Consider the following 51376-nt stretch of genomic DNA (forward strand, 5'->3'; position numbering starts at 1 on the left):
TAAGAATAAATATTCACCTACCAATCTATAAAAGTAATAACTACTACAATTACACAAAATCAATTACTATTCCGAATCTTCTCTCAAGTCTTACACCATTTCCATTTTCCAAACTTTCTCTTTGTCAATGAATGATTAAATCAACAAAAGATGTATACATCGACGCTGATATGCCAAAATTCTTCAGAGTATTTCCCATAGAAGAACAATAAAAAATGGTATGCATTTTATAATCATAAACATATGATAAAAAATTTCTTTCGAAATAGATTATCATTTTTATTGCAATTTGTTTAGCATGTTAATATTTTTACATGTATCATATTAATTATTATGACATTAACATTCACTGCAACACAAAATTACTACGATATTATATCAAGAGTGAACTACAAAAATGGTCCCTGGACTATGGGTTTATCTCGCCCATAGTCCCTGGACTAAGGGTTTATCTCGAAATTGGTCCTTTTGGCTTTTTTTGGTACGAAAATACCCTTTGATATTATTTTGGGGGGTTTGGGCAATTTGGTCTTTTTACACTTTTAACATTTTAAATCTGATATTATTTTAGTTATGTACTAACTTTGATATTATTTCAAAATTATCATTCTTCTTCCATTTTGTTATCCTTCACTGAATTTGTTTTTTTTAAATTTCAATATTAGATTTAATTTTATAAAATTAAATTTAATATTTAGATTTTTAAATATCAATAAAAAATTTTAATGAAAACTATTAATTCATGGACACTATAAATATTGATTAAAACTATTAATTTTTGTTATTTAATATAATATTCAATTGAATTGAAGAAGTACAGAAAAATAATATTAATCATGATGGAAAAATAAGAGTTATTCTATTTAGCCTCCGTTCGGTTGTTATAATTTCTTGTGATTAAATATTATGAAGTTGACTAAAAATTTGATCCTACTTAAAATTTTATATAGGAGTATTTTTGTTGAAATTTTCTAGTAAATTTTGATTGTTTTCAAATTAATAAACGAAAATTATATTAGTCTTACATTAGATGCATATTTATTTCAAAATAAATTGTGTTATATAATCTATTTATGATTAAAGCTACTATTAAATATTGATTAAAACTAAGACGTTGTCATACCTTATTGATTACATAGTACTATACACTATCAAATATTGATTATAACTATTAATTTTTGCTATTTAATAATTTTGTTAATTAAAATTTTTTATTGATATTTAAAAATTAAAATTTAAAATTTTGTAAAATTAAATCTAATATTGAAATAAAGAAACAAAGTGAAGGATGACAAAAGGGAAAAAGGATGATAAATTTGAAATAATATCAAAGTTAGTACATAACTGAAATAATATCAGATTTAAAATGTTAAAAGTGTAAAAAGACCAAATTGCCCAAAACCCTCAAAACCCCCCAAAAGGGCATTTTCGTACCAAAAAAAGCCAAAAGGACCAATTTCGAGATAAACCTTTAGTCCAGGGACTACTGGCGATATTTTTAAAGTCCAGGGACTATGGGCGAGATAAACCCATAGTCCAGGGACCATTTTTGTAGTTCACTCTTATATCAATGATACAATTTTATTAATCCCTTCACATTCTTCCATATTTTTAATTAACTATTTATAATTATGAAGTAGTATTAATAGTAACATTGACAATATCCTACCGACAACCCAAAGAATAACATGTAATATTTGTCAAAATCACCACCAAACACAATACATGCAAACTCCTATTCAAATGGCGCATACTTAATTTATAGCAAATTCACATAATATCACACATACTCCTATCCAAAGCTTTAGTATAAGACTTGTTAACAGTAGAAACTTCATGCCTTCATTCAATATAATAAGTTTCTTATTGACAATCAATTTAAGTATAATAAAAAAAATTGAGTTTACACCATAATTTGTTTTGAGTTTAAACTACAATACAATACCTACTAAAGGATGAATATAAAAAACAATTATTATAGATTACATGCCCGATTAAATTTTAGATTACCACCAATTTTTTATTTATATAATAAATATAAAAAAAAAAGATTAATCAACAAACAGATCACATTGAAATCATATTTAAAACATAGTTGATTAAATCATTTTTTTCTAATTTTAGAAATTCAAGGTTACCAATTTAATTTTAATTTTTAATTAAATATTCATGGCTCAACGAACAAAGTCAATACTCATTGATAAATACTATATGATTATAAGAGTACATATTTAAACATATTTTAGACTATTGCCAATTATATAATTAGAACAAATCAATACTCTATTCTTGGGATAATTTTGACATACTAAAAATCATATCAGAAATACGATCGATTAATCTATCATTTCGATTTTTTAATTTTAAAAATCGAAAGAAATTCAATTTCAAATTTAAAGCTCCGAATGGAACCAAAATCCATATATAATTATAAAAAATAATGACTATAGTTTATAATAAAATAAAGAGTTCTATTAATGATGATGGTCACCCTAATAATAACTATAGGTTATAATAAAATAAAAAGTGCTATTAAACTTTAGGGAACTTAGAAGTTAATATCGAATAATTTGATTCGGGCTTATTAAAGATTGAATAATTAAATAGATGAAAGCCATAATTTAAGGATCTCATTGAAGCCCATTACAACTATACAATGAAATTTAAGTAATTAATTGTAGGTATAGTTATTGATATTTTAAATAATATGTTGACTAATAGTCTGATATATTGAATAATTACTAAAAATTAGCATTTTCTTATGGTGAATGGTAAAAAGGAAATATAATTTTTGAAAATGTGAGAAGCACATGTTCTTAACTCATCTATTTAATATTTTAAATCTATATAGTTAATATTTTATATCTCATATAGAATGTTACATAGAAAAAAGGTATATTGCACAATGTTGTTAAATTGTAAACTATGTTACTAAGTCGGTACTACAATCTAGCCCTATGGATTACTAAAACCTTTAGAGATGGATTTAACTTCGATCACATAGCGAACGCTATTTTATTGAGTCGGTACTATACCCTAACCTCATGTACTACTAAACCCTTGGAGTGTTGGATTTACACTTCAGCCCCGGCGCGATGCGCAACTGGCGATATTTTTAGTAATCGAATAAGTACATAATCATGTATTATTGATATATGTGAACTTTAGAATCGAATCATTATATGCTCCATCCATCTAATGAAATATTGTTCATATGTTCAATCCCAGCACGATGCACTATTTAAATGAATAGAGAAAAAGAGCTCGATATTTTAATTGGAATGAGAAACGTGGTTAAGTGTATTAATTGAAGAAGTAAAGTTTTCAAAAAAGAGAAAAATGTCATCTTATTTGGAGCAAACTAAAAAGAAAAAGGTGTCATCTTAAGTAGATGATAAAATTTGTTAAAACTAATACTCCTACACGGCCACAATTAAAATTTTAAAACTAATACGCCTACATGCCATAATTAAAACTTTACTAAAACTAATACCTTCAATTTACTAAAACTAATACTCCTACACGACCACAAATTAAATTTTAAATTATCATTTATTAATTCAAGTAGGATTTAGTTAATCCTTAATTATTTTTGGCCCAAAACATGTTAGCCTAGCCCAAATTCATATGTCTATTTTATTCTCTTACTTTACTCTCTCCACTTCACACACAAAATAAAATTATATAAAAATATCAATTTTATTATGCAATAATAAATATTTTATGTAATATTATTATTATTATTATTATTATTATTATAAAAATTAATATATATAATGGTGAGAAATAAAATGCAAACATTCGTTGAGCTAGTCCATCATTTGCCATTATAGCCTGTGCAATGTGAATTGGGAATAGAAAAATGCATTGAGAATAGAGAAATTTTTTTGGAATATGCATCATTGATATACGTGTGATTTGCAATTAGGAATATAACATTAATCGAGTAGACAACGCTAAAAATGAAAATACTTTTATCTCTACTTTATTCTCTCTCTTACTTTATTCGCTTCACTTCACACACAAAATAAAGTTACATAAAAATATTAGTTTTTAGTATGCAATAATAAATATTTAATGTAAAGAGTGCTATTAAACTTTAGGGAAATTAGAAGTTTGTATCGAATAATTTGATTTGGGCTTATTAAAGGTTGAATAAATAAATAGATGAAAGCCATAATTTAAAGATCTTATTGAAGCCCATTACAACTATACAATGAAATTTAGGTAATTAATTGTAGGTATAGTTATTGATATTTTAAATAATCTATTGACTAATAGTATGATATATTGAATAATTACTAAAAATTAGTATTTTCTTATGATGGATGGTAAAAAGAAAATATAATTTTTAAAAATGCGAGAAGCACATGTTCCTAACTCATCTATTTAATATTTTAAATTTATATAGTTAATATTTTATATTTCATATAGAATATTACATAGAAAAAAAGTATATTGCACAATGTTGTTAAATTGTAAACTATGTTACTAAGTCGGTACTACAACCTAGCCATATGGATTACTAAACCCTTTGGAGATGGATTTAACTTTGACCACTTAGCGAACGCTATTTTATTGAGTCAGTACTATACCCTAACCTCATGGGCTACTAAACCCTTGGAGTGTTGGATTTACACTTCAAGCCAGGCGCGATGCGAAACTGACGATATTTTTAGCAATCAAATAAGTACATAATCATGTCTTATTGATACATGTGAACTTTAGAATCGAATCGTTATATTCTCCATCCGTCTAATGATATATTGTATCCAATCCCAGCGCGATGCACTACTTTATTAATTGAATAAGTATATAATTAATTATTGTTAATAACATTAAATTTTGATCTCACTATATAGTATTAAGAATGATTTTTATTCCACAAAAGTAAACAATTAATGATTTAAATGAAGAGAAAAAAAGAGCTCGATATTTTAATTGGAATAAGAAACGTGGTTAAGTGTATTAATTGAAGAAGGAAAGTTTTCAAAAAAGAGAAAAGTGTCATTTTATTTGGGGAAAACTAAAAAGGAAAATGCGTTATCTTAAGTGGGTGATAAAATTTACAAAAACTAATACTTCTACACGGCCATAATTAAAAGTTTAAAACTAATACACCTACATGACCATAATTAAAATTTTACTGAAACTAATACCTTCCATTTACTAAAACTAATATTCCTACACGACTATAATTAAAATTTACTAAAACTAATACCTTCAATTTACTAAAACTAATACTCCTACACGGCCATAAATTAAAATTTAAATTATCATTTATTAATTCAAGTAGGTTTTAGTTTAGCCTTAATTATTTTTGGCCCAAAACATGTTAGCCTAGCCCAAATTCACTTTTAGGGCTGCATTATTCACTATATAATCCAACGGCATGTTTCAATTCCTCCCAGCGGCGCCTCTCTTTCTTAGTTATTTCTAACCTCTTTCATGCCACAAATTTTACTCCAGATTTCTTGAATTTGTTTTGTTTGCTAAGAACATGGAATGCGTATGATGTGGAATAAAAAAATATGGAATGCGTAGAATTTTACTCCAGATTACAAAATATTAAAGAATATGGAATGCGTATGATGTGGCTGATATAATTTGAAATTTCGTATAATGTAAATTATGATTGATTTAATGTAAATTATGGAAGGCGTATAATGTAAATCATGACTTATTTAATTTACAATGAATCAATTATAATACAAAATGTTGTATTTTTCTTTTATTAATTCGATCAAGCCCAAACGGTGAAAAGCTCAACTAAATATTGGGAACCATTTCCTTTTTTATATAATTAGAAAGTTAAATTAAACAGAGAGACTATCTCGTCATATTTTTAATGCTAGTAATATTAATTTTGTGTATAACTTTGTCATGTATAATTTAATTTGTCTCTATATTCAAAACTTGATGTGATGTCTGTTTGATTGTAAGTTTTATCAGCTTTAAAATAGTGTTATCTCCTAGTCAATTAACAATCATTGACGTGTATTTAAATATTACAAAAAAAATGAACACATCATAGTTATAGTGATAAGATGACTTTCCCTTATTTATGAAGAGTCCCTTTTAAAAGTTGTAGAATAGATTATTAGAATCTCTTTTAACCTGAAAAATTTATTTTCGATAAATGATTAATAAAATGTTGTAAAAATCTATGTCATTTTAAAATTCATATTTTAAAAAAATCAAAAAGGGATAATTTTTTTTTATACAATTACAAATTCATAGCAATTGTGATATTGTAAAAGTATTACAAAATGATATTAATAAAATATAAGTAATTTATGTATAAACTTTGTATAAATTATAGATACAATGAATTTGAGTATCACTTACTATCTTTTCTCATAGTTAGGGAAAAAAATAATATTTTTTTAGATTAAGAGGGAACATCTTTTTTGGTCCACGAACTTTGCCAAAGTATCATTTTAGGTCCCGTGAACTTTGAAAATATCATTTCAAGTCCATCAACTATGGGTTAATATCATTTGAAGTACTTTTTTACTATTTCCAAATTTTTCTAGACAAAAATACCCTTGATACCTTAAAGGGTATATATTTTTAATAAACTTATCTTATACTCAATATTTTTTATAAATATCTTTACTATATATTTTTGATGAATTTCCTAAATATAATTTGACCTTCAATATTATCACTTAATTTTGTGACATGCAAGAAAAGATCCTTAATTAAATTTTTTATTATTAAAGAAAAGTTCTTTATTCAATTTTAAAATTCTTTAATATAAAAAATTAAAGAAGCAATTTTACTTGCATGTCACATAATTAAGTGCTAATATTGAAGGTCAAATTATATTTAGAAAATTCGTCAAAAATATATTGTAAAGATATTTATAAAAAATATGAGTATATGATAAGTTTATTAAAAATATATACCCTTTAAGGTATCGAGGGTATTTTCGTCCAGAAAAACTTGGAAATAGTAAAAAAGTACTTCAAATGATATTAATCCATAGTTGATGGACCTGAAATGATATTTTCTAAGTTCACAGACCTAAAATGATACTTTGGCAAAATTTGTGGACTAAAAAAGATGTTCCCTCTTAGATTAATATCCCTCATACTTGAATAGTCTATTTATATTTAATAAACTAAACAATTTTTTAATTAATAAAATAGAAAATAAAATAAGAAAGATAAAAGTGCATTAAAAATGAATATGATGTGGTAATACTGACACAACAAAGGGGTGTAATTTGTCATTATTAATATTATCAATTTTTGTTTAAGACTTTCTATAACGGTTGAATTCAAGCTTCAATTATAATTTTATTAAATTAGAAAAAATATGATCTATTAAACAATAATAAAAATATTAAGCAAATAAGTTAAATATCTAGAAACTATAAATAGTATTTTTAAAGTTTAGGGACTAAATATATGTGTAAATGACAAAACATTAAGATGGTTCAAAGAATATTTAATCCAATTTACAGAGAGTTTAACCCAAAAAGTTTCATTACATCTCTCTTTAAATATTAATTAAATATAACTCTAAGATAAAAGTTCGTGTGAAAACTTATTATATATATAAACAATTTTTTGTGAAAACATATTAAATATATATATATATATATATAACCCAATTTTATTAAATATTTATTAAATATAACCCAAAGATAAAAGTTCATGTGAAAACTTATTAAATGTATATGTGAGAGAGCCAGAGAAGTCTCATTACATCTCTCTTTAAATTGGCATGAAATGAGATTTATATATTTATTAAAAATAACCCAAAGATAAAAATTCAGCACATCTCTTTAAGATAAAAAATCAAATTATATTTTGTTACGCTTTCACTTTTTGTTAATTGTACTGATGAAATATTTAATTGTTTGTAAAAACATGAAATGTATATATTAGTACCTATTAATATTATACTATATTAATTATTGATTGTTGAATTTTTTTTTCAAATTTATTTACTTTACAAAAATATAGGATTTTAACTTTATGTAACCTGTCAAATGTATTAATTATTGATAGCTGAATTTGACTTTAAAAAATTGCATATATTAAGAAGACATATTATTAACCCTGGTGTATATATATATATATATATATATATATATATATATGTCCTTAAAGAAAATTTTATTTTCTAAATAAGTATAAAAAATAAAACTTACTTTTAATACGACAGTCTACTCAATTAAACAAAATGGGAAGCAACTTGCACTCTTTGCACAATCCTCAATGTCTGGAAATAAAGGTTTTCAATCTTTTCAGTCTTTTCACCTTTTATAAAATAAAATGAAACAAAATAAATTAGCAATGTAGAAATCATTGGATGGATATGAATTTTGGGATATTCAAATCCCTCAAGAATCTCCTCTCTTTTTATAAGCAGTACAACTGTAAATTTTGGTGGAAAATTTTTTGGAATAAAAATGATGAAAATAAAATCTGCCAAAATAGATGAAGTAGGAAGAGAAAATAATATATGAAAATAATAGTTAAATTGGAGAGTAATAGGAAATAGTATTACCAAATTTCCAATCCCTCGGATTCTTTTAATCTCACCTCCTTATCCTTGTTCTACTTTCTCTCTCTTGATATATATACATATATCATATTTACATTTGTATAAAGTGTCAAGGGGTCATTAATATTGTCCACCAATGAAGTACATTGGAACTTGCACTTACAAATTATGACAGTATATTTATTGCTCTCAATTAATGAGGTTTAAAATCTATTGCTTCACAATAACAATAACTACTAAACTTAATCCCACTCTTTGCGCCGTCTACTTCTAATTGTATCTCTCATTCCCTCTTTTTTTTGCAGTATACTGTACGAAAGCAATGGTAAAGAAATAGACCTCTATTCTTGAAAATTAGAGAGAATACTCTTCCAATTTGCTATAGATGAAGTTTGCAGGATTTATTTCTGCAAAAATCAGAGTTATATTTTTGAAACCATTGGTTAATAGGATATCTTTAAAAGTTGCTTTCCATCTTTCGAACCAGCAATTTATAGAGTAGATCCCCTACGCAAGATTTTATGCATCAAACGATCCATCTATTTCTCTCTCTTCTTTCAATATCTTCTTTTATACCTTATCTTCTTTCTATCAATCTTTGTTTCTATATTATAAAATAATAAAAAAATATTGTATAATCTTAAAATATTAGTTATAGCGTTCATTTTTGAGAATATTTAAAATATTAACTATTCAAATCATTAAATAAATATGTGATGAAACACAGTCATCTATTTCTCTCCCTTCTTTTAATATTTTCATTCTTTGTTTTTATACTATACTACTATAACATACTGAAAAATATTGTAAATCTGAGAATTTTAATCAATCCAATAATTCAAGTAATTCCTAAATCATATGTAAACATGCCCATTGCATCAGTTACATATTACATATTTTTATCGTATTTCGTCCAATTCTTTTAAAATATATTAAAGATATTCATCGTACCGTTCACAAATTGATATTATATTCCACAATCATATCACGTTTATACCGGCCGAAGAGAAATCTCTCTCTCTTTGAATCTAGCTAATCGTTCTATGTGACACCATCTCCCTCTCCTTCTTCTAACACATTGATATTATATATAATTTTCTAAAAGATCAAGTCGGCTACTTTGTATATAGCCTAATACTCCCTCCGTCCCAGATAATTCGTCCCAATTCCTTTTTTACACTCATTTTGCAAAAATAATAATAAATAGTTAAAGTGGAGAGAAAGTAAAGTAAAAGAGAGAATAATGTAGAGAATAGTCTTATCTACATTATTGTTTCTCTTATTTTACTTTCTCTCAACTTTATCTATTTATTATTATTTTTACAAAATGAGTGTGAAAAATGAACTGGGACGAATTATCTGGAACGGAGGGAGTATAATTTATGAGGTGTCATCACCAAAGACTTCATATAATGCCACGTTTATACCACCTCCCAATAGATTTATCTAAATTACTATAAAAACTGATACTCCAACATTATATAAATCATTTCAGAATGTTAAACAAATTGAAATATACAATTCTCATTAAATACGGATATCCTAATGTACATATATACTTGAATCCATGCATTATTTATCTTCTTTTATTTTTACCTATACTATCACATTTTCACACAATTATTTCACATGCACACACATATTCTATATATATACACGTATATATATTTGTAAACTTTATATATATCTCACATACGTCCACACACTTAAAATTATGATTAGTTTAATTTATTGTACAATATACTATATCTTATGATTAAGCTAATTTAATTAGCTAACAAACTGTATGTCAATGTTTAACTTGTATACATAATTAATAACTTTAATAATTTTACACATACAATAACCAATTATCTACTATAATAACCACTTTTATTTTCAAAGAGAGTAAAATATATTAATACACAAATTGATGCATATTTTGGTCAAGAATGTTACAATAACCACTTATATAGTATAATAACCACTTTTATTTTAAAAGAGAGTAAAATATATGGCCCATGCATAGCACGGGTGGTGATAAAAAAAAGTCACTCTAAGAATGTAGAGAGAAATAAGAATCTGGGATTGAGAAACGCTTGTTATTTGCACTATAAATTGTATATATAGGGCAAATTGTATTGGAAATAAGAGATTTATAAAATAAATCCAAAAATAACAAATTCAATAAATCCAAAACTAACAAATCCAAAAATAACAAATTCAATAAAATAAATTGTATTGGGCAAATTTTTATTTGCCAATGAACAATGAATTTGTTATTTTTGAATTTATTTTATAGGGCAATATCTAAGGTGATTTGAATTTCATTAAATTTTAATTTTTGGAACATTTTGATCGAACATCGCTAAAAAAATCACATATTCTTAACTCATCTATTTAACATTTTAGATTATATAGTTAAATATTTTATATTTTATATAGAATATTGCATAGCAAAAAGTACATTATAAAGTGTTGTTAATTTATAAACTATGTTACCAAGTCGGTACTACAACCTAGCCCTATGGATTACTAAACCCTTTTAGGGATGGATTTAACTTCGATCACTTAATGATCATTATTTTGCTCAAAACGCATAGAATTGTTCGTCAAATGACATTCATGTGATAATTGAATTTGCACTTCAGCCCCGACGCGATGCGCAACTAATGATATTTGTAGTAATCAAATAAGTACGTAATATTGTTAATACATGTGAACTTTAGTACTACTATTATATAGTATTGAATTGTTATATAATCCATCCGTCTATGAAATATTGTCAATATTTTCAATCCCAACGCGATATACTGTTTTATTAATTGAATGAATATATAATTAAGTATTATTAATAACGCTAAATTTTGATATCATTATATAGTACTACTATTAGAATTGATTTTTATTCCACAAAAATAAAGTGACATTGGTTCGTATGTATTGCCAATTAACATGAATTTAATATTATTAGAAAGATAAATTTTAGTATTCTTATACAAAATTGTGAATTGATTTATATTATTCAAAGCAAAGTCGCATTCTTTTCGTATTGCTATATGCATTTAACTTGATTTAAATTGTTTCAAATTTGCTATAAATTCGCTACAGATAGAGTTCGTCTTTAACGTTATTAAGGCGTAATTAGAGAAAATTGAAGTCGCTGAAACTTGCATAATTTTTTAAAGTTTATTTATTTTGAGATAATACTATTACCCCCATGACATTTCATTGTTCACCTTTTAATTGTGTGTAAAAAAAATACACAAAAAAATTAGACAAAACAATATGAAACATTATTCACCTAATAATGAATCTTCACACGATGCTAATCTCCTTTTTTTTGTTTGTATTTTTCCATTTTTTTAACTTATATAAAAGTCAAATTCTTATTCTAAACTCAATTTGAAATACTCTACATGAAAAAGTAAAACAATCTACATGAGACAATTTTGCTAAAGAAATTTTATAATTTCGATGAAAGTTCGATGTTTCGACAATGATCAATATTTTATAATTTTATATATTATTGAGACAATATTATCGTCGAAACATCAATAAGAATATTTGAAATGATCAAAGCAAAGCTTTAATGTTTCGAGGATAATTTTGATGATCATATAAGCATTAATGTGATCGTCAGTATGATCGGAGCAATAATATAAAATTAGGAATTGTCATATGATCATCAATAATATAAAATTAGGAATTGTCAACAATATAAAATTAGGAGCAATAATATAAAATTAGGTACAATATGATCGTCAATAAAATCGGAGCAATAATATAAAATTAAGAACTTCGAAATTGATTTGAATTGTCTCATGCGTAAGAATATTGTCTCAATAATATAAAATTAGGAAACATCAATATTCTTATAGCATTAGTCATTGTCTCCTGCGTAAGTAAAAGAGTATTCCTAATGTTATGCTACTACCCACATGTAGGTATATACATAGTTAGAGTTTGTGAAGTTATAAAATAATCATATTGTTAAAAGAGAGAGTATAATGGTTTTGACTTCATTTTTTTCCGTTTAATACATACTTGTATCTATAATTGGTTGTAAAAAATGTCAACGCATAATTGGATTAAAATTTGATTTACTTGCTAATTGATCAAGTTTTACTTGTTTCATTACTTTCCATGCGGTGATTGTTGGTATTAATCAACTCTTTTTCTTCTACACCTTTTCTGCTACACGCCAAACTTTCTGTCATACTTCAACTTTTTCTCCTATTTTCTGTCACACCAACTTTATGTCCCTGTACTGACACATATCAACTTAGTGATGGCTCTTTGATGGAAATGTGACTTAATTGATTTATTTTCAGATTCTTGATCCAGCAAGATTTTTTAAATTTGTAATAACTGTGATTATTGTGTTTGCTTGTGTTGAAGTTATGGTATTTAAAAGTAATGATTTCTTCATTGCCATACTTTTTTTTTATCATTTTTTATATTTTTTTCTTTTACTTAATTATATTTTTGAATGTATAAACACTTTAAAGTAGGTGAGTTTTGCTACAAATAAACATATTTTTTCTTATTATCTGTCACACACCAACTTTATTTCTCATTTCTGATACATTATCTTTTTTATGACTTTACATTAGATAATTTGATGACTCAAGGCTTTGTTAAATCTACTCCAACCAGACTAATTATGAGGCTTTTAGACAACCAAGTACATACGTAAATTCCTAATAAAAATAACAAACTCAAATACATGCCAGAAAATTTGATAAGAATGAATAACTTTGAAACAACAAACTCATATTAGGGGATACATTCCCAATAAATTCCTACTCAAATACATGCCAGAAAATTTAATAAGAATGAATACAATAAAAATAAAAAATACTTCATGTCTGACAACTCAAATGCACATAAGGATAAAAAATATTACTACTCCCTAGGAAAGTACTCTCTCTCTTTTGCCCCTATCAACCCTCTCTATCTCTCTCCTCTCTCAACCTATTTCCACCCTTTCCCACCTATTCGGTTCATACTTCCTCTGTATAAATGGCTGGACAGCTCCAGCAAGCTTTGGACTATGCTGATTCCCGTCGGTGCCTTCATCTATTCTTAGTTATATGCTTTTCTTTTTTGTTGTGCAGTGTGAAGAAGATCTTGGGAGAAATCTAATTCTGTTTTCTATTGATTTATGTTTTGTAAATATAATAGTTAGAATCATAAAAAAAAAACCAATAATAAACACAGACAACTAACCAAAAAATACAAAGTGAAGCAATGTAAAAAAGAAAAATGTTAGTCAGAGCTAACGTACCTCAATAATCTGCAAAACAAACACAAACTAAAAATCAATAAAGAGTTAAGCTATGTAAATCAGTGTAAACTTGAGAAGAAGTTGCAAGAGGAATATATCTATTCTGTATAGATTTATGCCATGTATATGTAATAGATGCAATAATTATTAAATACAACAATAAATAAAAGTATTAGATAGTGTTCACATACCTAAATTATCTGCAAAATATAAATGGTTAATGAACAATGAGTTATTCGAAATAAAAAAGGAAGAAGATGAAGAGAGATATAAAACAAACAGTAATAGTGTATAGAGAGAAATAAGAACCTGTAATTTATGTAAAAAAAAATGTTAGATAATATTCACATACCTTAAATATCTGCAAAATATAAATAGTCAAGATAAGCAACAAAATATTAAAATAAAAAATAAATATAAAGATGAAGAAAAAGTAAATCATAGAGAGAGAAAGAGAGAGAAATGAACATGCAATTTATGAATATGTGTTGTTGCCACTGATATTTATAGAGCAACTTTCTAAATAACTCATGGGTTTTAAATTTTAAATTACATTTTTTTACTCTAAAATGAACTGATTTCCTCCCATTTTTTTGCCTCCAAGAAACCCCTCCATTTTGGAGGGGGGAAAACCCACCTTATTTTTGGGAGGGAAAACCTACTTTTTATTTAGTTGGGAAAACGTTCTCATGCTATGGGTTTCATATGCATACAAATTGTAAATTGTATATATATATATATATATATATATATGATGTGATGTTTAGTCAGCTTTACAATTAAAAATGATCCTATTAACTATTAGTTTTAATGCATGATGTTGGTGGAATCATTTTAACTTTTGGTCAAAGAATGGAAGTGTGAGTTGGCGCCTACCACTTGCAAAATTCCCCCCAAATCGCAAATTTGAAAATAGGGGGGAATTCTCTTTGATTTCCCCCCAAAATGAACCGAGCTTTTATTGATAGTATAGATTACCTAAAGATTTTATTTAACCCTATAAATAAGAGGCAAAACCTAACCCTAAACCACAAAATTTTCGCCCCCCACCCCATATCACACGGCACTCCTCTCTCTCCACTCTCTCTCAATTTTCTTCTACTTTTCTCCAATAATTCTTCATCTTTTGAGAAGAATTAGAGTTTGAGCCTCAAGGATTGTTGAAGAATCAAGTCTCTACTTTGTTTCTACCGTTCGTTTTGTCAAGAAAAGGTACCTACATATTAATCTTTCTTCATCTAACCGATTAATCGGTATTCTTGAACCCCCCATGCATCTAGATTGAGTGAAAGTGGGGATAAATGGTATATAGGAAGTGCATGTGCGTGTGTGTGCGTGTATACGTGTGTGTGTGTGTGTTGTGATGTATGAATAATGCTCATGTGAGACATAAGTCGATGATAGATCTAAAATTTTTTGAGTGTATAAACTATATGATGGACGTGTCTTGGTTTTGAATGATAAATGTAAACCGGATCGGTGGGAAAAAGGGGAACCTTTGGGACATGCATGATTTAGGAGTTGATGTTGAAGCTAATACATGATATGTGCATATGTGATTAAAAGGTGAAACTTTGGTTGCGAAGCCGGATAACAAAAGAGGGAATCATACTTGAAACCTAAGCAGTCAAGGTGGGCTTTACTCACTAAACTCTTTTATTACCAAAATATTGATTATGGTGTTATAAGGGTGGTTTAAACTGTTATGCCATGCCTGTGATTGTTTTGATGATGTTGTGCGCCTGATGCCTAGTTTGAGAGTTCGCTCCATTGGGCTATAGGGCTTTGGATATGTATAAACGAATTCGGGTCTGAGTAGGGCCGCAAACCCTACCAGGCTAGTGTACACGGTGGGATCGGGAGCCGTCCTTGCTAGTCGGCCGGTCTCGTGGGCGAAAAGTGTGGCCACACTTTCGTCGCACCATGGAAATGTTGTGATTGTGGAAATTGATGAGGAAATTGGGGAATTTGTTTGACTGGCCAGTCTATGAAATTATTTTTGTGATACTCGATGATATTTCTTTTGATAACTGCAAAAACTCGAGTTCACTATGGTAAGGGTGACATAATTAATAAAATGTTTTGGCATGAGTCCACTGGGTATTTCAAAATACTCAGCCCTGCATGTGTTTTCCTTATGTGCAGGTTGAACGGCGACGAGCGTTGGCGGGTGTTGAGCAAATTTAATTAAATAAGATGGATATTTTGAACTTCGAGTGTGGTCGTGTCTTCATACATGGCTTCACTTTCTCTTGGTTGCTTCCGCTGAATTAAGAAACTTATTATTATCATTTGGTTGTTTTGAACTTATTCCTTTTGAATTAGAAGATCGAGACATATCGTGTTTTGTTGAATTTATGTTAAACCCTTGACTTTTGATCATAGTTTATGGTATCTATTCTTCATTGATTTTCTTGAGTAAACCGTTGACTTATTGCTTTGATAGTTCGTTTAATACCTTGGCCAAATCTCTTTAAATGAAACCCTAGCCTATGTTCTTAGTGCTTTTAAGTTCGACTTGGTAGCAGTCGCCGTATTTATTGTACCCTAGAAATCCGAGCTGTTACAACATATCCTCTGTTATTCCATATTACCTTATTTAGTAACTGTTTACTTTCCACATGTCTCTGAGACACCTTGTCCCCTATTTTCACGTACACAACCACATGTCGGTCACTTTCACGCCACCCGGTCAGTAAAGTACCACTTTTAATTTATGTCTAGGTATAATCTCAACCCAAAAGCGTGGTAGCTAACCAAAACCCTTCCAAACTATCACTATGATTATCTTAACGTGTCCATCTCTGTGGGATTCGACCCTTGCCTCCACTATACTAGCCAGTAGAAGTGGGTTGAGGAAATTTATCTGATACCAAGTTCCGATTGTTGTGCCAACGACTCAGCTAGGTTGGGATTTTCATCCTGCTCAGTTTGATACACCCTTAAATTAACACAACACCGAAAACCTACACTTTCACCAGTATCCACCACAACACCCATTATATCTGTGACAATAAATAAATTAAATTTGTATATAATTTGTATAAAGCTTTAACAAAAATCACTAGAGGTAAAAAGAATTCTACCAAATAGTGGCTCCTTATCAATTCTTTTTATCTCTGCCACTTCCTTGAAATTCTTGAACTGGAAGACATGTTTTGGAAATTTTAAGTCTTCCACTTCAAGAACTTCAGTTTTCAGGTTCATAAATAGGCGGTTTTCGTTTGTAGTAACTTTGTTTGTTACACGGTTTCTATTCACAAAGAAATCGCGAATTCATAACACTTTGTTTTCTTTGATTTGGTCTTTGAATTTATGCATTATATCACGTGGATTATATCACGTGGGAAACTTGCATGAATCTGAGCCCCCTGCAATAAAAATATGTAAAACTTTAAAATATCTTATTATTGATAATAAAACTGTAAATTTAGATGTATACCTCCTTATCTTCAAGAATACAATCAAAGGAGCTTATATTTGTCTTGTTGCTTCCTCCAGCAACTTCATATGCTCTAAAACATCTAGTTTTGATTACCCACTTGGAAGTGTATGGTTGAAGATCTTTGAGCAAAGTAAACAAAGAAGGCATTGTTGGGATTTGGACTTTGAAATGGTCATTGCATTTGGTCCTTGTCTTCTGTTCTATATATAGAGGAGTATGTGTGTTTTGGCTCATTATCTGAAATTTGAATTTGAATCTGATATTACATATATCCTTTGGATAATTGGATTAAAATTAGTTTTTAAATGGATTCATGTGTAATAAGCAATATTTGTCAAATTATTAAAGTGTATACCTGTCAATTTAATTTTCTTGAGGTTTATTTTTAAATATTTCATTGTATTAGTCAACTAAAATCAGGTCTGTACGATTTCTTATTACTCCCTCACTCGTGTTTGTTTTTGACTTATTAATATATCTATTGGATCTTATTACTTTGGTCTTATTACTTCCTACCTCACGTTTGTTTTTGTGCAGGAATTCAGTTGATTGAATGGTTAAAGACCAAAGCTAAAGATATCCTATTTTAGATGATAGATGTATAAAGGAATGTGAAATGTACCACTTTACTTCACACAATTCAAGAATCTGGCAGCTTAACTTCCTGTCATTCATATTGCACCACTTTACTTTAGACAGTTTAGATCGTTTGGCTTATCGTCTAAGAAGTAATTTTAAAAACAGTTTCACATCTATTGGATCTTACATGTTTGTAACTTTACATCAGTCTTTAAACCTGTTTTTATAATTTGAAATTGCTTTTCATGTATTAAAACAATGAAAACCTGAAATAAATGTTTATATGATATGAGTAATTGGCTTTAAAAACCAAAAACTTTTCCCGAATTCCGGTTTTTCCCACGAACTATGAGATTGGATTTTAAAACCACGAACTTTCACTTCATTCGCTATTTCCCTCGGCGGGTCAACAGCCAGACCCGGTTTGTCTATGTGTCAATTTTAATCCTATTTGTCATTAAAGTGATTACTTGGATCCTATTTGGAAAAATACTACATACAGTAAAAAATTTCTTTCTTAAAAAATGACAACTTTTACATATAAAACACAACTTAAACAAATATTTAAACAAAATACATAAGCATCTCCACATCTCTTCCCCATTTCTCTGTGCACACTGCACAGCCGCGCGCTGCCGTCTCCACCCGAATTCACGGCGGCTTCAGCGCCATCGCCGGCGTCCCTGCCTCCGCTGCCTACAACTCTGTTCTCATCTCTCTTTCATTTCTCTTTCTCGGCCCGCCCTCACGATCAGATGCAACCACCGGGGAAGCTCACGTCCAGCCTCCGCCCTCGTCTAGATCCTGTTCAATTCACGTGGTCTCATCTCGCAATGATCTCCCGTCGCTGTCACTGCTGCTGGCCTTGTGCAGCCTCCACTGCAGCGGTGCGTTGCTACCCATCCTCGTTGCCGGCGTGGCTTCGATTCTTCTGTACTTCGACCACCCCAAACAACTTATTTACGAAAGGAATCGACCTATGGTTTGTGAGGATGGTCACTGAAAAGTACGTCTTATGTTCGTATTGCGTTCAAAAGGAAATAACAGGTTCCCTAGGTCCAGCTAATCCACTAGATCACGCGGTCTAGGAATTCGTTGGTCGCAGAAAATCCCGGTCGTCGGACACACAGAGCACTTCTTTCAAAAACCCTCAACCACTTTACTAAACCTAGTATAGGGAAGTAGGGATCGATCCCACAGAGAAGGATGCGTAATACTCATGTTCAAGGATTTGAGTTTGTTTTTGGTGTTGGCTGCTGCCACGCATTTTTTTGGGTTGAGGAAAACAAATTAAACTTGACTTGGGAATCTTAAAAACTCTTACGCTAATAACTAGACCTAAGCGAAATAGCAGAGAACGTTGCGAGAAAATAACTACTCAAACACTAGATCTAAGAGAACTACTCTACTTACCTAGACCTAGGAAACAAACTGACTGTGGGGACCATGACTGAAAAAGCAGAGTACGGACGAAAAGCTGGCAGAATAACTAACTCTCGTACTAACTAACAGCGACATCATTTTCAACAACCAAATTGCGTAAAAACTCTTAAGAAAATCAACATGAACGAAATCAAAACAGAGCAAAAAAATTCTAAGTCAAATTAATGTATAATCAACGAAGAGTTGAACAGATCTGCAGACGCTAGACGAAGTAAAACAGAAAACAAGAAGAAAACTCTAATCCATCTAACAACTTCCTTTTCTCACTTCGGATCCAACCTCAGACGCTAAATCCACTCCGGATCCAAGCGTCCAACACAAACTCCAACCAACAGAAACACTTCATCGTCTCAGATTCGATCAACAACCTCCAATCAGTCAAATAACCACAGATCTATCACCAAATTCCCATATCAAACACCACAATATCAAAATAAAATAGAGATCGACATAATACTTGTGAAAATAAACTTCCAGCAGCGAGATCTACGTAAATCAACTTGAAATTTAACAACTAAACGCAAATCAACCAAAGCGGAAAGGTAACGAGTAACATCAACAACCAAGTCGACTCCCAAAAGTGAAGTTCGACAACAAAAAGAGTAAAACAACTGAAATTAAGAGAGATTGTATCTTCGTCCACACTCGGACGGTGTTGCAACTGCGAAACTTCTAAAGAAAAGTAACCCTTCGTAACCGACTACCCCAGATCTCCCATTCCCAAGTGTGTGTAATGTGTGTGAGCTAAGAAGAGAGTGAAAAAAGTGATATGATGTGCGTTGCATGCTCTTCTATATATAGGCGTTGGAGTGGGGCCCAACGAGGTATAGATAAGACTTTGTTGCCCTCAGCTATTGACTCCCTCTGTCACGCCTTCTTTTCTTTTAAATCCTGCTCACTTTACTTCATTCCTTCGCTAGACCATCTCCTTCAGCGTTTCCTCGATCTAGCGATTTTTCTTCACACACCTGGCTTAGGAAACGTGTTAGACCCAACAAATTATAACGCTTTTCACACTATAACCGATGCATGAAATTAGCCTTATAAGTCACGAAGATGGAATGTAAACTCACAAAATTGATTTGCCTACCTGAGATGGAACGGAGATGGCTGAATTCGAAGTGAGGATGAACAAAATCAGACCTCCAATTCGAATTTTAGGGTTTAGGAGAGTTGTGTAGTGTTTTAAATGTGATAGAGTGTAAAACGACATCGTTTAAAGGTAAAAAAACCGACGTCCAAGTAATTTTGCGGCTGTCCACGTTGGACAATTCTGCGCTGGAAATGTGTTATTAGGGTCGGGTTGGGAAATAGTGAACGAAGTGAAAGTTCGTGGTTTTAAAATCCAATTCATAGTTCGTGGGAAAAACCGGAATTCGGGGAATGTTTTTGGTTTTTAAGGCCAAAAACCCTAAAAATTATATGATACGATCAATATAAATTTCATTAAAGTTGGAGAGAAAAGTGGGCCAACCAAAACTGTGGCTTTATATATGTATAGATAACCAAGAACCAACCAGTTAAACCGAAATAACTGAATCTTCAATTTATAAGTAACTGAGAAACGATCGATTAAATCGAAATAAGTGAATCTTTAATTTATAACTAAATTTTATAACTTCTTAAAAGGTGTCTTCAATATTTTTCATTCAAAATGATATGATATAGATGCATATGAATTTGTACACACATATATACATATTTAATAAATAAGTATGTTTCTTTAATATATAAACGCCCTATATTAACTCCAAAAAAAAAATTAATTTATACCTTTTTTAATTTTTCGGTTTCGGTTCGGTTTGGGCAAAATTCTACCGAAACCCGAATGTTCACCCATAACTGTTGTAACTTTTATTGTTCTTAGCCCCATAATCTTTTGTAGCTTGGTCATATGTCTCCAACTGTCACATTTTTTGGGTTTATGTTGCACTTACTCTTGATCTTAACGTAGTTTTAGAGGCGGGACATCAACATTCTTCTTTCGGCCAAACATCAAAGAGTATTTGTTGATTTATTTGATATTTGAGGAATTTATAGTCATGCACTACTTTGACTTGTTAATATGTGTGAGTTTTTCATCACCTAATATCTTGATGTTTTGGGTAGTGGTGATTGATGATCTATTTAACACTATAAATAACCGCATGTATACACTGTAGAGATAGTATCGCCAATGATCAGTACTGAGATATTGAATTACGAGGAATAAAATTACAAACTGTGTACTTAATTCTCTGCATTATTATTTCTCTCCACCTTTACTATTAAATACTTCATCCATCTTAAGATAGTTGAGTCGTATTTCTTTTTGTTTGTCCCATGGTAATAGTATCATTTTCTTTTTAGTAAAAACTTTATTCATTCTCTTACTTTACTCTATCTTCATTTCTCTTACTAGTTTTCTTTCCACTTTAACCTTTAACAAAATAATTTCTTAAACCCCGTGCGCAATACCCCAATTACCTTGGGACGGATCGCGTATCATTTTTCTAAACGAGAGCTTAAAAGAAGCGTCTCGTTGATGGTGGGACGAAGGGAGTACTGTTTAGCTACTCATAGATAAAGTAGCAACAATCATATTAAATGATCTACACTTGAAATAACAACTAAATAAAACCCGAAAACCGATTTTGAAGCTTCCCGTCCTCTATTGCCTTGATCTCATCTCCAAGTGATAGATGGATGAAAAATGACGAGGAATTGATTTTGAATTTTGGACCTATTCATTGTTGCATTGTGAGAAGTATTTATAATTTTGGGGGCTTGTTTACTGATTTGATAGTAATTGTAGCTCTCGAAGGCAAATATTTGCTCGAATTAGGGCTACACACATCCACCTCAATTTAGGTCTGTCAAAATGGATATCGGGTATTCGAAAATGGATAGATACTCGATATCCAAAAAAATTGGGTTTCGGATCGGGATCGGGTATTGAAAATATTGGATTTTCGGTATCGGGTTACCCAATACCCGATCAGGTATACCCGAATTATCCAATTTTTTTAAAAATTAATAAATTATGTATTTATTATGAGATTATATACATTTTAACCAGTTTGCTAGTGTTTGACTTTGCTAAATATGATAATTAGATAAATGTGCAGGCCATTTATATAGTTTTTGTATTTCAATTAATTGTAATTTATAGTGAATTTAAGTTCTATTTTTAAAACAAAATATGGCGTATTTGGTAATTACTATAGTTTAATAATAGTACTCTATTTGCATATATTAAATACGTAAAATCTTACCAATCCAATCAGATCATTATTGGAGAGGAATAAATCAACTGTTACATTTTCAATTAAGTCATTATGGGAAATTAGTGGCTGAAATAATTATTTAATGAATAAACATGTTCAATGATTGTAGTTAATTTAAAATAAAATAGAAAATCAAATTAAAATCGGGACTTGATATCCAATTATTCGGGACTGGATACCCGAAATCAGATTTGGATAGGGTATCGAGTATTAAATTTTAAGAAATTCGGGATCGAGTACCCGAAATTTTTGGATCGGGTATCCACGGGTACCCAATTTGACAGGCGTACGCCTCGTGAACTCAGCTGGCTATTGACTTCATTTCAGCAGGTCGCTGGCTACTCTTGGAAATTCTCGTGGCTGGCTCGCTTTTTACAGTGGGTTGTTGGACCTTAGGTAACCGCTAACTTGGGGTCAACGGACCGCTAAGATCATCCGTTGAGTTTAGATTTTAGCTTCAACCATTTTGATCTTTTTTTTTAAGTTTCTTTCCTAACAAGTCAAATCGATTAGATTGACATTTTATTATAACTAGGTTGCTACTAATTATCGAAATATATGAAATTTCAAATAAATATTGTCATCCAATTATACATAATTAGAATCTCGTTTGAACCCTTATATAATTATTTTTAATTTGATACTATATGTTTGTGAAAAAATAATTTAATTTAAGATAATTATTGCTATATGAGTCCAAAGTTTGAGATTTTTTTTTTTAAATAGAAAAAATAGTGGTTATAAATAACAAAATCCTATTACCGTTAATACTCTCGATTGACATTTAATTTTACACACCGAGTTGTCATCAGTATACCCGATTGACATATTTGTACACGTAGAGTTGACATCACGAGAGATTTAATCTTGACCGCCAATTTCCACTATATATATTTACCAAAATCCCTCATATTTTTTATTGAAAATCAATCACAATTCCAATCCACACAAATGTATAGAAATAAATAAAATTGAATATTTTCTGTTTGCATTTGTAAAAACTGAAATACTACAAATAACCCTATCTACAAATGTAAAAATGCACACGATTCCAGTGAGGTATACGCTACACCGTCATTTCCCTTTACAACTCAAGCAGCGACACGTACAAACCCAGCCATCTACAAACACACACTCCAAAATCTGGAAGATCATCGAATTCTCGCATAGGGTTTTTAGATTATTCGTTGCGAATCGCAAAATTGATGCACTTTCTGGCACCTCTTTATATGTGTTTGGGCGTCTGGAGTGAGGCTGAGCTTCAGTCCTGGAGAGTGATACCTGCGGATTTAACAACTGTTCTTGCATCGCTCGGGTTAGGAAGCTGTTTCGAATGGCGACTGATTCACCGCCGGAATCCGCCGTTGTGACGCACTCTGATCTCCTTATTCAGGTTGGTACTTCGCCTGCTGTTGACAAATTCATCGCGCTAGGTGTTTTGTGAAGATCGTTTTAGTGGTTGGAGTCTTTGCGCCAGCTGAACTGTAATTGGTGTCATTAAGGGTTTGGTGTTTTATATTGGATAGAATTTTTAGTTATCTTGTAGTAGTACTTGAATATGATTAGAATACGAGAATTATTCCGGAACGTGAAGTTTTTAGGGAGAACCCTAGCTCTTGGTGATGAATTCTAATATTGAATTTTCCATCTGAGGGATTGTGTTACTTGTGAAAATTTATGCACTTTGGTGTTATCTGTTTGTGCTCAAGTGAGGCTCGAATTTGGAATAAATTGTTATTTAGGATGAATGGTTTTTTGAATGATCTAGTTACAGTCTAAATTGTTACTAGTATTTATTTTGAAAAATTTTTGTTTAGTTATTTTTAGGGAAGCTCCTTGTTGCTCTGAATCTGTAGAGGTCCACGTGAATCCCTCATTTTATATATGAATTCTTCATTATTTATTCCAGAGGCTTTCGCGGCTGGATATTCCTAGGGACAAACTGAACCTAGGACCTCGAGGAATTGTTGAATTTGCAAGGAGTAACAGATCCCTTGTTGGACAGTTGGTTTCCGCTATATTGCCAGCTGAAGAGGAGGAGGTGGATACTGATACATTTCACGAGAGTGAAATTTGGTTGCAGTGGTTGATGTTTGAGGGTGAGCCACAAGTGGCACTGGAGCAGCTGGAGAAAATGAGTGATAATGAGCGAGGTGTTTGTGGGGCTGTTTGGGGGAATAATGATATTGCATATCGCTGCCGGACATGTGAGCATGACCCTACTTGTGCGATTTGTGTTCCTTGTTTTGAGAATGGAAATCACAAGGACCACGACTACTCTGTCATATATACTGGTGGTGGGTGCTGTGATTGTGGGGACATTACTGCATGGAAACGTGAAGGATTTTGTTCAAAGCACAAAGGTGCTGAGCAGATTCAACCACTCCCCAAGCATGTTGCAGAATCGTTGGGGCCTGTCCTGGATTCTTTACTTACTTACTGGAAAGAAAAATTACTTTCTGCAAGAAATGTCTCCGAACAGAGTCCTAGAGTGGTTGGTCATGCTGCTGAAAAGTGTGCCGAGGAGCTGACCTCCAGTGTGGTGGGGATGCTTTTGGATTTCTGTAAACACAGTGAAAGTTTGCTAAGTTTTATTTCTCAGAGAGTATATTCTTCAGCAGGTTTATTGGACGTTCTGCTGAGGTCTGAGAGGTTCATGAACGCTAGTGTGGTTGCGAAGCTCCAAGAGCTACTTCTCAAAATGTTAGGGGAACCAATATTTAAATATGAATTTTCTAAAGTTTTTGTACTATATTACCCATGTATCGTAACTGCAGCCATAAATGAGGGCACTGACACTGCTTTCAAAAAGTATCCACTTTTGTCAACATTCTCCGTCCAAATTTTGACTGTACCAACTCTTACCCCACGTCTTGTAGAGGAAATGAATCTGCTAGGTATGCTGTTGCAATGTTTGGGAAGTATATTCACTCATTGCTCTGGTGAAGATGGAAAGCTGCTGGTATGCTTTCTTGTGCTTATATTATTCTGAACTGCATGGATAAAGTTATAAGAATCAAGCAAGTTTTTTTCTCAGCACGTTTTCCGATGTCTGCTACAGTGATTGCTTATCATATTGAAAATATGTGAAATATGACAAAATACCTGAGGGATGTAGGATGATGATAATCTAAACATACGTATCAAATGATTGATGCTTCACATCTTTGGTGATAATCAAGAAATCTAACGTACAATGAAGTATGACGGTATGGCCTAATAGATTGCAATAAGTATGGCTTTCGGGGGTTGCATGCTATTTGAAGCATTTCTGGAGATGTTGATGGTCTTCACCTTGGCTTTTTGATTGAATACCCTCATGTGTCATGTCGCGGATAGTTATTGTGTTCTAAATTGTTGCAATGATCTGTGCTCCATGTGCTTCATTATTTTAGTATGTGAAGTGATTTACGACATTGTAACTTGGGAAATATGCTGTTATCTTATCACTCATTTTATTTTCCCATACGATATCTGATAGCGACCATGGTTGGTTATTCCCGTGGAAAAAGTACAGTGGCGAATTAATAGTTATTTTCTTGTTCTTTCTATTACTGTTTCTCATTGTGCTTTCATTTCAGATGAAGTTGAGCCCGTTTGTGCATGGGCTTAAATAGTTACGGTTTTGTTATAAATTGAACATTAATAGGCTTGTTAGGTTTTAGAGTATGCAGAGGGTTGTATTTTTAAATGGCACGTCAAGGATACTACCATCCACATACTTGTATTGATAGAGCCGTCACTTGCATTCTTTTTACCTCAGATTCAGATGAAGCATCTGACCTTTATGACTATGTTTAAAGTATACTTAGTAAGGGAATTGAAAATCCTGTTTCCTTATAATTCGGAAAATTATCTTATAATTCGGAAAATCCTGTTTCCATCACCTAATGGTGATGGAAACACATGGATTAGTAAGTTTCTCTCCTGGCTGAATTTGTTAGGTCAAGCCTTCTATAATCTTACCGCATATCTTTAACCAAGTTGAAATGTTTGGTGAACAGATGTTGAGCGAAACTTAAAAATTATAAGTCCTAGACAGTTATAAACTATTTTGATTACCCAGCCTATGTTTCCACACTAGCTGAATGAAATGATTAAATTAATGGCATGGCTCAATCTGTGGTCTAGTTTCTGTTGCAATTAAAGTATGCAGATGGTAGTATTATTGAATCTTTGTCCTGATACTCTGAATTCATTAAGACTGGGAAAAGTTTAAATGTAGCTGTTTTGCAGGTTAATAAGTGGGCACACCTATATGAAACTACTATTCGCGTGGTTGAAGATATTAGATTTGTCATGAGCCATTCTGTTGTACCCAATTATCTATGCCAACGCAGACGAGATCTGGCTAGAGTTTGGATGAGACTCTTGGCTTCTGTACAAGGGATGAACACTCAAAAGAGAGAGACGGGCAGTCACGTAGAAGATGAAAACGAGAATGTTCATTTGCCTTTTGTTTTATGTCATTCCATATCTAGCATTCTTTCTCTTCAAGTGGCTGGAGCCTTCTCAGTCAGTGTTCACGATGATAATAAAACATTTATCAGCATGTATAAACAACATCATGAAGACCAAGACAGCCTGAGACATGCCAAAGTAGGAAGGCTATCTCAAGAAAGCTCTGTCAGTAGTACTACAGTTAAGGGTGCAGTTGACCATGAGGTCAAGGCTGCTGATAATTTTCCTGTTCCATCATCTGCTTTGTGGTTAGTATATGAGTGCTTGAGATCTCTTGAGAGTTGGCTGGGACTCGACAACACATTGGGTCCTCTCAGTGCCTTGTCTCTGAAGACAAGTGATGGCTCTGGCAATAACTTTTTGGCTTTAAAAAGAACTCTCTCGAGGTTTAGAAGAGGCAGACACATATTTAAATCATCCACTTCATCAGGTAGTTATCCTACCAATTTAAATGAGGCTCTTAGAAAATAATATATTTTTACCATCTCATGGTGGCTTGAATCTTGGTGTAGGGTTTGACAGTAGCCAGCCTATGGGACAACTAAGGAATTGTGGTACTGATGATAACATCATCGAAGGGGAGAGTTCTTCCGAACCGGAAGGATTGCGAGTTCTGAGTTTATCAGATTGGCCTGACATCACATATGATGTTGGATCACAGGAAATATCTGTACACATTCCGCTGCACCGACTCCTTTCAATGCTTTTGCGGAGGGCACTTAAAGAAAGTTTCGGTGAAGGATCGTTGCACGTCCTTAGTACTGATTCTGTTTCTGTAGATCACTCATTTGTCAGACATGATGATTTCCTTTGCCAGATTCTGGATGGGTCTCACCCTTGTGGGTTTTCTTCCTTTGTCATGGAGCATCCCCTGCGAATAAGGGTGTTCTGTGCACAGGTTCATGCTGGAATGTGGCGCAGTAATGGGGATGCTCCCTTATTATTTAGTGAATGGTACCGTGCAGTCCGCTGGTATGTATTGCCGCAACTGGTGGTATTACTGATAATAATTCTCTTTGCTTTTCCATAATCTGGGAATTGCTTAGTCCCTTTGGTTTCCTGATGCAGGTCGGAGCAAGGCCAAGAACCTGATCTCTTCTTGCTACAGTGTTGTGCTGCTTTAGCTCCACCAGATCTTTTTGTCCAAAGAATCCTTGAACGTTTTGGGTTATCAAACTATACCACTCTCAATATTGATCAGTCTAGTGAGTATGTAGTTTCTTCTTGAACTTGTTCTTTTGTACAATTTTTTATTGAGAAACGATCTCCTATCATCTTCTATTAACCCTGCAACAAGTTTGTATATGTGCTGCATCTAATGTTTCTCGACTTTCTTCTACTATTGTTTTGTACAAAACAAAGAAACATGCTTCTCACCTTATCTTCGTTTTACTTAATATTCCTAGGCACATATTTGGGGATTATTCCTGCTTAAGATGTGGTAGAGCACTACAAACAGCAATTTATGCTACAAAGCAAAACTATTATGAACCTATGATTTTTTTCCTACTTAATGAGTGGACGCTGTTGCATGAAATTTCTGTTTCAGAATGGTCTGAACTCTGAAGATATATTTTATGTGCAAGTATAAAGCTTGAACTAGTCAATTAGCGAAGAGCTCGTGTTTCCTTACTAGGCGTTGATGTCCAAAACTATTGGGAGACACGCTATTTCACACAACATTCCTGTATTACCTTCTTAATAGTGATCAGGTTACGACATTACAAAAGCATATATTAACAAGTATTTGCTTCTTCCTTAACATTATTCGGAGAATGAAAAACGTATTTAAGCAGTGATGTTTTCCAGATGATATTGATTAACGTTAGCTCAGTGGTTTACCCAATTTCTGATAATTTCATACTTGTACATTCCACTATTTGCTATCCTTGCCCCCTTGTAGGCTTGCACAATTCTAGATAATTCATGCTTGTATATTCCATTATTTTCTATCTGTGTCATGCTTGTATATTCCATTATTTTCTTTCTGTGGCCCTCAACATGGGTTTCAATCATGGAAATAGGTTTGCAATTTAATTTTCAGGCATGAACCGACCCTTGTTGCTGAAATGCTCACTCTTCTGATACAAATTGTGAAAGAGCGAAGATTTTGTGGGCTGACAACTGCAGAGTGCTTACAAAGAGAGTTGGTGTACAAGCTTGCTATTGGAGATGCTACTCGTAGTCAGCTTGTGAAGTCTCTTCCTCGAGATCTTTCAAAAGCTGACGAATTTCAAGAAGTGTTGGATAGAGTTGCCGAATATTCTCACCCATCTGGCATGACACAGGTACGAGATTGAAGTATCACGTCTGTCATTGGTGTAAAGTGCAATGCAGTTGTGTTGACTTTTAGTAATTTCAGGGCATGTATAAACTAAGATCGTCATACTGGAAGGACCTTGATTTATATCATCCTCGCTGGAACTTGAGAGATCAACAAGCAGCAGAAGAGAGATACTTGTTGTTTTGTAATGTTTCGGCATTGTCCACTCAACTTCCTAGATGGACAAAAATTTATCCTCCTCTCAGGGGCATAGCTAAAATAGCTACCTGTAAGACACTTCTCCAAATTGTTCGTGCAGTTCTGTTTTATGGTGTTTTCTCTGACAAGCTTGCTACCCCGCGTGCTCCGGATGGTGTCCTATTAACTGCATTGCATTTGTTGGCCCTTGCACTGGATGTCTGTCGATTGCAGAAAGAATTGGGTGACCCATTTTGTTTTGTGGGTGACATCATTCCAGTTTTGGCATTTGCCAGTGAAGAAATACCTACCAACAAATATGGTGATCAGAGCTTGTTGTCACTCCTTGTCATTTTGATGCGGATGCATGAGAAAGAAAATGCACAAAACTTCATGGAAGCTGGGGATTTTAATCTGTCATCTGTAGTTATGGATTTAATCAAGGCCTTTGTGGCACTTGAACCAGCATGCATGACCAAATTGCAGAAACTTGCACCACAATTAGCTAATAAATTTTCAAAATCTATTTCGAATGATAATGCTAGCGACATGGATGTATCAGATGATAGTGAAAAACGCAAAGCAAAGTCTCGTGAGAGACAAGCTGCTATATTGGTAAGACATTTTATTTATGTTTTTGATGTATTACTTGAGTCAGCTAATTTAATACTAGTACTATGCTTATTGGGTAATATGGAAAGTTCTGCTGTCCACTTTTATGGAGTCTTTTGGTATATGAAAACACCCAGCCGTTCGTTGTTATCTCAGTTGATGCATAAGTGCACTTGGGATATTTATGTTTAAAGATTATTTGCTCCAACTTGTGTGTCTCTTTCATCTTTGCAGTAACTGTCTCTAATATCTGATGGCTGTTTTGTTGGTGCTCTAATATCTGATGGCTGTTTTGTTGGTGCTAACTGTTTGGTTGGTTGTAACTTGAATAAAGTTGAGATGGAGTTTTTCTGAATGACATTGTTTCTAGTTACGGAAGTCCTACAATGATTTTTTATGACAATCATCGGTCTTTGTGTTTGCCTTTAATGCTTTTATGTGAAGTAGGAGAATATGCACTTTCTGATGCTCATCATATCTAAAACCTGTACAGGAAAAGATGAGAGCCCAGCAATCCAAGTTTCTGGAGAGCTTTAATTCCAGCAAAGATGATGAGATGGAAGACGCCAACCCCGACCAAGAAGTATGTGATTCTGAAGTTAGTAATGACACCCAGGAGTCCGCTCAAGTAACCTGCTCCCTGTGCCATGATCCTAAGTCTAAGAATCCAGTATCATACTTGGTTCTTCTCCAAGTAAGTGAATGTATCTGGTGTTATTTTTGTCATGGAGATTCTAATTGATTCTTATGATTTCAGTGCACACCATCTAACCTTAAGCTAATAAACATTAAATAAATCTAGCATGATGTCATTCTGACTCTATATTACTTTGGAATGAAGAAATCCAGGCTATTGAGTTTGGTTGAACATGGCCCTCCTTTATGGGATCGAGTTAGCCGGTCTGGTAAAGAGCTTGTCTCGGATGATAAGACCCCGATCAATATTTTATCACAAAGCAGTCTCCCTGATAGCTCTGAGGTCTCGTTGTCTCAGTTTGAAAATATGGTTCAGAGTGCTCTAAATGATTTTGCTTCTACTGGACAACCGCAGGAAGTGAATGCTTTTACGGAGTATGTCAAAGCACGATTCCCTACCATTAAGAATATTCAACTACCTTCTGTTTTGAAGGACACAAGGGAGAGCAAAACATCATCTTTTGAGACATTGGAACAGGACATGTATCTGTCAATAAGAAGGTTCCAATCCAGTACAAATGGTTCTGATTCTCGCAAAGATGCTGAAAATTGTTCAACCACTGTAAGCAGTAGCAAAAGAAGCGGCTGTTCCGAATCTCTTCTGCTTGGTAAATACATGGCTGGTTTGTCGAAAGAGCCACGGGATAACCCCTTGGCTTCAGAGAACGGCTCTTGCAGCGATTGGATGAAATTGAAACCTGGTGTACTGCATCCCAGATATGATAATTTTGGTCCCACTGATGCTGATGGAATTTATGTTTCTTCATGTGGACATGCTGTGCATAAAGTATGTCTGGATCGCTATTTATCATCACTAAGGGAGAGGTAGACCTATATGATCCCCACTTCTTCCCCTCTTTTCAGCATTGAAACACACTTTTTGCCTTTATTATTGAGTCATTGACAGATCGCTGAGAGTATTAACTTGAAGAAATTGATGAATTAGGCATGTTAAAATCCTGTTATTTGCTTAAATTTTTTCATCCAAACCATTGGGATAAAGATTGAACCATAGCTCTTAGTGTTTTATGTATATGGAAGCGCATATTTCACGGTAGTACTAGTAAATCACCTCTTATCATATTCTGGATTATTTGTATGTGACAGGAAGTACCTGATACAACAATACAAATGATTTTCAATAACTAATTCTTTTGTTAAGATTGGAACATAAGGAAAAAAAAACCTGCATTATGAACAATTGTAGCTTTTGTCTCAATTGCATAAGCTTGACTTGTTATGATTAGAATCTTGATTTGCTATTGAACTACACCTGGTTATCATGTCTTTCTCTGACAATAATTTTGGATGTGATTTGCTACTTTTCACATCATGGGAACCTTTAACATACAGTCCATGGAGATATAGAAACTTCTTTAATTCTTGTACATAACTTGAGGTCGATGACCATCTCTCTCATGCAAATGTTCTAATCTCCATCACTGTGGTGACAAAAATATTTGCCTGTTTACCGGAGTTGGTTTATTACATTTTCACAATGCCTCTTGGTTGTAGTTAAAGGTTAACATCATATTGCAATGTAATAGGTCTCTAATCTTGTTTCATGCTCTCATTCTGATAGTGAATTGCTGCTTGAACACCAATAGCCTGGCTCTTCAACTTCATCCTGGGTCTTGAATATCTTCTTAGAAAGTGCCACTTTGTAAATGTTTGGTAATAGCAAAAACCTGCTACCAATTTTTGGCCCTTCGAATTTGTTTTTCTCTGAAAACTGTTTTCCAGCTGTTCAATCAGGTCCCCTTCTCCATTTCTGTAATTCATTGTATGACGTTGCATTCTTATTTATTCTATCTGGTTGCTTGGTATTCCAATTTTTTATTTTCTAGATCAACTAGTCCCTTAATATTCCCCCCCAGATACATTCCTTGGGATATTATCCTAACAATCATTAACCTTTTCTGATTCGCTCCTCTTGTGACTCATCGAAGGATAGTTCATTTATTTCCTTCTTGATCGATGTTTTTCTTATAACACTTCTTTATCAAATGAGAAGAATGAAAGTATGATGTAATACTAATCATAATTAAGGTGCACCCCTGCTGGTCTCAGATTCCTGTGAAATCTATTTATATGCTTTGGATGGGCATCTTGGATTTCACTGCTCACCAGAAATGTTGTTTTAGAAAAGCAGTCACTCTTCTGCCCAGTGTGTTTAAGCTTATAAGTATTCCTCATAAGTCTTAGTGATTGATCTTTCATTTGGTACCTCTATTGGCATATAAACTTGCCTTTAATAGGAGTGTAATTTCCTGTCCATGTTTTACAGATTCAATAGAAGAATTGTATTTGAAGGGGGCCACATTGTGGATCCAGAACAGGTAGAGTTTTTCTATTTTCTGAACTTTGGCTGTTGACAATAAGATGGTTTTGGTAATGTTCTCATGTTTTGGCAGGGTGAGTTCCTTTGTCCGGTGTGTCGGGGACTTGCTAATTCTGTACTGCCAGTTTTGCCTGGAGATAAAACAAGGATACCTCAGCCGCCTGCTGGTTCAACCATTAATTTTACAGGTGTGAGTAGCCATTTAAATTTCTCCGCCACCGGCCATTCTCTTCGCCTCCAAGATGCTTTATCACTCTTACAAACAGCTGCAAATATTGCTGGAGATCAGGAGAGTCTAAAAATTGTACCAACACGAAAGTTAACGATAAAGCCAAATCTTGAACCTATCATTCGTTTGTTATGTGCAATGTATTATCCTAAACAAGCTAAGATTTTAGAGACTGGTAGGGTAAGTCATCCATTGATTATATGGGACACGCTGAAGTACTCCCTTATCTCAGCTGAAATTGCAGCTCGATCTAGAAAGAATTCATTGAGTCCAAATTACAGCATTGGTTCTTTATACAAGGAGCTCCACTCTTCCAGTGGTTTCATTTTATCCTTGCTGTTAGATGTTACTCAAAGCACAAAGACAACTCCTCAGGCTGTCTTACTAAGATTTCAAGGGATCCAGCTGTTTGCTAAGTCCCTAATGCCTGGTACTAATCCAAATGGATTGTCCAGTTTTCCTGCCCAGCATGGAGGTATGAGTCTGTCTGTTTATTGCTTTTTTTCTTCAGATACCACGATGGGAAGACATTTTTATTGATGTTCTAAGTGCAGTTTTGACCTGTATATCTACTCACTGGATTATTGTGTAATTTTGGGGATTCTTATATCCGCTACATATTAAATACATTTACTTGATGTTGCAAAGCAAATAATAAAATTTGGGGAGTAGCACTTATCGGGTGTTTTGAAATTCTGTTGTAAAAGATGTAATTGTGATATATATAGTAGCAAATAATATTTCTGTTGCTTGAATAGTTACCAATATGAATATGATTTGGTAGGATGGTCCGGGTGCATCTACTTCTTCTCCCTTATCAAATGCTTCTAATTACTTGCGGTTGATGGACATATATTCCAAAGCTAAGCGGTGCTTTCGTGTTTCTTTAGTGATTGTATGTGTATGAACTCCATATTATAATATATAGATTATCATAACCAGATGAAGATTTTCTGGACCCAAACCCAATATGTGGTGAAGCTATGTGTGTGTGTGGTATGCATGATTGGATAGCTGGTTTTTCGTGTCCGTGCACTTGTAAGTAATTTGGTGTTAATTTGGGCTGCTGTAGTATCTTATCATCCCATATGACATGCAGATACTATGCTTTATATCTTGGAAAATGCTGAATTGGAAGCAGAGTATCCTGATATTCAACTATGGAGACAAGCACATGAACCTATTATTGCTCATGATGCCTTTTCATCATTTATGTGGACACTATTCTGTCTTCCATGGCCGATCCTATCTTGCAAGGAATCTTATTTGTCCCTTGTACATGTTTTCTATGTTGTTTCCATCACCCAGGTATCAAGATTTTTCTTTGGATTTAATAGGATCATACTTGCTGCAGTGCATGACTTTTAACCACCTCGTGTGATAGGCTATACTTGCATGCTATAGCACACAGAAAAGCTTTCAAACTGAAGTGGAGGTCTCTGATAATTTAATGTCTGACATACACCGATTGATTGGGAAGCATCAAGAAGCTATGAAGTTTTTCAAGTCCAACCTTGCTAATTCTTCACATAATATCTATGATTCGATTCGCATTTTGACATTTCCTTACTTGCGAAGATGTGCCCTGCTTTGGAAATTAATAAACTCCTCTAACATGATGCCATTTGGTGATGAGGCCCATGCCTGGGATAGATCTCCATGTACACTTGATGACATGGAGTATGTAACTAATATGATGGAAGAGCTTCTGGAGGTTGGGGAACTGGAGAAGATGTTCGATATTCCCACCTTGGACATCATCATCAATGATGAAGTATCAAGATCAACAGCTTCCAGATGGGTGGGCCATTTTTGTGAAGTGTTTGAAGCTCATAAATCTTCTCAGGCTTTGAGATGTACTCCAGCAGTCCCATTTAAGCTGATGCTTTTGCCTCATGTGTACCATGATCTGTTGCAAAGGTTGAGCTATGACTTATTATTCTTTCTTTGTTGCATTTGTTTCCCCAGTTTTTTTGGTAAAATCCCTGGGCTGACTGGTTAAAACAGGTATTTTAGGAAGTGTTGCCCTGCATGTGGAGTTTTGATGGAGGAGCCTGCACTGTGCTTGCTTTGTGGTACATTATGCTCTCCAAACTGGAAAACTTGCTGCAGGTACTTATTCAAGTTTTGCAATTGCATTGTGTACTTTATACCTTATTTTGGTCTTTAGGGTGCATGTGTATGGGGAGAGGTTTTGATCATTCATGCGCATCTTTATTTGTTTTTTATCCTTTTACTCAAGTTGCGTTTATTTTTTAAAGAGCAAGCACTTGTAAGACACATGCGTTGGATTGCGGTGCAGGCATCGGAGTCTTCCTTCTAATTAGAGTATGTACTATTTTTTTTAACTTGTCATCCCATGCTGCTAATATGCCTTTTCATCTCTTATTTGGTTGTTTTTTAGTATCCTCAGGGTAGGGTACTAATGTGTGAAATATTTATTTCAGAGGACCACAATATTGCTTCAGAGATCTGCACGCCAGGCGCCTTGGCCTTCTCCTTACTTGGATGCATTTGGTGAAGAGGTAAATATATTGAAGTGTGGGCCTCTGATTTGGGTTGATGGACTCGCTATGCCCATAAATTCAACATTCTGACTCCATTTGTCCTATGTGCTTGTGCTTTAATGATTCCTGTACCGAATGATGGACTATATCATTGAATATTTATCTGAGTGATACTGCGTTACTTTGATTTGATACTACTGAACTAAGCTGAAGGGAAGTTATGGTTCTTATTCACGATTTAGTTAATGATTTGAATAAACACTCGGTTTAAATTTATTTGTTTTATGTAAATTATCACGCCAGCTAAGAGCAAGAACCACTTTCACCTGGCAACATATTTTTTATCGTGCGAGGGTGGTTATGCTTTGTATAGCCAATATTGATTTGTTAATTTCACCCGTCTTGCAGGATGTTGAAATGCATCGGGGGAAGCCACTGTTTCTAAGCCAAGAAAGATATGCAGCCTTAACACATATGGTATACTGGCAATTTGTCCTTTGACTCGTTCGTATCTCATGTCAGTATTATAATTATTGAGAAATATGGCGATGTTGAGCTTTGTTATTTTGGGTGGTGAGTTGATGTTTCTCTATGAATTGTAATTTTATGTAACCTCCAGATTTAGCTCAGAAGAATTTAACCCACGAATTCAATATGCTGTTCATCTAGTAAATTATTTTGTGAAGGCAGAACTTGTAGACTGAAATTTTCTAGTCTTTGTCCAGAAGATAGCCAAGAACCATTGATGTGCTTAGAGTCACCTTCTTCCGTCAGTGATAGTGTTGTGTTTTCTTTAAATGAAGTCTTTATTACTTTTGTTATTAATCGTGTAACATGATTCTGCTGTTTAAGGTGGCTTCTCATGGGCTTGATCGAAGCTCAAAGGTGCTTCGACAAACAACAATCGGTTCCTTTTTCATGTTTTAGGCCGTGGATGTGAATAACCAGATATTCTTCTGATGAGGTCAGCTTTTGTTATATTCCCTATTAGCTGGAAATGTAGTGTTGATCCTAAATATGACTGAATATTGCAGGTAGTATAGCATTCAGATTCTTGAATCGGAGATTATCTAAATTTCATGATTCGAGCTTCAATACAAGATCAGGAAATCAGTGGCAGCCTTTGATACTCAACTGTACAGACTTGATATAGAGGTAAAAGCTTGTTTGAAATTGTCGGATTATGACAACATCCTTTAAAATGATGGAACTCCTCGCAACTGTTCAGCGGAAAGAGTAACCTTTGTTGAGCAGTTTCTTGTGATTATCCATGTAATTGTGCAACGCAGACTCTTTGCTCGTTTAAGAAAATAAATAACACAACAAATGCCTGCTGTTTGTCGTGTTCTTCGTTGAGGTGGTGGTGTTGGCAATATATGGTTACTAGTAGTCTGATGCGTCATGTTTTCCCACAGGTTATATATCGTGATACTATTTACATGTGGTTATCTTCCAACTGGAATGCGTTACTGGCTGTGGTGTTCTGGTGAACGTCGATATACTCCTGATCGGTAGAGAGATATATACGAATATATAATGTCTCATGTACAGAAATTTCTCTACTTTCTATGTGTGGATTTGGGGACGAGGATGGTTTTTTTTTCCCTTCTGTAAATTGTGTATGGATGTCTTTATTTGAATGTACGAATCTTTTGCCATCCACTTGTTTGAGTCTTTAAACCCAAAAAAATCTTGCTACTACTACTAATTATGGGCTAATGTACAATAAATTGCAAATGATATATTTTGGGTTGATTTTGATTTTTATCTTTGGAACTGGATTGTTGATGTAGTTGGCCAGAAGGTGTCAGCTTCCACTGTCGTCTATGGTCATCTTCCGCGATGTCCATGGTCTGATTATTGTCTACTTTCGTCGTCGATGGTGCCCCCCTTAAATTCATGCTTTTACTTTAATTGATTTTCATTGGCAATCCAGTAAGTGTTGGTGGATTAATCGATGTAATGGGCATCTTTCATTTCAAGCACAAAAATTAGTTGATTTTTAATTAATTGCATTTTCCGCTAATCAATCTTCTTGTTACCAAATTCATCTTCGATTTAGGTACTTAATTAATTAATAATTAATAGTATTATATTAACATTTAAAATGTTCATTCTGATTTTTTATACAAGTATCGACAATAATCAAATTACACAGGTCGAGATAAAAAAAGGATTAATCGCTTGTAAAGCTATAAAGTTTGATTAAGTTTTGGTTGGTCCCATATTTTTCAAAATTTAAATAGTAAATCATAAAGTTTTAAAAATTTCGAATTTATCTCATGATAACCTTTTTAGAGGCAATTTAGAAGTTAAATTTATGCACATGTGTAAAATTTTGGTGTTATAAGTAGTACAGTATGAAATAAACCGGTATTTGATAAAACTCATGATTTTTATAGGCAATTAATCCAATAAAAACTTATCATCACATTTGTATACTATGATAAATGCATGCATACAATTGAAATCCAAATTGGAAAAAAGTATTTAAGGTTTCATATATTTACCTCTTTGAAATGCACTTATTGGAAATCAGGATAATTTAAAATGGGACACTTTAATTTAAGACAAAGATAGATAATACTCCTTTAGACCATAAAATATAATCTCTTTTGTGGACAATATGGATTTTAGTGAGAAATTAGTAAACTAAAAGAAAAGGAAGAACAAATGGATAAAATGTAAGAGAGAAATTTTTTATTTTTAGAAATAAGATTACTTTCTGTAAATATCGTAAAATAAATGACATAATGAAACTATTTTTCATGAAAAGATGGAGTACGTAGTACCAAAAATTTGTTAAAATATTTACTAATAGCTATGTACAGGTGAAAAAATGTATATAATGAGAAAATATGGTGAAAGTAATACGGTGTACATGAGATATAACTATATATAATGAGAAAATATGGCATTCTCAATGTACCGTTGGTATCGGCAATAACTCATTATTTTGATGAATCATCCATTCAAACAGAAGTATTGAGAAGAATCAAAATTCAAATCAATTAACAAAAATTATTCTTTTACATTTTTTTGAAAGAAGTCATCTCCTTCTGACTCTTAGTTCTTTAATAGATAGAAGCGATGAATTGCATAAGATAGTAGAATGCAAAATCCTTAATTTCTGGGCTATCCTCAAGCACTACTATAACTCTGCTAATAAAATATCACAAATTTCCCTAAGTAAGAAGACTTTAGTCTATATCAAGTAAATGTATTATATTCTAAAAATTTCCCTAAACCAAAGACTTATTCTATATCAAGAAAAACTATAATACAGAATCTATCTAAGCAGAGAGTTCCTATACAAGGTCATAGTTTGAATCTGGATGATTGAGAAGAAATATTTTCTCTTAAATATAATCATTAAATGGAGAAAAAGGATATCCATCTTTGCAGAACTTGTATCCATGATAGGCCCACATCCAAAACTGAGAACAACTGCGCTTCAGCTTGCAATTGTGCATCTAGAAGTCTCTGGTTCCTTCCGTTAACGGCGACTATGATCCAGTTCTATCGGCATGTCTGACCAACAAAAAAAGATGAGAGTGGCTAATCAGATCAGGCAAAACAGCACAGATGCAGAAAATGGAAGTCAAGAAACAACATTAAGAAATCTTTACAAGGCCTGATGCAAGAGGAAGAAAAGCGCAGATCATCATGTAGAAACTTTTTCACTTGTTTCGCTTGAAAGCTTAATTTTCCTAGTAGGTGAACCAACTCAATATTTAGGGTTAATTACCAGACACAACAAAAACTTTACCTGAACTTACATTTTTAACACATTTAAAACGTAGCAATTACAACATCCCACCATTTCACAAATGAAAAGACAGTTCAATCGGTAAAACAATGTTTAGCAGTACACGACACACCAAACACAGTTTTCTGAAAAGTTAGGGATGGTTCGACAAAATAGAATGAAGTGTGGTGTTGTAATTGCAACATCTCAAAGTCAAGTGTTATTTATTTCCAGCAGTTGATGAAGAAACTTGACAAGAAGCATGATACTTCAGATAATATATTAGGCCATATAACAAAATGAAAACATCATATAGGTGATGCAACCTAATGCCTAAGATCTTGAGGACATAAGAAACATAAATGAAGAAACTTGAAAAATAACAATACTACAGATAAGGGATTAGGAACATTATATTTCAAAGCACTAAAGTTAATTCTTACAAAGCATTACCTCTTTTGACGTGTGTAGACGAACTTTGTTACAGGTGGAACTTTCTTAACCTCTCCATCTTTCAAGTTATTGTCACGGCAATCTTGCTCCATGACATTAGTGAAGTCGAGTTGCTTCTCGACAGATTTAAGAACTGAAGTCCTTTTAAATCGTAATCGATATGGAGGAGATGAATTAAATGACTGATTGCTGCTTAACCCATCTTCATTATCGCAAGTAGGATTTTCACATAAGCTGTTGTTCTGCAGCCCCGTATTCTCAGAACTATTTGTCTGGTCATGATCAGTATTAGATATAACTGTTTCCTTAGGCTGCTGCAGCTCAGACTTTCTCTTTCTTAGTATTGATGGAGTGATTGGAAAGCTTTTTGCAGCAATTCTCAGTATAGACTCAGGGGTTTGAGTATACAAGCTTCTACTATTTACACTTGGTGGAGTAATGAAAGGTGTGGGTGACAATGCCGTGACATCTGCTTCCGGTTGCATCAAGAAAGTACTACAAAGATTTGAATCTAGCTGACCATGGCTTTCTATTACTGGTGGCTCATAATATAATGTCTCATAAATTGGAGTATCACAATGCACTGCTGCTCCGATAATTCGGTATTGATCAACTTCCCCACAGAATCTATGTCTCTCAAACTCAGATTCTGCATTTGATTGGGTAGTCACTGCCAGACACTTTGTGCCCTCAGGATTCGTAGACTCACACTGCCGATAGGCAGCAACATCATGATCAGCGAGAATAGCATCTAGCTTATCCTTCCCATCTTTAACTTTACATGATTCAATAGTATCACCCAAAGCCAAAACAGGCGACCTCACTAAAGCTGTCCTACTGATATCCCTAGCACCATTTAGAAGAACATTTTTAGATACTGGAGGGAGGCTCCCTGTAGCCAAATAGAACTCCAGCTTTTTCTTCAGTGAGCTATTCCAGTGATTCTTGATTGCATTGTCGGTTCTGCACAGATAAGAACTCAATTAAAATATCTGCAAAGTATCTGCTGCGCAGTAATCATTAAGGATCATTGCTCCCCACTGTTGGTACTACCGCCCTTTTCTTCTTTGTTTTATTTCCTTTTTTTGGCTGGCATTTTGCCTTCCAAATTATACACAATTTTACACAATAATATACCTAATATGGAACACTGCTACAAGATTGTGCAGTTCAGGAGAGAGGGGGAGAAAAAGTTCTGTTGATAATTTGGTAATTGTCCAAAGGACTCATAAGTTTGACGACACAATGAACAAATCATATCAGCTCAAACAGAGCCATTTCAGCAATTTGCAGGCTTACTATATAGTACTCCTAATTCAGTATTTAATTCTCTAGTCTCATTTGCAATTGCAAGCATTAAAAATTACTTTCATCTGTGACTTATCAGCATCTTTCATGAGAATAATCTCCATATCTGTGCAGCTAAGAAAGTCGCATAAGAAGTCCCACATAAAACAAAGTTGAAACTCTTAGCAGTTAAAATATATAACATGCACAGTTCACACCAGCACCAGTATCCCAATTTTTTTCCAACTTCCTGACTTTAGTCCACAAAAGTGTCAGTCTTATTTGTCCTTTTAAATATACAGAAGACAGAAGTGTCACTTTTATTTCAATAGTTTTTACTGGATAGACTACAGATATCGGATGAAAAGGCTACCAGAATTTCATTTTGATGTGTAAGTTGCTAGATGAAGAGCAAACATCAATTTTCCTTTACAACACAATATATTCCTTATTTTCTCGTCTTCTGAGTAAAATAAGTTAGCAAAAGAACGGTACCTTCCAGGCAGAAGCTTAGCTAATTCAGCCCATTTATTCCCATTGATCCGATGAGCATTAAGCAGAGTAAGCTCCTCGTCCAATGTCCAAGCATCCTTCTTAATATCTGGATTCAAATGGTTGTGCCACCTGAATATTTTCCAATTAGACAAGGAAGATAATTTTCAAAGCTCAGATAACATATAATATGAAAATGTGACTACAAATACACTACTCTTAAGAGGAATTTAATCAGCACATATTATATTAAGTTATTAACACAAAACTGGTAGCATCACACAAACTATACACTTCTCTGTTGATATGGTGTTTCTGACGTAAAGCCAGGAAGACAACCTTCAAGAAAGCAAAATGAAACCTTCATATTTAGTTGGGATTCTTATCAAGACATGCATTATTACAGAAAAAATATAAGTATGGTGAAACAGTGAATCATTCTATTGAAGATTCTATGAAGAATCATCGGTCGATCTAGGGAAAATCAACATGTGTTACTTTCTACCAAGAAATTTTCTAAGACATGCATGCTACCTGTCAAGTTAAACATCAAGAGTCAGTCTTTCTGCCACATATGACATATCTACCGACAGTCAATAGGAAGATACTCCCTCCGTCCCATAAAAATAGGGACTTTGGGGATGGCACGGGTTTTAATGCAAAATTGGTAAAATAAGAGAGAGGTAGAAAGAAAAAGTGATTGGAGTGTTATTACTTATTAGTGGAGAATGGGATCCACCTCATAAGAGAGAAAAACTTGCCAAAAATGGAAGACGGCTATTTAAGTGGGACAGCCAAAAATGGAAAAAGAAGACTATTTTTATGGGACGGAGGGAGAATTAATTGTTAGGTCCATTATTGATATTACCTCTCACGGCACTGCTTTCCAATTCGACCTGGCAATGACTTTGCTATGACTGACCATTTTGTAGGTCCATATTTGGCCACTAGCTTTGTGATTTTCTCATCCTCCTACAAAGTCAGGTCATTAGAAGTTGAAATCAGGAACACCATGATGCTATAATGAATATAGCAATTGGGAAATTCAGTTGAGATGGAGGATTATAGCAGCCAACCTCTGTTGTCCAGGGACCTTTCACAAGTTCTGGATTCAGAACCTTTTGCCATCGATGCAGGCACTGCACTTCTGATCTATGTGGAAAAAACTCAGCTGTGTCCATATCAATGGTTTAGTGAGACCACATAAGTTGAGAAAGATTTGAGAGAATGCAAGAAAAGAGACATGGTAAAGTAACATTGTACATGTAAATAATGGAGTTCTTAAATCATACTACGAAAGGTCTTATATTAATGGCATTAAAACATCAAAGCATTAAAGAATTCAATCGAGTAGCAAATTTAATAGGTCCGTCAAAAAGAGAAGTTAATAAAAGAGAGAATCTTAAAAGATACCTATTTTCTTCCAAGACTTCCCTCTGAAAGCTGACACTGCTTTTCGTAGTGTATCATCCTGAAGCAAAATTGTTTAATTTAATGTTCAGTAAATATTGCCTGAAGAATAACAGAATTACTTGGGAAGTTGCATTTCTTAACAACCACTTGAATTCCAGTTGTCATCATGCAACATTAAGGTCAAAACCAGAAATGAAGTCATTATTCCAGCACAAGATACATACATTCATTTGGAATAGTTCTTACCTCCTCTGGAGTCCAACCTCCTTTCGCTCTTCTAATTGGACCGGTAGTTCTTCTGTAAAACCCAAAAATGGTATCAAATGTAAGATTATCATTTTTAAAGAAAAAAGTACTCTTTATTCCATTGGCAATAAATGCAAAAGTTTGTCCAGTTCTTTGTTCCAGAGTAGAGGTGAGGTCAAAAACATATATTTCAAAACAGATTGGTGAGAGCTAGTGAAATAGGTACATATTATATACACCGACGAGATGTCATACCAGTTAAGAATAGAATCTTATGTTATTCTCTCAAAGAAAAAAAGAATGTTCGAAATTATGAATTGCTGCTGCTCCTTTTAACGGGACAAGCAACCAATTTGGCATGATAAAGCTAGATTTAATTCAAAAGGCACCACCATACTAGAATACTTGATGTGCATGGGTAGAACTAGAAAATAATTAATGAAGTTCACATCTTTCTAGTTTCTTATAAGACAAGAGAAGAATATTCACACAAATGCGCTGAAAAAGAAACAAATTCATTATAATTCAGTATCTAACAACCATACAAAATCAATCAAAAACATGCATCATCAATAGAAACATCTTTTATTCATGTATTTATATTGGGAAAGAGAAAATCGTCACAAAAGAAGAAGCAATATGATTCAGATAACACTAAGCCAGACATGAAAATTAAATATACTTGAACCATAAATATCACATGCACTCATCCAAAAATGAAAGAATGCAATACCTATGAGCTGGAGAAACACTTCTCGGACTAGTTGCCCCAGGAGACTTTAGTGCGGCGCTGCTACTGTTCTCCGAAACAGAGGAGCTTGAAGCAACAGTAGATTCCTTGTTCTCAAGGCAAATATCATCAAATTTTACCTCTGCCATTAGTCCCTATACATTATCACAAGTCTAAATTCCTAAGCTTCCTTAATTCAACCAATCGAATAAACTTCCAAACAAATTGTACAACTCCAATCAAATTAAAGAAAAATTAAATCTTTAGCTCGAATACTAAACTAAGTCCAGATCTCAGAAACGAATGGTAATTGACACCACAAGACTCGGAGCCAGGAACGCCGCACGAAGAAATTCCAAACCTCACACAAATATTCGATTGATCACAGCAGTTGAATACGTAAAACGCAGTAATATTGATCAAACAGCAAGCAACACAAAGGAACACCACAAAATTCGCAAAAACTCAGAATCCTATCGCCTCTAAATAAAAATTGCATCGTCTAACCTCACCAATTGGGAAAGTAGCTCCTCGGATTCCCAAGCCCTAAGAAAACTAAAAAATCTGTGAATTGAAAGAGAGAAAATCCCCCAGCTTCGAAAACCTTGCCCGTTGAAATTGGAGAGAGAAACAAATAAATATATAATGATTTGTATATAACGAATACCTGCGAGATGCCGTGTCCAATTTATATATCCATATATTACTATTTGTAATTTAATTTTATAAACTTGAATGGAATATCTCAGATTTCATTTTTCACTTTCGCCATTAAATATTATCATTTCATTTTATTATAAATTTAATATATAAAAATACAACCTATATTCTCATCCTTTACAAAATTAAACAATTTCAAAAACTCACGCATATCCAATATGAAACATTTATTCTCAAACAAATGGAGTATTTATTATGAAAAAATTGTTGCATCAAATTAGGATCTATAATCACTGTTTAAATATATATTATCAATTTTGATGAACTTCAAATAGTTAATTATTACAAATTGTCTGTAAAATTTTATTTATCTATATTTATATATGATGAAAGAACATGAGAGAAATCAGTTACATTCTTGAGAATTAAAATTGCTAGAAGAAAGTGTTTTACCTATTTCAGAAAACCTACATTGATATGTACTTTGCATTGATACGCATGCAAACAAGATACTTCTTCTGTGTCTCATTGTAGTTGAGGGGTTCTTTTAAAACATCTCCGAAGTAAATTAAATGCAGGGGTTAACTAATATAACTACCATATTTATCATTTCTTATGAAAAATCATTCTCCAATGGGAAAGGTATTTGAGAATGTATTATACATTTTCCCATTTTGAAGAATACCTCTCCATCAATAGAGAGGTATTTGAGAAGATATTATTCTTTATATTTTTTTAATGCATTTTGTATGATTATTTTATTTAAAAGAATTAGTTTACCTTTCTATATATCTTTTTTCTTTGGAATATGTTATTTTTCAGAAGGGTATATTTTACTTTTAAAGAAGGTAAATATATGATTTATATTTTCCATATATCTTCCCTTCTTGAAGATTTTATTAGGCATAGAGATAAGATCGAGTTTTTAGTGAGTTAAATTGAATAAGAATAAAGTAGGACTATGACAAAACACATTCAACTTGAGAGAAAAAATAAATTGAGAGAAAATGTGCATCGATCAAAATATTGACGGCAAAGGTTTGGAAGTGAAAAAATGGAAAAAATATAAAATGCAAAATGCAAAGTCGAAAGACTTTATGATATTATTTTTCTAGAGACTGTAAATGTGTAACCTACTCGGAAACTTATTTATGTAATTCGCTCTATGTTTCACCTACACTATGAGTATCATCTAGTTCAAGAATAAACATAAATCCATGATGAAAAATAAAAAAAATTATGAATCATTGATCACCTGATCAAGTGCTTATAAACCATACACATTCAACTATGCATTTGATATTGATCATCATTCATCTTTACACTATATATCATAATCAAACTACTCAAACTAATAGCTACAAAAAAAATCAAGGTTCAAAAATCTCATCAACAAGATCATCAAATATGATTTCCTCAAGCTCCAGTCCTACACACTCTGCATCCAACTGCAGATTCATCCAACCGTCGTCCCGACCCAAGTCTCGGCTCACAGCATCATCCATATCCGTATCGGACTGAGGCACGGAGCTAAGCAGCCATCTTATCTCGGCCCACACTTGCTCCAAGACGCGCGATCCCTTAGGCAAGGGATGCACACTCGAGCGGGTAGTAAGACGCGTGGGCCAATAGCAGAAAGATCTTTCATGGATCCCTAGCAAGACCTGGTTGATGAGATCAAACAAGAGGATCTGGTTGGATATCCCATCTTCTTGATCCGGTGCACAACACGACTCGTGCTGATCGCTCACTTCCTCAAACACTGAGGGGGTGAGAGGGTACTCCCCTGACCGCCACTTTCCCAGCGTGCTCTCGTTCCTCGTGAACCCGGATAGCTCAAGCACCCCCCTCACGTAGTTGAACTCCGCATTGTTCTTCTCATCCCCCTGCACGTGCACCAGTTCGCTATACAACTCCTTTATTTGGCTCTCTTGAACTATGCCTACCGCGTCTTGTGCTGACATACACCTATCGTATACGTCTACTTCCCCTTCTTCCACATCAACCTCGATTAGTTCATCATCATGTGATAGCTCAGCACTACTTTGCCTTTTGGAGGATCTTGAATCTACAAAACATTCAACAGAGTCACATCACCAAATCATGCACTATCATCTTTGAGAGTTATTCAAATTTAATGAAAATGAAAGCTACTACTTACCATCTAAGGGTGATGCTTCATGCTCTTGTTGCTCAACTTCTGATGGCATCGTCTCAGACGACCTCCTCTCCCTCGCCTTCTCATCAATTGAATCACCTGCATCATTCTCCTCTTCTTGCTCCCTATGTCCAGTGACACCTCCATCTTCACCATCCACACGTTCCAACGCCCTCTCCTCGCTAAACCTGATATCAGGAATATGAGTCCTGATATCAGGAAGCGAGAGAATCCTCGCCAGAGTGGGAGGCTTCCTCCCAACACCACTCAACTTGGATTCATTTCTTTTACCCTCTTTTCCGGAGCTAATGTCCAGCAACTGATTATACCTATCCAACGAATGATCAAACGACGTCGCCCTCTTGTAGTCCTTTGAAGAAGGGCCTTTGCCAAAATCCGACCTCCCGGCCTGGACACCATCCTCGGCCAACTTCTTCGAGGGGCTAGTCCCGTAAGGCACCTTATGGTGCAACGCGTCCATCATGATCCGATTCTTCTCCTTCTTCCTATCCCGGATGACATACCTGATCTTCTCCCGGATATTCTTGAAACGCATGAGGCCAGCTCTGTTCTCGTCGCTCTTCTTCCTCAAAATGGTGGCTGCTGCTGCTGCAGGCGAAGCAGCATTGTCCAAAACCTCACACGCCTCGTTCTCTTGCTTAATCTCCTCTCTACTCTTTTTCACAGACGCAACAGCAGAATCATGACTCCTCCTAGCAGCAGCACAGCCTTCCAAATCATCGAAATCTCTCGCACCCGAATGAGCAAACGAGATGGACTTGTTCAATCCATATCTCAAGTTAGGCGAACGACGACAATGCAGCTGATTAGCCATAGATATACTTGGATCTTTCATGATATTCAAGAACATCTCCTCTCTCAAATTGAGAAGATTCAACGCATCCATGAAAAGCTTTGATTCTTGAAGAGCATCGCCTCTGGTTGGCTCGATTGCATAAATCAAGTTGCCATGAACAAGGGTGTGATCTCTAACAGGGTGATCTCCAAACTGATCAACCTCATTCTGTTTCAAGTAGTTGAGCCTCATGTGGTGCGAGGTTGAAGCATAGGGGTCGGAGCAGCCCTCGAGAGGCGCCTCCACGCAGTCGAAAGACTTCCCCTTATGGTGGGACGGGAGGTTCTCGTCTGGCGGTGTTCGCACGGGATAGGACGTGCTCCTTCGGTGGCGGCCTTTCTTCCCCGTCAAGGTTTTTATTCTTGCCTTCATGGAGGGGGTTTTGTGGTCGGCGGCGCGCTTAGCCTGAGACAATTCAAACTATGCATGTGTCAGAGCTGTCTGACCTAAAATGTGCCTTCTTATCATGTTTTGTCTTAACGTACTCTAGATTTTTGGACGGAGGGCTCGACGATGTCTTGCTCGGCTTCTTCTTCAACACTTGAAGAAGCTTTGCCTGCAAATATATATGAGACAGAGGAGATGGATGAGAATATACGTATTGTAAGCAATTGAAACTAAAAATAAATTACAAGGAGAACTGATGAACCTCTTCTCTTATCACCGATTCATTTTAGGATGCAATCTATGGATTTCTATCGTGTATATATTTAGTAGTACCATTGCCATTGGAGGGCTTTCCATAAACGAGACGAGCACGGGGGATTCGTTTGACGACTTTGTCCCATCGATTTTGTTGCAAAGTGTGAAGAATACCCCACATGCATCCAGGGCCATGATGTTTCAACGCAATTTGTGAGTCTTTTTTCTCCAAATTCCTCCCTATTTTGAACATTCTACTCTTTTGATCATCAAATATTCCCATTATTTTACAAACAATATTCAGATTCTCAGCTTATTTTGTTTGTATTGCCAAGAAGGAAGAAATTCATGAAATGCGCATCAAGAGAGGTTCGTAGTAGAAACGTTGATGGTGATGGTGGGATATCCGTGTTATTCTCTGTGGCTATGCCTGTATTAATCAAATTTAGAGAGAGTGGGATGGATTTGACGCATGTTTCAAAAAATTTAAATATCACATAAAACACTTTCTAATAAAATACACTCTACTTTAATTTTGGTTCATTTTAATTTCTGTCTATTTTGCCTATAAAAAAGTTATTAGAAACGCCACTTCACAACACTTGTAAGAAATAAAAATCTGAAATACATTTTTGGTACAATTTCCCATAATTGAGGATTGAAATTAGTGCAGTTTGAACAATAATTATTTCAAGGCCCAATGGGGCGTAAAAAGCCCAAGTTACTGGTGTTCAATTGTGCTCCCCTAAGCCTGTTATATTGAAATTGAATGGGGCTAAATTATTTTCTAGGTAGGGTTATTTTCAGATTCTAGTGGTCTGGGTGTATCCGGATAATCATAATTACAAAAAATTTTGTAATTATAATTAGTTAAACACATATGAAACACTGAATTTTTATTTTCAAACCCCAATTAGATCCATTGCACTAAGTCAATAAATAAATCAACCCAAATTTGTTGTTTATTCATATTGGCGAGATTTGATATCTGAACTAGTCGTGCTCCAGGAATATATGATCTTTCAACAATAAATTCCTATCTAATTTATTTTAAAATAATCGAAAAGAAAATTTGGTAACTACAGTTGTTGAAATAGTTTGGCAGGCTATAACCATTTTCTGGTGCAATTGGGCAAACTGATGTATCAAAAGTCAATGTTAAATTATTAATTAATAGTACAATGTGCCTATATTTAGGTCTAATCAACCAATGACTAACTATTTCATATTCCAACGGGTCGATCTTTATTAGTTTAATCATAGATATTAAACGTGAAAGGAGATATAGTCCTAAAAATCGACAAAAAAAAAGCACAATGTATTATTGAATTAACTCGTTGGGTGTAGCTTTCTAAAAGAACTTATTCGATGTAGCATATAAGGAATTATTTTTTATTTATAATAATTGAGCTATATTATCTTTTGAGGTGTTATAATTAAGGTAAAAGATCATGTTATCTCCGGTTAAAAATAATTTTTTTAATCACTCATACTTTATTTTGTCTTTTATTTATTTGCTCTTCGTTACATTTTTTCTCTATATAATTTACTAAACACTATTTTCTAATTCTTATGCCCAAAAACATCTCACTTGGGACTGAGGAATTACAAACATTTTATAGTATTATTTTGAATTAGTATGACCCATCTTTCACCCAAATTAAAATGATTATTCTAGTTACTAATCAAATATTATTTCGTGGAGTTTACTCTAATTTGGCATGCATAAAGAAAATACGAGGCGTTGAAATTGTTCTGCCCATCTAGAAGCTCCAATAGTTATATTTCTTTTTTAATTGATGACAATCATTTACTAATTAAATACATGGTTGATTATAGTTTATATTTTAGAATTAATGGCCATTCAACAAAATTCTCAAATCAATGATAATTATCACCACACAATGCACGAACATCATAGAAATAACAAAAATAACAAAAGTAACTCATTGTTCGATTTCCGACTATATATTACTACTCCCTCCGTCGCATTAAAAATAAAACATTTACTTTTTGACACGAGATTTTATGTAATACTATTATTATTTTGTGAGTTAATGATGAGAGAATAAAAGAAGAGAGATGAAAAAGTAGAGATATGAAACGTTTCCTTTTTTAATGAAAACGTTTCATTTTTAATACGGATGAAGTATGATGTATCCCATTGGCCTCAGAGGCATTTGCCTTAATTTCCATATTCATTAAAAAAAGTAAGTCAAATGTATAATATTTGGACAATTTGAAATAACACATTCAAATCCAATATCCGAGTATTTTTGTGAAATGGCTACAAAAGAATAAGAGTGATAGCTTTTCCACACTTATTTTTGAAATCTATTTGAAAAAGAACAACTGGATTATATTATTCGTATTTCGTAACGACTATTTCATAGAGATATTCAATGATACTTCCTATAAATTAGAAGTTTGAATTGAAATTTTATGCAATGACTATGATGAATTTACGGTAATTAGCGAAGTAGGTTAGAGTCAAATTAAAACAGTCCAACTATCTTAAACTGAATACTCTTAATCAAATTGAATTTCCTCATTGAATAGGTGAAAGTCAAAACCTATAATCAATATCTCACGCGTATGCATGTGCAAAATTTTCTCAATACCAAAGGTCGGTACACACTCTTCACACGCATATCAAATTTTTTTTTTTTTCCCATTTTCTCTGTATATAATTAATGGAGTAATTTGCGTGCTGATCCTGTAGTACTTTTCTAATTTAAATGTATACGTACATCCTTTGGATAGTTAAAAATCTTAAATATAAGTATTAAAACTGAAATTATATGCAGTCAATTTGATCATGAAATTCTATACTAAAGTAGTACATTCTTAAATTAATTTTAA

At 33.5% G+C, this 51376-nt stretch overlaps 3 protein-coding genes across 7 annotated transcripts; 1 reads left to right on the top strand and 2 right to left on the bottom strand.

Moving 5' to 3' along the window:
- Nucleotides 1–23568: 23568 nt before the first annotated feature.
- On the top strand, nucleotides 23569–37487 carry PRT6 (proteolysis 6). Of its 3 annotated transcripts, none has more exons than XM_089062625.1 (20): nucleotides 23569–23915; nucleotides 24432–25484; nucleotides 26759–27413; nucleotides 27496–27955; nucleotides 28052–28192; nucleotides 29028–29271; nucleotides 29346–30059; nucleotides 30550–30750; nucleotides 30898–31577; nucleotides 33040–33091; nucleotides 33167–33797; nucleotides 34422–34630; nucleotides 34707–35242; nucleotides 35330–35434; nucleotides 35584–35650; nucleotides 35770–35847; nucleotides 36238–36402; nucleotides 36682–36793; nucleotides 36864–36984; nucleotides 37245–37487. In XM_089062625.1, the coding sequence occupies exons 1-17, from the start codon at nucleotides 23856–23858 to the stop codon at nucleotides 36328–36330; spliced, it is 5979 nt and encodes a 1992-aa protein (XP_088918751.1). In that variant the 5' UTR covers nucleotides 23569–23855; the 3' UTR covers nucleotides 36331–36402; nucleotides 36682–36793; nucleotides 36864–36984; nucleotides 37245–37487. The 3 variants fall into 3 exon arrangements, with proteins under 3 accessions (XP_088918751.1, XP_047981694.1, XP_088918752.1); XM_048125737.2 differs by having other exon boundaries at nucleotides 36238–36306; XM_089062626.1 differs by lacking the exon at nucleotides 24432–25484 and having other exon boundaries at nucleotides 36238–36306.
- Nucleotides 37488–38814: 1327 nt separating this feature from the next.
- Nucleotides 38815–44842, bottom strand: LOC125224357 (transcription factor MYB3R-3-like). 3 transcript variants are annotated; one of them, XM_048127746.2, is made up of 9 exons: nucleotides 44706–44842; nucleotides 44202–44353; nucleotides 43469–43520; nucleotides 43223–43280; nucleotides 42886–42980; nucleotides 42678–42781; nucleotides 41813–41941; nucleotides 40031–40993; nucleotides 38815–39360 (listed from the first exon to the last, which is right to left on the bottom strand). In XM_048127746.2, exons 2-9 carry the CDS (start codon nucleotides 44345–44347, stop codon nucleotides 39336–39338), a joined length of 1572 nt encoding a protein of 523 aa, XP_047983703.2. In that variant the 5' UTR covers nucleotides 44348–44353; nucleotides 44706–44842; the 3' UTR covers nucleotides 38815–39335. The 3 variants fall into 3 exon arrangements, with proteins under 3 accessions (XP_047983703.2, XP_047983705.2, XP_047983704.2); XM_048127748.2 differs by having other exon boundaries at nucleotides 44711–44840; XM_048127747.2 differs by having other exon boundaries at nucleotides 44202–44371; nucleotides 44706–44836.
- Nucleotides 44843–46135: 1293 nt separating this feature from the next.
- Nucleotides 46136–48797, bottom strand: DAU1 (TRM32-like protein (DUF3741)). The gene is made up of 4 exons (XM_089060575.1): nucleotides 48593–48797; nucleotides 48358–48428; nucleotides 47020–48277; nucleotides 46136–46926 (listed from the first exon to the last, which is right to left on the bottom strand). The coding sequence occupies exons 1-4, from the start codon at nucleotides 48795–48797 to the stop codon at nucleotides 46229–46231; spliced, it is 2232 nt and encodes a 743-aa protein (XP_088916701.1). The 3' UTR covers nucleotides 46136–46228.
- Nucleotides 48798–51376: the final 2579 nt, after the last annotated feature.

The sequence above is a fragment of the Salvia hispanica genome, chromosome 1, assembly GCF_029641045.1.
Source record: "Salvia hispanica isolate PSC_SH4W2 chromosome 1, Shi_PSC_v1, whole genome shotgun sequence".
NCBI lineage: Eukaryota > Viridiplantae > Streptophyta > Magnoliopsida > Lamiales > Lamiaceae > Salvia > Salvia hispanica.

Excerpts from the sequence above, each read along its gene's own strand:
- PRT6 (XM_048125737.2), top strand. The coding sequence starts at position 23,856 with ATGGCGACTGATTCACCGCCGGAATCCGCCGTTGTGACGCACTCTGAT. Across the intron at positions 33,798-34,421 it reads TTTTCCTGCCCAGCATGGAG|ATACTATGCTTTATATCTTG; the intron begins GTATGAGTCTGT and ends TATGACATGCAG. Across the intron at positions 35,435-35,583 it reads AACTGGAAAACTTGCTGCAG|AGCAAGCACTTGTAAGACAC; the intron begins GTACTTATTCAA and ends TATTTTTTAAAG.
- LOC125224357 (XM_048127746.2), bottom strand. The coding sequence starts at position 44,347 with ATGGCAGAGGTAAAATTTGATGATATTTGCCTTGAGAACAAGGAATCT. Across the intron at positions 43,521-44,201 it reads AGTGTTTCTCCAGCTCATAG|AAGAACTACCGGTCCAATTA; the intron begins GTATTGCATTCT and ends TGGGTTTTACAG. Across the intron at positions 43,281-43,468 it reads GAGGTTGGACTCCAGAGGAG|GATGATACACTACGAAAAGC; the intron begins GTAAGAACTATT and ends ATTTTGCTTCAG.
- DAU1 (XM_089060575.1), bottom strand. The coding sequence starts at position 48,797 with ATGGGAATATTTGATGATCAAAAGAGTAGAATGTTCAAAATAGGGAGG. Across the intron at positions 48,429-48,592 it reads AAAGCCCTCCAATGGCAATG|GCAAAGCTTCTTCAAGTGTT; the intron begins GTACTACTAAAT and ends ATATATTTGCAG. Across the intron at positions 46,927-47,019 it reads TGAAGCATCACCCTTAGATG|ATTCAAGATCCTCCAAAAGG; the intron begins GTAAGTAGTAGC and ends AATGTTTTGTAG.